Genomic DNA, 72,089 nt, shown 5'->3' with positions numbered 1-72,089 from the left:
AAGCGGCAGAGCAGCCTGCACCATCAGCCTGCACCTGCTGCAAGGCCTTCTCTTGTTTGGGCCCCACTCAAAACTAGCAGCTTTCCGAGTCACTTGATAAATAGGCACAGTAGCACACCCAAATGAGGGATAAGTTACCTCCACAATCCAAAGTGGCCCAACAGGTGTTGTGCCTCCTTTTTAGTTGTGGGAGGGGCCAGATAAATTGACTTTTCCTTCACTTTACAAGGAATATCTTGACATGCCCCATACCACTGGAGCCCTAGAAATTTCACTGAGGTGTAGGGAAACTGAATTATGGTTGGAATAATTTCCCACCATCTAGCATACAAATGTCTTACCAGTAAGTCTAGAGTCATTGATACTTCTTTCTTACTAAGTCCAATCAGCATGATGTCATGAATGTAATGGACCAGTGTGAAGTCTCGTGGAAGGGCAAGAAGATCAAGATCTGTGATGGTTAAGATTGTTTGTTAACTTGGCTGGGCCATGATTCTCAGCATTTTGGCAGTCCTGTAATGTTGTGATCACTTCCCTGTTGAGATTTGATACATGATCACCCCATGATGGGATCTGCTGTGAGTATCCAATCAGTTGAAGGGAGCTTCCTTGGGCACGTAGCCTGCATTGAGTGTGGGCAGACATTCGGGCAGGGCTCGGGGGTTTTCACTCATTCGGGGTCCTGCAGCTGGCTTCTGTTTTTCTGACCTCTACTTATTGGGACTTGAGCTAGCAGCTTAGCTGTGGTCTTCCTGCCAATCTTGGGATTTGCCCATTTTCACAGACTGTGAGCAACAGCCCTGGTCTCTGGCCTGCTGATCTTGAGTTTATAGCTCCTGTGGCTATGTGAATCAGAAGCCTCTTTCCTGACCCATGGACTTGGGACATTCCTGTCTCTCTAGCTTCATGAGCAATACACTTTCAGTTGCCTATCTCATGGCTACATCAACTCTCCAGCCATAGGTCGTAATTTACACTGCTGGGAACTTTATCACCTTCCCCTTCCACAAGACATCACATGGGTCCATTACTGATTGGACCTAGTAAGGAAGAAGTGTCAGTGACTCTGGACTTATTGGTAAAACAGCTGCATACTAGAGGGTAGGAAATTAATCCCACAAAAATTCAGGCACCTTCCACCTCAGTGAAGTTTCTAGGGGTCCTGTGGTGTGGGGCATGTCGAGATATTCCTTCTATCTTCCTTCTTCACTGTCCACCTTTGGCATGCATATGAGGCTACTAAAAATATCATGGCGTGGGTTAGGTGCACCTTAGTCCTCAAAGTGATACCTTTGCTTTTTAATGCTTTAAAGAGGTCTTTTGCAGAAGATTTGGGTACAGATGACAATATTTAAAGACTGAAAAACAACAGGCTATCTCCAGCTTGTCAGGGAACACGAGACGTTAGATGCTAGTCATCAGGTCTAACCTAGAAATGAAAAAAGTGGCCAACACAGGAGCCTCCTGGACTCTGCCCTAACCCCTGGCTGGGTTGCTCTAGCTTCCTGATCACCATTGAGTTATTCCTCTGAGGTTCCCTTACACAGTGGCCTTTGGGTGCTGAAAGCTCAGCTCTGTTTCATGTTTCAGTTAAGCCAAGAAAGAAAATTCCTTAGTCTCTGTCCCTTCATCTGCCTCAAATACTGCTTTAGTTTTCTTTTCCACATTATCTTTCTCCCCTCCTTCCTCTCTCTTTTAGCTCAGCACACACACAGACACACTTACTCTTTCAGCCCCTCTTCACACAGATGATCCCAACCAGAGGACTTATGACTACAGCCGAGCCCATGTTCACAGGCGACAAGTGATGACCACTACTACTCCTCTAGGTGGATAGGTGACACTCTGCACCACACACTTGGTGACCCACAATCAGATTCTACTCAAGAATAGTGAATGGACTCTTAGGCTTCTATATCTGGTAAGAGCCCAAACCAGCTCGTAATAGGACATAAGTGATTGAAGGGCTACAATAATCACGACAGCGCAATCTAGTAGCCCATCTACGTATATTGAAAGAAAACAAAACAAGACTCAGTGAGCAAATATAAAATGAATCATTACAATTTCTTATAGATGGCTCAGAGACAGCAGTCGATATCAAACCACATAAAGAAGCAGACCATGACTGCTTCTACAACTCCTGAAACTAAAGAATCAAAATCTTTCCCAAATGCAGATACAATCCTGGAATTGCCAGATGCAGAATATAAAAAACTAATTTACAGAATGCTTCAAGACATCAGGGGTGACGTCATAAATGAAATAAGGCAATCCACAGAAAAAGCCAAGGAAGACACTGATAAAACAGTTGAAGAAATCAAAAAGGTTATTCAAGAACATAGTGGAAACATTAATAAGCTGCAAGAATCCACAGAGAGACAGCATTCAGAAATCCAAAAGATTAACAATAAAATTACAGAATTAGACAACGCAATACGAAGTCAAAGGAGCAGACTCGAGCAATTGGAATGCAGAGTGGGAGATCTGGAGGACCAGGGAATTGACACCAACATAGCTGAAAAAAAATCAGATAAAAGAATTTAAAAAAATGAAGAATCCCTAAGAATCATGTGGGACTCTACCAGGAAGAAAAACTTGCGTGTGATTGGAGTTCCAGAACAGGGAGGAATAACAGAAAACACACAGAGAATAGTTGAAGATCTGTTGGCAGAAAACTTCTCTGACACCAAGAAAGATGAAAGAATAGCTATCCAAGATGCTCATCGAACCCCATTTAAGATGGATCCAAAAAGAAAATCACCAAGACATATCATCATCAAACTTGCCAAAACCAAAGATAAAGAGAAAATTTTAAAAGCAGCCAGGGATAAAGGAAAGGTCTCCTACAAAGGAGAATCAATAAGAATAAGTTCAGACTACTCAGCAGAAACCATACAGGCAAGAAGGCAATGGGATGACATATATAGAGCACTGAAGGAGAAAAACTGCCAGCCAAGGATCATATATCCAGCAAAACTCTCTGTCTAATATGAAGGTGAAACTAAGACATTTACAGATAAACACAAGGTTAGAGAATTTGCAAAATCCAAACCACAGCTACAAGAAATACTAAAGGAAATTGGTCACAAAATCAGTAATATCAGATACCAACACAACACAAGGTCACAGAACAGAACATCCTGATAGCAACTCAAACAGGGAAATCACAAACACAAATTAAGATTAATTTTAAAAAGAAAAAAATGCTCAAAACAGGGAATCATTGAAGTCATTATGTAAAAGATCACAATAATCAAAAAGAGGGACTAAATACAGGAGGCATAGAACTGCCATATGGAGAGGAAAACAAGGCGATATAGGACGATACAAGTTAGGTTTTTACTTAGAAAAATAGGGGTAGATATTAAGGTAACCACAAAGAGGTCTAACAATTCCATAACTCAAAATAAAAACCAAGAAAAACGTAACAACTCAACCAACATAAATTCAACTACTATGAAAATGAGGAACACACAATTTACAATGAAAAACGTCTCAGCACAAAAAAGTAAGTGGAAAAATGAAATTGTCAACAACACACACAAAAAGGCATCAAAAGGACAGCACTAATCTATAATTATGCTGAATGTAAGTGGACTAAATGGAGCAATAAAGAGACAGAGAGTCTCAGACTGGATAAAGAAACACAATCCGTCTATATGCTGCCTACAAAAGACACACTTTATACTTAGAGACACGAACAAACTAATACTCAAAGGATGGAAAAAAAAAATCAAACAACAAGCAAAAAAGAGCAGAAGTAGCAATATTAATTTCTGAAAAAATAGACTTTAAAGTCAAATCCGCCACAAAGGATAAAGGACACTACATAATGATTAAAGGGACAATTGACCAGGAAGATATAACCATATTAAATATTTATGCACCCAATGACAGGGCTGCAAGATACATAAAACAAACATTAACAGGACTGAAAAGCAAGATGGACACATCCACAATTATAGTAGGAGACTTCAACACACCACTTTCGGAGAAGGACAGGACTTCCAGTAAGAAGTTCAATAGAGACACGGAAAACCTAATCGCTACAATCAACCAACTTGACCTCATAGACTTATACAGAACACGCCACCCAGCTAGCTGCAAAGTATACTTTTTTTTTCTAGTGCACATGGAACTTTCTCTAGAATAGATCACATATTAGGTCATAAAACAAACCTTTGCAGAATCCAAAACATCGAAATATTACAAAGCATCTTCTCAGACCACAAGGCCATAAAAGTGGAAATCAATAACAGAAAAATCAGGGAAAAGAAATCAAATACTTGGAAACTGAACAATACCCTGCTCAAAAAAAACTGGCTTATAGAAGACATTAAGGAGGGAAGAAAGAAATTCATAGAATGCAACGAGAATGAAAACACTTCCTATCAAAACCTCTGGGACACAGCAAAAGCAGGGCTCAGAAGTCAGTTTATATCGATAAATGCACACATTCATAAAGAAGAAAGAGCCAAAATTAGAGAACTGTCCCTACAACTTGAACAAATAGAAAGCGAGCAACAAAAGAATCCATCAGGCACCAGAAGAAAACAAATAATAAAAACTAGAGCTGAACTAAATGAAATAGAGAACAGAAGAACAATTGAAAGGATTAACAAAGTCAAAAGCTCGTTCTTTGAAAAAATTAACAAAATTGATTAACCATTAGCCAGACGGACTAAAGAAATACAGGAAAGGAAACAAATAAGCCAAATAAGAAACAAGATGGGCCATATCACAACAGACCCAACTGAAATTAAAAGAGTCATATCAGATTATTACGAAAAATTGTACTCTAACAAATTTGCAAACCTAGAAGAAATGGATGAATTCCTAGAAAAACACTACCTACCTAAACTAACACAATCAGAAGTAGAACAACTAAATAGACCCATAACAAAAACAGACATTGAAAAGGTAATCAAAGAACTCCCAACAAAAAAAGCCCTGGCCCGGACGCCTTCACTGCAGAGTTCTACCAAACATTCAGAGAAGAGATAACACCACTACTACTAAAGGTATTTCAAAGCATAGAAAATGACGGAATACTACCTAACTCATTCTATGAAGCCACCATATCCCTGATACCAAAACCAGGTAAAGACACCACAAAAAAAGAAAATTACAGACCTATATCCCTCATGAACATAGATGCAAAAATCCTCAACAAAATTCTAGCCAAGAGAATTCAACAACATATCAAAAAAATAATCCACCATGACCAAGTGGGATTTATACCAGGTATGCAAGGTTGGTTTAATATTTGAAAAACCATTAATGTAATCCACCATATAAATAAAACAAAAACCACATGATCTTATCAATTGATGCAGAAAAGGCATTTGACAAAGTCCAACACCCATTCATGATAAAAACTTTCAGCAAAATAGGAATTGAAGGAAAATTCCTCAACATAATAAAGGGCATCTATACAAAAAAAAAAAAAAATTTTTTTTTTTATTTTTTATACAAAGCCAAGAGCCAATATCACTCTAAATGGAGAGAGCCTGAAAGCATTTCCCTTGAGAACGGGAACCAGACAAGGATGCCCTTTATCACCGCTCTTATTCAACATTGTGCTAGAGGTCCTAGCCAGAGCTATTAGGCTAGACAAAGAAATAAAGGGCTTCCAGATTGGCAAGGAAGAAGTAAAATTGTCTCTATTTGCAGATGACATGATCTTATACACAGAAAACCCTTAGGAATCCTCCAGAAAACTACTGAAACTAATAGAAGAGTTTGGCAGAGTCTCAGGATATGAGATAATCATACAAAAATCACTTGGATTCCTCTACATCAACAAAAAGAACATCAAAGAGGAAATCACCAAATCAGTACCATTCACAGTAGCCCCCAAGAAGATAAAATGCTTAGGAATAAATCTTACCAAAGATGTAAAAGACCTATACAAACAAAACTACAAAGTACTAGTGCAAGAAACTAAAAGGCACCTACATAAGTGGAAAAACATACCTTGCTCCTGGATAGGAAGACTTAACATAGTAAAAATGCCTATTCTACCAAAAGCCATCTATACATACAATGCACTTCCGATCCAAATTCCAATGACATTTTTTAATGTGATGGAGAAACAAATCACCAGCTTCATTTGGAAGGGAAAGAAGCCCCGGATAAGTAAAGCATTACTGAAAAAGAAGAAGAAAGTGGGAGGCCTCACTCTACATGATTTCAGAATATATTATAAAGCCACAGTAGTCAAAACAGTCTGGTACTGGTACAAGAACAGGCACATAGACCAATGGAACAGAATGGAGAACCCAGATATAAATCCATCCACATATGAGCAGCTGATATTTGACAAAGGCCCAGTGTCAGTAATTGGGAAAAAGAGAGTCTTTTTAACAAATGGTGCGGGCATAACTGGATATCCATTTGCAAAAAAATGAAACAGGACCCATACCTCACACCATGCACAAAAACTGAATCCAAGTGGATCAAAGACCTAAACAGAAAGACTAAAACGATAAAGATCATGGAAGAAAAAATAGGGACAACGTTAGGAGCCCTAATTAAAGGCATAAATGGAATACAAAACATTACTAAAAATGACAAAGAGAAACCAGATAACTGGGAGCTCCTAAAAATCAAACACCTATGCTCATCTAAAGACTTCACCAAAAGAGTAAAACGACCACCAACGGATTGGGAAAAAATTTTCAGCTGTGATATCTCCGACCAGCACCTGATCTCTAAAATCTATATGATTCTGTTAAAATTCAACCACAAAAAGACAAACAACCCAATCAAAAAGTGGGCAAAGGATATGAACACGCAGTTCACTAAAGAAGATATTCAGGCAGCTAACAGATACATGAGAAAAATGCTCTCGATCAGTAGCCATTAGAGAAATGCAAATTAAAACTACGATGAGGTTCCATGTCACTCCAACAAGGCTGGCATTCATCCAAAAAACACAAACTAATAAATCTTGGAGAGGCTGCGGAGAGATTGGAACTCTTACACACTACTGGTGGGAATGTAAAATGGTACAATCACTTTGGAAATCTATCTGGCGTTTTCTTAAAAAGTTAGAAATAGAACTACCATACAACCCAGAAATCCCACCCCTCAGAATATAACCTAGAGAAATAAGAGCCTTTACACGAACAGATATATGCACACCCATGTTTATTGCAGCTCTGTTTACAACAGCAAAAAGCTGGAAGCAACCAAAGTGTCCATCAACGGATGAATGGGTAAATAAATTACGGTATATTCACAAAACGGAATACTACGCATCGATAAAGAATAGCGACGAATCCGTGAAACATTTCATAACATGGAGGAACCTGGAAGGCATTATACTGAGTGAAATTAGTCAGAGGCAAAAGGACAAATATTGTGTAAGACCACTATTATAAGATCTTGAGAAATAGTACAAACTGAGAAGAACACATACTTTTGTGGTTACGAGAGGGGGGAGGGAGGGAGGGTGGGAGAGGGTTATTTGCTGATTAGTTAGTAGATAAGAACTACTTTAGGTGAAGGGAAGGACAATACTCAATACAGGGAAGGTCAGTTCAACTGGACTGGACCAAAAGCAAAGAAGTTTCCGGGATAAACTGAATGCTTTGAACGTCAGCGGAGCAAGGGTGGGGGTTTGGGGACTATGGCTTAAGGGGACTTCTAAGTCAACTGGCAAAAGAATTCTATTATGAAAACATTTTGCATCCCACTTTGAAGCGTGGCGTCTGGGGTCTTAAATGCTAACAAGCGGCCATCTAAGATGCATCAGTCGTTCTCAACCCATCTCGATGAAAGGTGAATGAAGAACACCAAGGTCACACGATAACTATGAGCCCAAGAGATAGAAAGGGCCACATGAACCAGAGACTTACATCATCCTGAGACCAGAAGAACTAGTTGGTGCCCGGCCACAACCCATGACTGCCCTGACAGGGAGCACAACAGAGAACCCCTGAGGGAGCAGGAGAGCAGTGGGATGCAGACCCCAAATTCTCATAAAAAGACCAGACTTAATGGTCTGACTGAGACTAGAAGAATCTCGGCGGTCATGGTCCCCAAACCTTCTGTTGGCCCAGGGCAGGAACCATTCCCGAAGACAACTCATCAGACATGGAAGGGACTGAACAATGGGTTGGAGAGAGATGCTGATGAAGAGTGAGCTACTTGTATCAGGTGGACACTTGAGACTGTGTTGGCGTCTCCTGTCTGGAGGGGAGATGGGAGGGTAGAGAGGGTTAGAAACTGGCAAAATTGTCACGAAAGGAGAGACTGGAAGGAGGGAGCGGGCTGACTCATTGGGGGAGAGTTAGTGGGAGTATGGAGTAAGGTGTATATAAGCTTATATGTGACAGACTGACTTGATTTGTAAACTTTCACTTAAAGCACCATAAAAATTATTTAAAAAAAAAAAAAAAGGAAAGTAGTTATCTGCAGAGGATGGCAGGGCTTTGCTCCAAAATCCTGCAGATCTGTGCAGTGATTCACCAAAAGGGCCTGTCCTTCAAAAGAAGGATGAAGAAAAAGGCATTGGCCACATCAACGGCTGCATACCAGGTACCAGGAGATGTGTTAATTTGCAGTTCACTCCTCCAAGGAAACTCCTCTTCCAAATGATTGGCTGCTCACATCAGATCACAAAATGGAGGCTGATTACATAATTTCTGCCAAACCCCTAAGAATCATGGCCTAACCAAACTGACACATAACATTAACCATCACAGTGGTGATGAAAATGTTCTGAAGTAGGTACTGATGATGGTTGAATAAGATTGTAAAAGTATATAAAGCCAGTATACTACACACTTAAAAATTATTAAGACAAATTTTATGAGAAATCTACCAGTTAAAATAGCATAAACTATGAAGTATAAAGTGATCTGGGAAAATATTACCACAAAACCAAAGAAATTCCCGCTCAGGTGAGCTGAAGAAAGGGTGTGTTTCTGGAGCTGACGTCCCCTAGCTGTGAATGAGGGGTAGCTGTGGAGGACTTGCAGCAAATGGCTCAACCTCTGGTGACTGAGGCAGAGCTGGAGATGGAGGACCTGGTGTTCTATAGAGCTCTTATGTTGAGCAGGAGCCGGATTGACATCAGCAGGTGGTCTGGGAGCCATTCAGGAGGTGGCTACGATTGAACTCTACGCCTCCAGCTGACTGTCCATCTGACGCTGGTGATGGAGCTGGTGACGGAATAGTTGGTGCACTGCGGAGCTCCAGTGTTAGTGCAGGAGCAGGATCAACATCAGCAGGTCGTCCAGGAGCTGGTTCTGAAAATGACCCATGTGGTCCCTGTCCGCTGGAGCTCACAATCTGTAGGGGAGACATGAAGATGGATAAAAGCATGAAAACAAACACATGCAAAGAAAAAAGCATATTTTATAGAGAAAATAAAGCAGGGTGCTGTGAGATAAAGTTGGGGTGTGGTCCAGGAGGTCTCACTAAGGTGACATTTATGTCTGACCAGAATGACAGGAGGCACCAGCCCTGCGCGAGTCTGGGGACAGCGTGCCAGGGAGAAGACAGAGCTGTTGCAGAGACTGGGACACAGACGTGAGTTTGTCCAGAGAAGTGGTTGAAATGCAGCCAGTAGAGCTAGAGGAAGCTGAGGAGGAGAGGAGGCAGGGAGGAGGAGAACAGGTCCAGGACCCATGACCTGGTGGGCTGGTGGAGTTCTCTCTTGCTCTGTGATAACAACACCCCCAAAACTAATGACTCACAACACACAACAGCACACAGTCTCTGTGGGCCAGGAACCCAGGCATGGCTTACCTGGTGACTTCTCCAAGTTCTCAGGAGCCTCTGGTTGTGGTCTCAACTGAGTCTTGACTGGGGAGGATCTGTTCCCTACTCACTTCCGTGTTATCAGCAGGACTCCATGAGCTTTTGGACTGGGGGGCCTCACTCCTGTCTGTCTGTTGATCAGGACCCTCCCTCAGGTCTTCGTCACATGAGTCTCTCCACGGGCAGGTCATACATCACAGCTGCTGCCTGGAGGGAGAGAGAAAAATAAATGACAGACACGCGATGACTGAGAGAGAAACAGAGAGAGAGGATCAAAGAGAGCCACCACGGTGACCCCACCTGGGTGGCCCCACAGCCCTCCCCAAGGTCATACCATCCACCAGGCCATGCCAGCCCTTGTCCTCATGGGGTCCCTGGTAATGGGGGCTGGGAGGAAATGTGGACAGAACTGATGAGGCAGAAAGTTGTTGGATGAGGCAGGGTCCACTTGGGAGAGAGGTGGTGGGGGTCAGGGAAGGAGGAGCCATGTGGCCTGGGGAGATCTGGGAGGTGAGGAGTAATAATGAGGATAATGAAAATTGGGCTGCTGCTTCAGGAATAGCACACATTGAGGGCAACCCCAAGCTCCATCCACACGGCCTCTCACCACACTGTGTTCATGGGGCTGAGTCTGACCGTGGCTGGGCCTAGTCCATCAGGTTGGGTGCCTTGGGGAGGCTGGGGGCTGGGGTGGCAAATGGGGAGGCCTCTTTCACTTCCCTGCCCTGACCCCGCTGATCACACAGAACGCAGGGATGTAAGTCTACCCAGGGGTTTCAGTTCAGACGAGGCCTTAGGGAGGGACTGTCGGGGTCACTGGCTAAGTCAGCACTCTCACCTGGACCTTCTCTGAGATCCAGCTCACCCTGAGTGTGGCAGTCAATGTGCAGCCCTACCTGCTGGCATTGCTTGGGCCACTGCTGACCCTGTGCCAGCCCAGCTTCTGCCAGATCCTGCTGCAGTAATTAGAGGTTGATTCCTCTATCTGGGGACATGGTCAGGGCTAGATGGTACAGCCCACAGGCCGACCCATCCAGCATGGGAGAACTGGGAGCTCCTTGGAGACACAAGGGCTTGAGGGGCAGAAAGAGAAGGAGGCAGCTCAGAGGGGCTCTTGATGCCTCCCTGGCCGCTGCCGGCACTGTCTCTGCAGAACTCCCCGCAGGAGATCCCCAAGGAAAAGGAGAATGGCATCGTCTCCTCGGTTTACCCCAAGAAATGGGCGATGAAGGGCTGCCGCAGGTTCTGGGTGAGTGCAGGGGGAGGGGAGTGACGTCCCTACCCAGGGACCCAAGGTGACCAAGACACCACCCTGTGGACCTCAGGTCACTCCCAGGGCTTTCCCTCTCGAGGGTCCCCAGTCCCCTCACAAGAAAATGATCTCCCACCCTCCGCACTGTCCTCCCTGCCCTGGCCAGCTACAAAGTCACTCTTCCCATATTTGTAGGAATATCAGAAATGAGGTTTTTATACTGTCCTCACTTCACATAAGCCCATGCATATTTTGCCTGTTGCTGCTGTTTGTGTTTAACTTTCAACACCAGGGTCTCAGGCAGCAGTCGGCTGGGTCCTCGCACAACTTCTCCCAGCTTCACAAATCATCACACTTGGCAGGCTTCTTTTATCCTAAAACGAGGGCTTAGGCTATGACACATCTTTTTCTACAACCTGTAATCTCAGGGAACACAACACGTGACCCCTTCAGGTCAGGGGCTCTAGCCTGACTTGCTGCAGAATGTTCCAGAAGGGAGGCCTGTCCCCACAGTGACTGAGCCTCTCTCTGCTGCTGGTCCTGGACTGATGCCTTCTGCAGGGCTGCAGGAACGCTTACGTGTGTCCTCACACACTCACCCACCCAGGACAGACTCCCAGGAGTGGCATGCTTGCGGGGAGGATGTACACATTTCAAGTTAGGATCACTAGAGCCAGACTCCTTCCCAAAACAGCGGTTGCAGTGCTGTGGCCCAGCAGTTTGTGATGCTGGCCACGTCTCTGCATTGAGCCTGTTCCAGGTATTATGGTTCCTTTCTGTTTTGCCAGTCTGCTGTCAGGGTGGCCAACAGAACTGCAGGGTGGCTCCGAGGCACCTGTTGGCCCTAAGAAGCTGAACCGCCTCTCAGTCTTTTACTGATCATTCACATTTGCACTCCCTGGGCCATCTGTTCAGATCCTCAGTTTTACAGGGGTCTTTCTCCCATCCCAGGGTCTCTAGGTTCTCAACCTTGTATGCGTCTGGGTGCTCCATAGCTTCATGTTCTCAAAACCCCCTTTAATGCACAGAAAGAAAAATCCATGTATTGCCTATCTCATTGGTGTGTCTGCTGTGTGCACTGTCTCCAGCTGGGAGGGAGTCAGCTTGCACCAGACCTTCCCCTCCAAGTCACGAGCAGAGCAGGCTTCATGTTGCACAGAGGGAACATCATGGAACACTAATGTCAGACAGTTCTGGGCTCTGACCAGGTGACCTCGAGAAGACACTGGATATCACCAAGCCTCTGTTTTCTCAATGGGGTGTCTTGTGAAGACTCACTGGGATACTGCTCTTACTTCAGGGAGATAACAATGGTTACTTAGTTAACGAAATCCCTTCAGGTTCCTAATGTTTGTAATCAGCCCCCACCTTCAATTCTGCTTGGAAATCCGAGTCCTGTTTGGTGGTGAGGCATTCATGTCCCACCTCCTGCCACAGGTCACTGAGGGAGAGGGAGTGCCTGGTCTAAGCTCCAGGCCCCCAACCCTCCTGGTGGTTTATGGGGTTGCCTCTGACAATATGTTCCTCCTCTGACCCACCTCAGTGTGTCTGTGGTTCAAACGAGGACCTGGATGAGGCCTGGGTGATGAAAACCTTCAAGGCAGGCTCACTGGAGAAGCTGGTGGAGCTCCTGGTGCCCGCTTTCCTAAAGGGTGACTTCTCCTACATCGACATCTTTCTGCGAACCTATAGAACCTACGCCACCACCCAGCAACTCCTACACCAGCTGCTCCAAAGGTGACTGCCCTGCCCTCCAAAGCCCAATGGGGACTCTACTCCCTACCAGCTGTGAGTCTGGAGAATGCCACTTCACCACTCAGAGCCTCAGTTTTCTCCCCTGAGAAGTGGGCTGATAAAGGTCCAATCAGCTAGAATTACTGTCAGGACCACATGGGATAAGCCACAGAAAGTGTATACCCGGAGCCCAGCTCTATGGTAAAGGGTGCTGGAGGGACTGGGATCTTCACATGTTCTCCATCACGAAGAAGCTGTCTGCCTCACTCCTCACTGACTACGTGCCCTTGAGCAAACATACCTCCCATTTGTAAAGGGGATGTTGAGATTCCATTTAGTGTGTCCTTGTCCTTGGTATCAACGGCACTGGATTTGGTTTTTCGTTTTGGCTTGTCCTTGGTATAGCCAGAAAAGAGATCCCTGGAGGCTGGAAGAGAGGCTACAGGACTCTCAGATACCTGGGAAGGTACTGGGTGGGTTCACTCATTCACCAATGATCCGTGAAGCCCCTACTGTTGCAGACACTGTTCTGGGTATTTAGCATTGTTCAGTGAACAAAGCAGATAGGAATCCCTGCCCTCCTGGGCCTCCGTTCCAGTCCGAGAATGAGACAGGAACACTAGACATCTTAAGGAAGTAGTGTTCACAGTGCATTAGATGTGACACCCTCACACCACCTCTAAGTATGGATGTAACCACCCCTATTCTGCGGAGTACGGTGAACCCCAGGAGCAGCTGAAAGGGTGAGTGGACTTTGTGTGGAGAAGGAGGGGCTCTATCTCTACAGAAGGACGGACGTTTCAGGGGACCTGTGTCTGGATTGGGGTTGGCAGACCCTGGGCCACATTCATCTAGATTCCACTAGAGGGATGAGTTTAGGGGCGGCCCCTGCAGGACGTAAGCAATCATAGAGAGATGGGAGTGGAACCTGGGTGTCCTGGGGAGCAGAGGGGAGGCTGGGGGCTCAGAGAGGCTCCTGAGACAATTCATCCTCCCAAAATTCCTTTAAATCGCTGGTTGCCCCCTTCTGAATTTTGGGCCCAAAACAGGAAGTGGGGGGGGTGGGGAGTGGAGAAAATTGCTCCCAAATCCCCGTCCCCAGTCATGGGTGCTCAGCTGCATGTGGGGCCCCTGTCTGAGGGGAGAACAGTGTCCATGGGACAAGGGACCCTCACACACGTGCAGACAACCAGGCAGCATGCTGGTGCACACGCTCCAGAGGAGGGGCATCATGGCCTGGACATCTGGGTCAGGGGACGGACCCTGTGTGTCACCCAGCATCAGATAATCCTGAAGCACTACTGTGTGCTGGGTTGTGAGATAAACATGCAGACACATATTTCTGTGCCCTTAGAGGGTTACTGTCCAGTGAGGAGAGGGCCAGGGGACAGAAATGGATGTAATTCAGGCTCACCAAGGAGGGAGAGTTGGTCAGACCATGGATGGGGAGCTCCCTGGGATAGGGCTCTGTGCTAGCCCCCTGTCACTAACCAGGCCTGCCACTGCCAGGATAACCAGAGGGTGTAACACAGGGTGGCCCTGACCTTTGGAAGGGCAGGGGCAGGCAGAGGGACTGGCCCATTGCAAGGGTGCCCTGGGAGGGCAGTGTGGTGGGAAAAGCCAGGCCTCTGACCTGCTCTTCACCACCCATCCCTAGCACCATCTCTTTTGTCCTGGGCACATGGCTGAAGGAATACTTGGAGGATTTCAATCAGCCCCCAGACTTCCCCTGCCTAAAGCTCGTGGTGGAGTATGTGCAGGTGAACATGCCAGGCTCACATCTGGAGCGCTGTGTCCAACTTCTCTTGGCACAACTGGTTCAAATGGAGGTCACTGAGGCACAGCCAGAGAGTGAGGAAGACTGGGCATGACTGCATGTGAGCTTGGGAGGGGCACGACGGAAGAACCCCAGGGGTTGGGGTTGAGCCAGAGCTCAGAGTAACTTCAGACCCTCTTCTGGTGGACCACAGTCTGGGAAGACTTTCCGGGGTGGAAAATCTTGGGAATGGGCTTCTCTTTGTGGCAGTGGGTGTCTTCCATCATTGGCAAGGCATGAGGAGAGGCAGTCATGTTGGTGAACCTGTCTCCTTTTGCAGCTCCAGAGCCGGGGCCAGCACCAATGGTAAAAGGAGCTCGAGAGCTATCTTCGCCCCAAGAACCGGTGCCTGGACAATCTCCTGGGGTACATTCGGTTCCTATAGCAGCACCAAAGTGCCATAGTGCACCGCCTACTATGTCATCGGCTGCAGCACTGGCACCAGATGGAGAGCTGGCAGGAGGGGCGGACCCCTCTCCTGGGCCACCTCCAGATATGGCTCCCGGACCACAAGCTGATGTCAATCCTGCTCCTTCTGCTGCGCCAACACCAGAGCTGCAGAGAGCACCAGCTATTCCATCGCCAGCTCCATCGCTGCCACCAGACCCGGAGCTGCCGGAAGGGTGGGATTCTTATCCTGGGCCACCTCCTGAACCGGCCCCTGTACCAGCTGGTGAGGTTGATCCTGCTCCTGCACCAAAACCAGAGCTCCACAGAGCACCACTGCTTCCATCACCAGCTCCTGCAGTGGAACCTGACGAACAGCCAGCTGGAGGCTCTGATTAGCATCCTGGGCCACCTCCAGAACCAGTTCCCGGACCACTGGCTGATGTCAATCCTGCTTCTGCTCCTGTTTCAACACTGGAGCTCGACGTAGCCCAGGTCTTCCCCCAGGTCCATCAGCAGCATCAGATGGAGAGTCCGATGGAGAGGAGGATTCCCATCGTGAGCCACCTCCACAACCGGATCCTGGACCACCAGCTGACGTCGATCCAGCTCCTGCTCCAACACAGGACGTTGACAGAGCAACAGCTATTCTGTCACGAGCTTCAGCTCTGGCAGCGGATGGATAGCCCGCTGGAGGTTCACGTTCTTAACCAGGGCCACCGCCTGAGCCAGGCCATGGACCACCTAGTGATGTCGATCCTGATCCTGTACAGACACCAACGCTCAATACAGCACCACCTATCCCATCACCAGATGGAGAGCTCGCAGAAAAGCAGGATTTTTACCCTGGGCAACTTCCAGAACACACTCAAGGACCGCTTCCTGAGTCAGATCCCGCTCTTGCAGGAACATTGGAGCTGGGTACAACAACAGGTCCTCTATCACCAAGTCGAGCACTGCCACCTGACACACAGCCTGCTGAAAGATCAGATTCTCTCCCTGGGCCAAGACCATAACGAGCTCCTGGACCGCCTGGTGAGGTCCATCATGTGCCTGGACTAACACTGGGACTCCACAGAGCAGCATCACCAGCTCCAGCACTGGCACCAAATGGGGAGAAAGCTGGAAAATGAGATTCTTATTCTGGGCTACATTCAGAGCTGGCTCCTGGGCCACCAGCTGATGTGAACCCTGCTCCTGTACCTCTACCAACACCAGCGCTCAATATAGCCCACAGCCGTCTATCTCCATCTCTGGCCCGGGCACCAGGGGAAGAGCCTGCTGGAGGGCTCGATTCCCATCCTGGGCCACCTACAGAAATGGTTCCTCAACCACCTGCTCCTGCACCAACACTGGAAGTCCTTAGAGCACCAGCTATTTCATCACCAGGTCCGGCCATGGCGCTAGACAAAGAGTCAGCTGGAGGCGTGGATTTCCATCCTGGGCCACCTCCACCTGGCTCCCGACAAACAGCTGATATCGATCCTGCTCCTACTCCAACACTGGAGCCCCACAGGCTAATAAATCTTCCACCGCTAGCTCTGCCTCGGGCACCAGAGGCAGAGCCACTTGCCATGCCTCCTCCACAGCAGCTCCTCATTCACAGCCTGGGAACATCAGCCTCAGAACCAGACATTTTCTTCTTCTCACCTCAGTGGGTGTTTTTTCACTTTTGTTGTGGTATTTTTCCAGCTCAATTTATACTTTATAGCTTATACTGTATTAACTGGTAGATTTCTTATTAAATAAAGTTTTCTTTTAATAGCTTTAAAGTGTGTCATATAGTGGCTTTACCTACTTTCACAATCCTATTCAACCATCACCAGTATCTATGTCAGAACACTTTCGTCACCACTGTGATGGCTCATGTTACGTGTTAACTTAGGTAGGCCATGATTCTCAGGGATTTGGCCGAAATTATGTAATCATCTTCCATTTTGTGATCTGATGTGATCAGCCAATCAGCTGGAAGAGAGGCTTCCTTGGGGATGTGGCCTGAAAATTAATATATCTTCTGGGGTATGCAGCCATTAATCTCACTGATGCCTTTTTCTCTATCCCTGTTTTAAAGGACCACCAGAAGCAGTTTGCCGTCACTTGGTCAGGCCAGCAATACACCTGCACTAATTTATCTCGGGGGTATATCAATTCTCAAGGTGTATGTCATAATTCAGTCCTCAGGGAGCTTGATTGCTTTTCCTTTCCAGAAGACATCACATTGGTCCATTACATTAATGGCATTATGCTGACTGAACATAGTAAGAAAGAAGTATCAATACTCTAGACTTATTGGTAAGATACTTGCATGCTAACCCAAAAACCAAACACACTGCCATCGAGTCCATTCCGCTTTGTAGTGACCCTATAGGACTGATTAGATATGCCCGATAGAGTTTCAAAGGAGCACCTGGCGGATTCGAACTGCGGACCTCTTGGTTAGCAGGTGAAGCACGTAACCACTGTATGCCACCAGAGTTTCCATTGCATGCTAGAGGGTGGAAAATTATTCTGACAAAGTCCATATGCCTACATTTCAGTGAAATTTCTAGGGCTCCGGTGGTGTGGGGGATGTTGAAATATTCCTTGTAAAGTGAAGGATAAGTTGATGTATCTGGCCCTTCCTACAGTAAAGTGGAGGCACAACATTTGTTGGGCCTCTTTGGGTTTCGGAGGCATCATATCCCTCATTTGGGTGTGCTGCTCCAGCCTATTGATCACGTGGTTTGAAAGCTACACCTTTTGAGTAGGGCTCACAACAAGACAAAGCTCTGCAACAGGTTCAGTCTGACGTCCAAGCTGCTCTGCCACGTGGGCCATATGATCTGGCAGAGCCAGTGGTTTTGGAAGCGACAGTGGCAGACAGAGATGGTCTTTGGAGTCCTGTTTAGAGTCTCTGGCAGGCCCCTATTGGTGAATCACAGTGCAGATCCTTAGGATTTTGGAGGAAAGCCCTGCCATCCTCTGCATTTAACTACTCTCCTTTTGAGAAACAGCTTTTGGCTTGTTACAGGGCCTTAGTAGAGACTGAACACTTAACCGTAGGACACCAAGTCACAATGCATCCTGAGCTGCCCATCATGAACTGGCTGTTGTCTGACTTATGGAGCCATAAAGCCAGATGTGCACAGCAGCACTCCATCATTACATGGAAGTGGTACACACGATATCAGGCCTGAGCAGGACCTGAAGGCTCAAGTAAGTCGCACAAGGAAATGGCCCAAATGCCCATGGCCTCCACCCCTATTACATTACTTGCCCTTTCCTAGTCTTCATCTATGACCTCATGATCAGTTGACTGAGGAAGAGAAAACTGATGTCTGGTTTACAGGTGTTTCTCTGCATGATATGCAGGCACCATCTCAACATGGAGAGCGGCAGCAAAGCACTACAGCCCCTTTCTGGGACCTCCCTGAGGGACAGTGGTGAGGGAATAGCCTCTCAATGGGCAGAACTTCAATCAGTGAACATGAGTTTTCACTTTACTTGCAAGGATAAATGGCCAGATATGCAGTGGTACACTGATTCATGGGTTGTGGCCAATAGTTTGACTGGATAGCCAGGGACTTGGAAGGAACATGATTGGAATTTGGAGCCAAGGAAGTATGAAGTGGCATGTGACAGACCTCTCTGAACAGGCCAGAGAAGCAAACATATTTGTATCTCATGTGAATGCTCTGACTTACGCAGCGTTCTCTAAAGAAGCAAAACCAGTTAAGTGTATAAATACCTATATATAGAGAGAGATTTATATCAAGAAAATGGCTCACACGGTTTTAGAGGCCACAACACCCCAAGTCTGTGGGTCAGGATAGAGGCCTCTCCTGATTCATGTACCCTCAGGTGCTGGTGTACCCAAGATAGGGAGGCTGGAGAGCAGGGCTTTTGCTCACAGGCTGTGAAGATCAACAAATCCAAAGAGTGGCAGGCAAGACCACAGGTAAACTGTTAGCTCACGTCCCAAAAACTGGAGATGAGACGAACAGAAGCCAGGTGCAGATTCCAGAATGACAAAAACCCCCCGAGCCCTGAGAGAATGTCTGCACAAACTAGATGCAGGACACAGGCCCAAGGAAACTCCCCTTCAACCAACTGGCTACTCACAGTGTATTACACCATGGGGGTAATCACATATCAAATCTCAACAGGGAAGTGACCACAACATAACATGACTGCCAAAACTCTGAGAATCATGGCACACCAAGTTAACACATACTCTTAACTATCACAGTTCACCCCTTTCCAACTTTTCACCTCTACACATCTCCTTAAACTATACATAATTTCTGAATAAGGACAATTATAAAGGCATTCTTGTGCTAACATGATACAATGAACACACATACAACCAAAAATGCACTAGCCCTGTTTATATCTAATATTTTATAAGTTGAGAAAACAAAAATATTTGATGCACACATAAAAGCAGAAACACTTGTAACAGTGACACTCCTCATTTCTGCAATTGGTCACATGGCCAAAACTGGTATTTAGAACCACCTTCTTCCACCACCTATTCCATGTTCCCTTTGCTCTAAGCAAGCACCTCAGCTCGTCGTGGCTCTTTCCTGGTCGGGTGACCCAAACCGTCATTCCTAAAGGGTCTGGGCCATTAGTACTCATGTCGTAACTGAACTGCTGTAATTTTCCACTGACATTAATCACAAGGCATGTGTGATGGTTAAGACTGTGTGTGTCAACTTGGCTGGGCCACGATTCTCTGTGTCTTGGCTCTTGTACGATGTTGTGATCACTTCCCTGTTGAAATCTGATATGTAGATTTCAGATATGGAACCCCCATAATGAAACCTTCTGAGCGGTTATCAGTGCAGGTAGGGCCTGTGGTGGCTCACTCCCCACTCAGCCTTTCTCTCTTCACCCTCTGCCATGTACTTCCTTCCTGCTCATCTTGCCAAGGCTCTTGGCTTGCTCTGGATCCTGCAGCTGTCTCTTGTTCATCCGACCTCCAGTTCTTGGGACTTATCTGCTGATCCCGGGATTCATCAACCTTCACAGACTGGGAGTTTAAGAGCCCTGCTCTCTAGCCTGCCAATCTGGGCTTTGCCAGCCCCTACGGCTACATGAATCACAAGAAGCCTCTCTCCTGATTCAGGGACTTGCAAATCTACAATCTCATGAGCTGCTTCCTTGATGTAAATCTCTCTTTCTATACATATTCATACCCTTGACTAGTTTTGCTTCTCTAGAGAACCCAGCCTAAGACAATTGCTACCAAGAGTGGTTCTAGACAAACAAAATTGTACAGATGAGTTTTCTAAATTAATTTTCAAGTCTGGTTCGTTTCAAAGATGTTGATGACTCTGTTCTCAGTAGTAAAGAAGGCACTGCTAATCCATGCCATGAGGCAATTCAAATATGCAAATTATCACCACCAATAGATTAGGTATTGGTGAAAGGCGAGGCTCCGGGTGATCGCATACATGATACCTTTCAACAATTTTCTCATAATGAGAAGTATACAGAAGCTGGTTGGTTGGTCCTACTTTCACTAGACAAACTGGTGAAAGAGATGTGCTCAGGGCTTCAGTGTCAAAGCTCAAGTGCAGCATAAACAATCTCAAAGTGGAAACACTTGTGCTTTGAAAGAAAGCCTTATTTCTTGTAGCAATAACACTGATATTGCCAAAAACCAAATCTTATTGTAAGAGTGGCTGAATTACAATCCTACTTCAATTGCCAACCTCAAGAGGTGTCTGAAGTTAAAATGAGGGCACTGATTGGGAAGAAATAAGATCCTGAAACTTGGGATGGGGACATATGGGAAGATCATTAGAAAGCTGGAGACAGTGAGCCCCTAAATTTCATTTAATCACTCCTGTTGGTTGGGTTGCCAATAGAACCACTTCCATCTGAAGAGATTACTTGACGTTTGTCTGCTACACCACCCTGCCCAGTAAAAGCATTAGCCCCTCCACTTCCATTTAATGAAATTAGCCCTTCCTCAGCTGCCTCTAAAGAGCCCTTGCCTGAGCCATTGCCTGGGGCATCATCGGAGGCAGATGCTTTACAAGACAATGCTGAACGTTCTCAAAACAATCCCACACTACAGATTCTGGCTTCTAGGCATATAACTAGACTTAAGTCCCAGGGAACCACAAAAGGTGAAGTACAAAGTGTGACCCAGGCGGAAGCATGCTACACTCCAAGAGAAGTACTTGAGTTTTCTAATATGTACTAACAGGAACCTGGGGAATAGGTGTGGGAATGGTTATTAAGGGTGCAGGAAAATGCTCCAAGGAACGTAAACATGGATCGGACTGAGTTTATTGCTATGGGTCCACTAAGCACAGATTCTTCATTCAGTGTTCCACCTCAAGAAGTTAGGAAAAGATCTAATAGTTCCTTTGGTTAGGTTGCTGAAGCACAGGTCACGCAGTTGCCTACAGTAAATCAAGTTGAAGTACCAGACATGCCTTGGTATACTGTAGAAGACGGTATTCAAAGGCTTAGAGATACTGGCATGCTAAAATGGATTTCTCAGGTTAAACCCACAGACCCACACATGGAATGCCCAGAGAACACACCTTTTACCACAACTGTGAGGAAAAAAATTCTGAAGGGAAATTCAGCATCCTTGAAGACTGCTGTGACTGCTATTTTATGTAAATCAGATTTGACACTGGGAACTGCCCTAACTGAATCAAGACACCTAAATACAATAGGGTTGATTGGACCCTGTGATAGTAGGGGCCAAGTGGCAGCACTCAATCAACAAAGACAAGTGGACATGGTTACAGTAATGGATGGCAGAATCAAAGCAGTAATCAGAATAGTGTGACTCATATGGACTTAAGACTACTTAGTCATGGTGTCCCTAGGAGTGAATTAGATAGGAAATCTACTAAATATTTACTTGATCTGTACAAACTGAAGAACTCTAGTTCAGGTGAACAGCAGCCTAACGCAAATCGCTCTCAGTCAACTCCCATACTTGAGCAAATTTAAGGACCCACAACCCCTTCAATGAAGGGGAGGCCAGGTCCCCATGAGGAAGGACTCCAATACACTGTCAAAAATTTATACGCTCAATTCTCTCCCAGCCTTCCCCAAAGGTGTCTACAACCTTTTATGAGAGTGACTTTTCACTGATGAAAAGAAAATAATCAGACTTTTTGGGGATTACCGGACAGTAGCTCTGAACTGACACTAATTCCAGGAGACACAAAACGGTACTGTAGCCCACCAGTCACAGTGGGGGTATATAGAGGTCAGGTTCTTAATGGAGTCTTGGCTCATGTTTGTTTCACAGTAGGTCCAGTGGGTCCCTGAATCTCCCCATAGTGATTTTCCCAGTGCCAGAATGCATTATTGCAATAGATACGCTCAACAACCGGCAGAAACCCCACGCTGAATCCCTCACAAATGAAGAAAGAGCTATTTTGGTAGAAAAAGCCAAGTGGAAGCCATTAGAACTGCCCCTACCTAGGAAAACAGTAAACCAAAAGCTATACTGCATTCCTGGAGGAATTGCAGACATTACTGCCACCATTAAGGACTTGAAGGATGCAGGGGTGGTGATTCTCACCACATCCCCCATTCAACTCGCCTATTTGGCCTGTGCAAAAAACAGATGGACCTAGGAGAACAACAGTAGATTATCAAAAACTTAACCAGGTTGTGACTCCAACTGCAGATGCTGTTCCAGATGTAGTTTCATTGCTTGAGCAAATTAATACATGTCCTGATACCTGGTGTATAGCTGCTGAACTGGCTAATGCCTTTTTCTCCATAACTGTTTTGAAGGACCATCAGGAGAAGTTCACTTTCAGATGGCAAGGCAAGCAATACACCTTCACTGGCCTACCTCAGTGCTCCATGAGCTCTCCAGCCCTATGTCATAATTTAGTCAGCAGGAACCATGATTGCCTTTCCCTTCCATAAGATGTCACAGCTGGTCCACTACATTGACAGCATTATGCTGATTGGACCTAGTAAGAAAGAAGTATCAATGACTCTGGACTTATTGGTAAAACATTTGCCTGCCAGAGAGTGGTAAATTATTCCCACAAAAATTCAGGCACCTACCACCTCAGTCAAATTTTTAGGGGTCCAGTGGTACGGGGCATGTTGAGATATTCAATCTAAACTGAAGGATAAGTTATTGCATCTGGCTGCTCCCACAACCAAAACAGAGGCACAATGCCTACTGAGCCTCTTTGGAATTTGGAGGCAATACGTTTCTCATTTCAGTGTGCTACTCCAGCCTATTTATCAATTGACTTGAAAAGTTGCTAGTTTTGAGTGGGGCCCAGAACAAGAGAAGGTTCTGCAACAGGTTCAGGCTGCTGTGTAAGCCACTCTGCCACTTGGGCCACATGATCCAGCTGATCCAACGGTGCTTGAAGTGTCCGTGGCAGATGAAGATTCTGTCTGGAGACTTTGGCAGGCCCCTACTGGTGAACCACTGCACAGACCCTTAGGATTTTGGAGCGAAGTCCTGCCATCCTCTGCATTTAACTACTCTTCTTTTGAGAAACAGCTTTTGGCTTGTTACTGGGCCTTAGTAGAGACTGAACACTTAACCATGGGACACCAAGTCACCATGTGGGCTGAGCTGCCCATCATGAACTGGGTATTGTATGACCCACAGAGAAATAAAGTTGGATGTGCACAGCAGCACTCCATCATTAAACGGAAGCAGTATATACAAGATCGGGCCCAAGCAGGACTTCAAAGCCTGAGTAAGTTGCATGAGGAAACAGCCCAAATGCCCATGGTCTCTATTCCTAGCACATTACCTTCCTTCTCCCAGTCTGCACCTATGGCCTCATGGGGAGTTCCTTCTGATCAGTTGACTGAAAAAGAGAAACTTGTACCTGGTTTACAGATGATTCTGTGCAATATGCAGGCACCACTCAAAAGGGAACAGTGGCAGCACTTCAGCCCTTTCTGGGACCTCCCTGAAGAACAGTGCTGACAGGAACTCCTCCCAACAGGCAGAACTTTGAGCAGTGCACCTGGTTGTTCACTTTGCTTGGAAGGAGAAATGGCCAGATGTGAGCTTCTATTCTGATACATGGGCTGTGTCCAAAGGTTTGGCTGGATCATCAGGGACTTAGAAGGAATATGATTCAAAAATTGGAGACAAGAATTTATGGGGAAGAGGTATGTGGATAGTCCTCTATGAATGGGACGAAGAAGTGAAGATATGTGTGTCATGTGAATGCTCACCAAAGGGTGACCTCGGCAGAGGATTATTTTAACAATTAAGTGGATAGGGTGATGTGTTCTGTGGAAACCAGTCATCCTCTTTCCCCAGCTACTCCCATCATTGTCCAAGGGACTCATGAACAAAGTGGCCCTGGTGGCAGGGATGAAGGTTATGCATGGAACCAACATGGCCTTCCACTCACCAAGGCTGACTTGGCTACAGCCACTGCTGAGCACCCAATCTGCCAGCAGCAGAGACCAATACTGACTCTCCAATATGGCACCATCCCTTGATGTGATCAGTCAACAACCTGGTGGCAAGTTGATTACACTGGACAACTTCCATCATGGAAAAGGCAGCATTTTGTTCTTAGTGGAATAGACACTTACTCTGGATAAGGATTTGCCTTTCCAGTATGCAACACTTCTGCCAAAACTACCATCCGTGAACTTACAGAATGTCTTATCCCATTCATGGTATTTCAAACAGCATTGCCTCTGATCAAGGGACTCACTTTACAGCAAATGAAGTGCAGCAGTGGGCTCATGCTCATGGAATTCACTAATCTTACCATGTTCCCCATCATTCTGAAGCAGCTGGTTTGACAGAATGATGGAATGGCCCCCTGAAGTCACAATTATGCTGCTAGGTAGGTGGCAATACCTTGAAGGTTTGGGGCTGTGTTCTCCAAAGGCTCTATATGCTCTAAACCAGCGCCCAGTATATGGTACTGTTTCTCCCATAATCAGGATTCATGGGTCCAGGAATCAAGGGGTAGAAATGGAAGCGGCACCATGCACTATTACTCCTAGTCATCCACTCATAAGATTCGTCTTCCTGTCCCTGCAACCTTACGCTTTGTATGTCTAGAGGTCTTAGTTCCAAAGGGAAGAATGCTACCACCTAGAGACGCATCACTGATTCCACTAAACTGGAAGCTACGAATGCCACCTGGCCACTTTGGGTTCTTTATGTCTCTGGATCAACAAGCAAAGAAGGGAGTTACCATACTGGCTGGTGTGATTGATTCTTATTACCAAGAGGAAATCAGATTGATAGTACATAATGGAAGTAAAAAAGAGTATGTCTGGAATGCAGGAGATCTCCTAAGCCGTCCCCTAGTACTACCATGCCTTGTGATTAAGGTCAACAGAAAACTACAGCAACCCAATTCCGACATGACTACTAATGGCCCAGGCCCTTCAGGAGTGAAGGTTTGGGTCACGGCACCAGGCAAAGAACCATGACCTGCTGAGGTCCTTGCTGAGGGCAAAGGGAATACGGAATGGGTGGTGGTAGAAGGTAGTTCTAAATACCAGTTGCGGCCACATGACCACTTGCAGAAACGAGGACTGTAATTGTTATGAGTATTTCTGCTTTGTATGTATGCATCAAATATTTTTGTTTTCTTCACTTATAAAACGTAAGATGTCAACAGGGCTAGTGTGTTTTCGGCTGGATGTGTGTTAGCTGTATCATGTTTGCTGCAAGTGTGACTTTGTAATTGTCTTTCTTCAGAGATTTTGTATGGTTTGGGTAGATATGTACAGGTGCCAGGCTGACAAGGTGTGGACTGTGATGGTTAAGACTGCATGTCAGCTTGGGCTGGGCCATGATTATCAATGTTTTGGCAGTTGTATAGTATTGTGATCACTTCCTGTTGAAATCTGATATGTAATCACCCCCAAGATGGAATCTGCTGAGTGGCATCAGCAGAGGTAGGGCATGTGGGAGTTCACCGCCCCTCAGCCTTCATCTCTCCTCCCTCTGCTGCCTACTTCCTCCCTGCTTGCCTCGCCAAGGCGTTTGGCTGATTCTGGACCCTGCAGGTACCTCGAGTTCATCTCACCTCTGGTTCTTGGGACTTGAGCTAATAACCTACCTGCCAATCTTGGGATTCATCAGCCTTCACAGCCTGTGAGCAAGAGCCCTCCTCTTTGACCTGCCCATCTTGGGTTCGCCAGCCCCTGGGGCTACATGAATCAGGAGAAACCTCTATCCTGATCCATGGACTTGGGTTGTTCCAGCCTCTACAATCATGTGATTGATACACAAACACACACACACACATATATACATACACGTATGCATACGTATATACGCTTTACTGTTTTGCTTCTCCAAAGAACCTAGCTTAAGACAGCACATATGCCCAGTTACCAGGTGCTCTGTCTCGTGTTGCCTTCTCATACTCCCTGTCTGTATTCCTTGGTAGCTGTAGTCCAAGATGGTGAATCCATGCCGCATTAGCTGGTAGGGGACCTCCACTCCATAGCTGTTTTCTCTGTTCTCTATCAGTTTCTTATTCCATTTGATGCTTGATCGAGTTCTTTATTCCTTCATTTGATGCTTAACGTTCCAGAACTGATGTATATATTTGTTTTGTTTTTTGGGTCTCTGCTGCAGAGAGATGGCATGCTGCTTCCGTGTATAGTGCCATGTTGGAAATGTCTTGTTTTCTTTATGTTGAGTTGCAATCCATACTAAAGGTTGTCATCTTTGATCTTCATCAGTATGTGCATTAAGTCAGCAAGCAAGGTTGTGACATCTGCATATCTCAGGCTGTAAATGAGTCTTCTTCCAATCCTGATACCCCATCCTTATTCACGTAGTTGGATTATTTGTTCAGAATACACATTGAAAAAGTATGGTGAAAGGATACAACCCTGACGCACACCTTTCTTAACTTTAAACCACTCAGTATCCCCTTGTTATGTTCAAATGACTGCCTCTTGGTCATTGTACACGTTCCTCATGAGTAAAATTAAGTGTTCTGGAATTCCCATTTTTTAAATGTTACCCATAATTTGTTATGATCTACACAGTTGAATGTCTTTGCATAGTCAATAAAACAGGTAAACATCTTTCTGGTATTCCCTGCTTTCAGCCAAGGGCCATCTCACATCAGCAATGATGCACCTTGTTCCACGTCCTTTTCTGAATCTGGCTTGAACTTCTGGCAGTTCCCCATTGATGTATAGCTACAACCAGCTTTGAATGATCTTCAGCAAAATTTTACCTGTGTGTGATATTGATGATGTCGTTCAATAACTTCTGTTGCATCACCTTCATTTGGAGTGGGCACAAATATGGATCTTGTCCAGTGGCTGGGCCAAGTACACGTCTTCCAAATTTCTTGACACAGATAAGTGGGCACCTCCAGCGCTGCATTCATTTGTTGAAACGTCTCAATTGGTATTCTGCCAATTCTTACAGCCTTGCTTTTCGCCAATGCCTTCAGTACAGCTTGGACTTCTTTTTTCAGTAGCATTGCTTCTTGATCATATACTACCTCCTGAAAGAGCTGAACATCGACCAATTCTTTTTGCTACAGTGACTTTGTGTATTCCTTCCATCTACTTTTGGTGCTTCCTGGGTTAGTCAATATTTTCCTGTAGAATCCTTCAGTACTGCAACTCATGGCTTGAATTTTTTCTTCAGTTCTTTCAGCTTCAGAAATGCTTAGTGTGTTCTTCCCCTTTGGTTTTCTAATTCCATGTCTTTGCACATTTCATTATACTACTTTACTTTGTCTTCTCGAACAGACCTTTAAAATCTTCTGTTCAGCTCCTTTACTTCATCCTTTCTTCTGTTCGTTTTAGTTTCTCTATGTTCAAGAGCAATATTCACAGTCTTTTCTGACATTCGTTTTGGTCCTTTCTTCCTTTCTTCTCTTTTTTAATGACCTTTTGCTTTCTTCATGTGTGATGTCCTTGATGCCATCCCACAACATTTCTGGTCTTTGGTCATTAGTATTCAATGCATGAAATCTATTCTTAAGATGGCGTCTAAATTCAGGTGGTATACACTCAAGGTCAAAGCCCTGGTGGTGTAGTGGTTAAGTGCTACAGCTGCTAACCAACAGATCAGCAATTTGAATCCACCAGGCACACCTTGGAAACTCTGTGGGGGCGGTTCTACTCTGTCCTATAGGGTTGCTTTGAGTCAGGATACACTTGACGGCAGCAGGGTTGGGTTGGTTGGTTGGTATACTCAAGGTTGTATTTTAGCCCTCACGGATGTGCGAACTACAACCATAAATGCAGAGGCAGTGCTTTGAGGTCCAGCTTTTAACAATGGCTTATTTAATAATAAAAGCACAAAAGGGAAAATAAATAAATAGAACTTCATAAAAAGTAAAAACACTTTATCAAAAAAGTGAAAACACAAGCTACCTAATTGGAGAATATCTTCAGGAACTCTATGTCGTATAAGAATCTAACAATCCAACTATATACAAAACTTCAACAAAAAACCAAACCAAACACGTTGCCAATGAGTCAATTCTGACTCTTAGTGACAAAAAGACAAAAAAATCATAAAACGGGCAAAGGGCTTGAACAGACATTTCACCAAAGAGGGCATTCAAATGGCCACCAGACACATGAAAAGATGCTCAGTGTCATTAGCCATCACAGGGATGCAAATCAAAAACACAATGAGATACCATGTCACTTCCACCAGGATGTCTAATAATAAAAATAACAGACATTGGTTGGGATGTGGGGAAATTGGAGCCCTTATCCATTACTGGTGGGAATACAAAATGGTACAGCAGTTGTGGAAAACTGTGGCAGTTCCTCAAAAAACTAAAATAGGAGAGGCAGTGCCAAGATGGGGGAGTACTCACATGCTTCCGGTGGTCCGTTTTACAAAGAAGACCCCCAAAAAACAGTGAACTGACTATATATATGAAAAGTGAGGACCCATGAACATCAAAGCAAAGTTAAGAAACTGGACTGAGCAGCAGGGGGGACGGACAGATGGTTCAGAATCATGAGGAGTTGCTGGACCTGTCTCAGTGGGAACCAGCGCCCCTAAGCCCCAATCCCTGGCTTGACCACAGCAGCCCTGGCTGTACCATACTGAATGCGGTTTTCTCAGCCAAAGAGAGTGAGCAGCAGAATCTACTCATGCCTCAGGAATCAGCGAAGAACAGCCTTCTTGGCAAAAGTTAAGTGCTTGCATCTAATTTACTGTGCAGATTTATCTGATCCCTCCTCCCTCTGCACCAGGTCCTAAGTCAGCTTCAGTAACAGTCAGTTTTCCTGGGCCTGAGCTAGGTCCTGCTGCGCACCTTAAGCCACTCAGGCCTTACAGAAGGAGCAAATTAACAAACAGGGAGAAGAATAATCTGTTGGCTCCCCTAAACTGGGAACTTAGGGAAGAAGTGGCTCCTGTTCAGGCACAAACAGTCCATGACTTTGAATGCCTTTGACCCCTGCATGGACCTGTGTCCCATTTCAGTAGCTAAACCCTTGCTGTTACACTGCAAGGGTTTATGTGCCTGAAGCCTGACTTTAACTGTTTCAGCTGTGGGGTGGAGAGCCAAGTTTTTAATATTTGACACTGCTCTGCCTGTTAAGCAGGGTCCTCACCTACCCACATTAGGGGCTTGAGGACTGGTGTTTCCACCCATACCACTTAGCCACCCACAACACCGGTCCAAGGATAAGTGGTGCCTCCCAGTCCTTACAGTTAAAAGCACTGGGTGGCTATGGCACGGTTTCAGAGCCCACCCACCTGTACACTCTAGAGAACAGGGACTCACCTTCCTCACAGACACCTAGGGAGTGGTTGTCAGCCCCGACTTGCTCACAGTATGACCTCCTGCTGCAACAAGAAACTTGTGCATATACCAATCACTACTCTCCTCTCAGACCATAGGTGACAGCATGCACCACACACTTGGTGACCTGTTCACTGGACACCTGCCCTGAATCCACACAAGAAAAGTGAATGGACTCCTATGCTCGTATACTTGGTAACAGTTCTAGCCATCTCGTGAAAAGACATTACAGCTTAAAAGGCTCCGATAATCAAGTTAGCTCATTCCAGCAGCCTATTTGGGTATATCAAAACAAAACAAAGTAAGAAGCTAAGACAGTAAGCAAACAAAATAAATAAATACAAAATAAATTATTACAGTGCAGAATTAAATGAAATAGAGAACAACAAAACAACTGAAAGAGTTAACAAGACCAAAAGCTCTTTCTTTGAAAAGATTAACAATCGATAAACCACTTACAAAAGAAAAACAGGAGACGAAGCAAATAACTGAAATAAGAAATGAGATGGGTGATATCGCAACGGACCCAACTGAAATTAAAAGAATCATTTCAGATTACTACGAAAAACTGTACTCTAACAAATTTGAAAGCCTAGAAAAAATGGACAAATTTTAGAAACACACTACCTACGTAAACGAACACAAATAGAGGTAGAACAACTAAAATTCATATCAAAAAAAAGAGACTGAAAAGGTAATTAAAGAACTCCCAACAAAAAAAGCTCTGACCCTGATGGCTTCACTGGAGAATTCTACCAAACATTCAGAGACGAGTTAACCCCACTACTACTAAAGGTATTTCACAGCATAGAAAAGGATGAGATACTCCAAAACTCATTCTATGAAGCCAGCATCTCCCTGATACAAAAACCAGGTAAAGACACCACAGAAAAAGAAAATTACAGACGTATATTCCTCTTGAACCTAGATGCAAAAACCCTCAATAACCTTCTAGGTGAAAGATTTCAAAACCGTATCAAAAAAAAATAATTCACCATGACCAAGTGGGATTCATATCCGGTATGCAGGGAGGGCTCAACATTAGAAATACAATCAATGTAATGCACCATATAAATAAAACAAAAGACAAATACCACATAATCTTATCAACTGATGCAGAAAAGAAATTTGACAAAGTCCAACACCTATTCATGATAAAAACTCTCAGCAAAATAAAAATATAAGGGAAATTCATCAACATAATACAGGGCATTTATACAAAGCCAACAGCCAACATCATCCTAAATGCAGAGAGTCTGAAAGCATTCCCCTTGAGAAAGGGAACCAGAGAAGGATGCCCTCTATCATCACTCTTCTTCAACAACGAACTGGATGTCTGAGCCAGAGTGATTAGGCTAGATACAGATATAAAGGGCACCCAAATTAGTGAAGAAGAAGTAAAAGAATCTCTGCAGATGACATTATCTTATACACAGAAAACCCTAAGCAATCCTCAAGAAAACTACTGAAACTAATAGAACATTTCAGCAGAGTACCAGGATACAAGAAAAATATACAAAAATCATTTGGATCCCTCTACACCAACAAAGAGGAAATCACCAAATCAATACCATTTACAATTACCCCCAAGAAGATAAAATACTTAGGAATAAATCTAACCAGAGATGTAAAAGATCTATACAAAGAAAACTACAAGACATTAATGCAAGAGACCAAAAGAGACCAACATAAGTGGAAAAACATACCTTGCTCATGGATAGGGAGATTCAACATTGGAAAATTGTCTGTTCTACCCAAAGTGATCCATAGATACAATGCAATCCGAATCCAAATACCAATGACGTATTTCAATGAGATGGAGAAACAAATCACCAACGTTATATGGAAAGGAAAGAGGTCTCCGATAAGTTAAGCATTACTGAAGAAAAGAACAAAGCGGGAGGCCTTGCACTACCTGATCTTAGAACATATTACACTGCCAAGTTGTCAAAACAGAATGGTACTGGTACAACAGACACAGAGACCAATGGAACAGAATTGAGAATCCACACATAAATCCATCCACATATGAGCAGCTGATATTTGACAAAGGCCCAAAGTCTGTTAAATAAGGAAAAGACAGTCTCTTTAACAAATGGCACTGGCATAAAAGGATATCCATCTGCAAAAAAAGGAAACATGACCCATACCTCACACCATGCACAAAAACTAACTCAATATGGATCAAAGACCTAAAGGGAAAATCTAAAACAATAAAGATCATGGAAGAAAAAATACGGACAGTGCTAGGAGCCCTAATACATGGCATAAACAGTATGCAAAACGTTAGTAATACTGCACAAACACCAGAAGAGGAACTCGATATCTGGGAGCTCCTAAAAAATAAAACACCTATACTCATCCAAAGACTTCACCAAAAGAGTAAAAAGATAACCTACAGACTGGGAAAAAGTTTTGGGCTACCACAATTCTCATCAGCATCTGATCTCTAAAACCTACATGATACTGTAAAAATTCAACTACAAAAAGACAAATAATGCAATTAAAAAATGGGCAAAGGATATAAACAGGCACTTCACCAAAGAAGACATTAAGGCAGCTAACAGATACATGAGGAAATGCTCACAGTCATTAGCCATTAGAGAAATCCAAATCAAAACTACAATGAGATACCATCTCACCCAAACAATGCTGGCATTAATCCAAAAAATACAAAATGATAAATGTACGAGAGCTTGTGGAGAGACTGGAACACTTATACACTGCTGATGGGAATGTAAAATGGTACCACCACTTTGGAAATTGAGTTGGCGCTTGCTTAAAAAGCTAGAAATAGAACTACCATACAATCCAGCAATCCCACATCTTGGAATCTATCTTAGAGAAATAAAAGCCCTCATATGAACAGATACATGCACATCCATGTTCACTGCAGCACTGTTTATAACAGCAAAAAATGGAAGCAACCAAGGTGCCCATCGATGGATGAATAGATAAATGATGGTATATTCACAAAATGGAATACTACACAATGGTTAAGAACAATGATGAATCCGTGAAACATCTATAGTACGAAGGAATCTGGAAGGCATTATGCTGAGTGAAATTAGTCAGCTGCAAAAGGACAAATATTGTACGAGACCACTATTATAAGAATTCAAGAAAAAATTTAAAGACAGAAGAAAATATTCTTTCATGGTTACGCGCGTGAGGAGGGAGGGAATGGGTATTCACTAATTAGATAGCAGACAAGAACTATTTTAGGTGAAGGGAAAGACAGTACACAATACAGGAGAGCTCAGCACAACTGGACTAAACTAAAAGAAAGGAAGTTTCCTGAATACAACTGAACACTTTGAAGGCCAGAGTAGCAGGGTTGGAGGTTTGAAGACCATGGTTTCAGGGGACATCCAGGTCATTTGCATAACAAAATATTCTGCATCCCACATTGGTGAGTGGCCTCTGGGGTCTTAGATGCTAGCAGGCAGCCATCTAAGATGCATCAATTGCTCTCAACCCACCTGGAGCAAGGGAAAATGAAGAATAACAAAGACATAAGGTAAAGATGAGCCCAAGAGACAGAAAGGGCCACATAAACCAGAGACTACATCAGTCTGAGACCAGAAGAGCTAGATGGTGCCCAGCGACAACCGATGACTACCCTGACAGGGAACACAATAGAGAATCCCTGATGGAGCAGGAGAACAGTGGGATGCAGACCTCAAATTCTTATAAAAAGACTAGGCTTAATGATCTGACTGAAACTAGAGGTAACCTGCAGGTCACGATCCCCCGACCCTTTGTTACCCCAAGACTGGTACCATTCCCAAAGCCAATTCTTCAGACAGGGATTGGACTGCACAATAAGACAGAAAATGATACTAGTGAGGACTGAGACTTTTGGCTCAAGCAGACACATGAGACTATATGCGCAACTGCTGTTTAGAGGTGAGATGAGAAAGCAGAGGGGTATAAGAGCTGGTTGAATGGACACCGGGAATACAGGTTGGAGATGAGGAGTGTGCTGTCTCATTAGAGGGAGGGCAGCTAGAAGTACAGAGCAAGGTGTTCGTAAGTTTTTGTATGAGAAACTGACTTGATTTGTAGCCTTTCACTTAAAGCACAATAAATAATAAGAAATATTTGTTTTACCCAAAAATGGAGCTACCATATGACCGAGCAATTCCACTGCTAGGTATATACCTGAAAGGCTTGAAAGCAAAGACTCAGATAGGGATTTGTACAAGAATGTTCACTGCAGCCTATTCACAACAGTCAAAAGGTGGAAACAACCTAAATGCCCATCTACAAATGAATGCGTAAACAAAATGTGGTACGTACATACAATGGAATACTATCATCCAGTAGGAGAAATAAAGTCTTGATACATGTGATAGTATGCTGAGTGAAATAAACCAATCATAAAAGGAAAAATATATGACCTCCATTATATAAAAAGACAAGAAAAGGCAAATGTACAGAGCCCAAAGTTTATTAGTGGTTACCTGAGGCAGGGAAGGAGGAGGAATGGGGTGTTGACGGTGTTGGAAAAATCACATTGATTAAACAAGGGTTGCACGGCTAAGTATTGTAATTGCTGTCCATTATACACCTGTAAAAAGCTGAATTGGCAAAAGTTGTGTGATAGATATATTTATAACTACAAAAAAAAAAAAAAAAAGAGGAGCTGTTGAGGCTGCTTATGTATAACCAAACACCTCATGGGATTTGGTTCCTTGGCTTGGAGGTTTACAGTTATGATTTCATGGACCATCCCAGTTAACTGACCTAATAATGTATTTAGTGCTTAGTTTGTTTTGTAGTGACTGAGGTCTTAAAACGCTTGCAGGCAGCTGTCCAAGGCACAATTGGTCTCTATTCACCTGGAGCAACACGGGAAAAAAGAGGGTCAGGACTAAGAGGAGGATATGGAATGTGTAGCTAATTGCCTCCATGAACAACCGCCTCCTTTGCCATGAGACCAGAAGAACTGGATGGTGTCTGTCTACCATTACTAAACATTTTGATCAAAAAGTCCATAGAAGAATCCTGATTGCAGAACTTCAAATTCTCATGGAATCCATACTTGCTGGACCATACAGACTAGATTAACCACTGAAACTATTGCCCTGAAATGATTTTTAAACATTAAACCAAAAATATTCCCTGAAGTCATCTCAAAATCAGCCAAGAGTGTAGCAATATGCTCTTTTAAGAACCATCTATATAGGGTGAGTCTATGTTAATGAGGAAGGAACAACTCAGTAAAGGAGGGTGAGAATGGTTGCACAACATGAAGAATGCAATCAGTGTCACTAAATTGTACATGCAGAAAATGTTGAATTGGTGTATGTTTTGTTCTGTATATTCTCAACAACAAAAAAACTAATAAAATTCAGGAAAAAAAATCTGTTGACCATAAAAAAAAAAAAAAAGACAAATGACCAATAAGGCTCTCCATGATTGTCCCCTATTACTCCTCTCTTATCATCTTCCCCTGGCTCACTCTGCTCCGGACTCACTGGTTTCCTTGCTGTTTCTAGAAAACCCCACACACCCTGATGCATTAGTGCTTTTCAACTTGCTGTTCATTCATCTTGGAGCACTACCCTTCTCCCTATATCTGTGTCTCATTTCCCAATTCCTTTACCTTAACAAGGTCATCTCTCATCACCTATCGAAAACAACAAACCTCATGCCCTGGAACTCCAGGTTCCTCTTACTGGTTTTATTTCTTTCCAGAGTACTTATTGTCCCCAAAATTAAATGAATAAGTAAATGAACATGTTTGCTCATTTATCTATTACCATATTCTCCATTGAGAATTTAAGCTCTATTAGAGCACAGACTTTTTTTTTTTAATCTATTTTGCTTATTGCTGAATTCTCAGTGGGCAGAATGGTTTCTGAACTATAAAAAAAATAGTAGTCACATATATGGCCAAAATAACACACACCTGTTGAGTGAAAGAATGCACAAAGGAACCATTGGGCCATAGTCAATTCATAGCCAAGCACCATTTAAGTAGGGGAAGGGAGACAAGTGGATAGCTTAGGGGACTGAATACACTCATCTTCCCTGTCTACTCCTGGGTCCACAAGTTGTGTCTGGAAACTCTCCTGGGTACAGATTGACTGACGGCAAGACTTGAGAGTCTTGGGTCACCATCTATTTCCATTCCAGGGGATACAATATTGCCATATGAAAAGTACAAGTTGTGGTTCCAGAAGGTCTAGTTTTAAAATCCATTAATTATTTGGAAGGTTTGAGAAAGTAACTTAACTACATCGAGTCTCAGTTTCCTCATCTGTAAAACAAGAGAACATATCAGCTATTTTCCATATGGGATGCAATGAAGATTAAAAGAGGTAACATGAAAACAACGTTCTGTAAACTGTTAAAAAAAAAAAAAGCAATAAATATACATTGTGACACTAGAAGAGAACAATACTGATTTGGACCTACTTAGCAACTTAGGATTGGAGGAAGATTCGTTAACAACCTAAGACATGCAGATGACACAACCTTGCTTGCTGAAAGAGGACTTGAAGCACTTACTGATAAAGATCAAAGACCGCAGCCTTTAGTACGGATTACACTTCAACATGAAGAAAACAAAAATCCTGACAACTGGACCAATAAACAACATCACGATAAACAGAGAAAAGATTGAAGTTGTCAAGGACGTCATTCTACTTGGATCCACAATCAACATCCATGGAAGGGCCGTCAAGAAATCAGACGACACATTGCATTTGGGCAAATGTGCTGTAGGTATCTCTTTGAAGTGTTAGAAAACAAAGATGTCACTTTAACAACTAAGGTGAGCCTGACTCAAGCCACGATGTTTTCAATTGCCTCATATGTCCATGAAAGTTGGACAATAATTAAGGAAGACTGAAGAAGAATTGGTACATTTGAATTATAGTGTTAGTGAAGAATACTGAAAATACCATGAACTGCCGGAAGAACAAACAAATCTGTCTTACAAGAAGTACAGACAGAATGCTCAATAGAAGCAAGGTTGGTGAGACTTTGTCTCACATAATTTGGACATGTCATCAGGAGGGACCTGTCCGTGTAGAAGGGCAACATAAAGTAAAGGGTCAGCGAAAAAGAGGAAAACCCTTGGCAAGATGGATTGACACAGTGGCTGCAACAATGGGCTTAAGCATAACACCGACTATGAGGATGGCGCAGGACCTCCAGTGTTTCGTTCTGTTGTACACAGGGTTGCTATGAGTCAGGATCAACTCAGTGGCACCTAAAAACAACAGCAACCAACAGGGTCATTGTAATTACAATTACATTGTAATTGACGGATACCTGATTAGTCATACAAACACACAAAATATTTGTTGGTTGCTGCTATTAGCCTTGTTGGCCTAAAAGGAGAATGATGATTTTTTAGTACTCACAAGTGGTGAGTACTTTTTATGCATTATTTCATTTTATTCTAATAAAAAACTCTTGTGAGGTAAATATTACAACAACTATTTTAAAAGCGATAAGTGGCTTACAGAGGAGGCGGGGGCCAAGACGGCTGACTAGGTAGAAGCTACCTCGGATCCCTCTTGTAACAAAGCCTCGGAAAAACAAGTGAATCGATCACATACATGACAATCTACGAACCCTGACCATCAAACACAGATCTAAAGAGTTGACCCGAGTGACAGAGACTGAGAACGAACAACCACAGGGAAGCAACAACTCCTTTTGGAGCCTGCAGCCAGCGTCCCAGTCAGGAAACCTTGGTGCCGGGCTTTGGACTGGGCGCAGGGGACCTGAGCACGGCATCCTGAGGCAGCGCAAACACAGGACGCGGCACTAGCCCCCAGAAGTGACCTCGGGGGAAGCCCAGCCAGTGCACACAGGCAGCGCAGCCACGTGGCTGACAGAAGAAGAAGCCACCAGTAGGCATCGACTGGTTTTGGAGCCTGGAGTGCGGCGTCCCAGCCGGGGAACACTGGCGCTGGGCTTTGGACTGGGAGCGGAGGAACTGACCACTGCTTCTGAGACAGTGCAAGCACAGGACACGGGCCTGACCCTCGGAGGCAATCTCTACCCACCCAGCACACACAGTCAACACGCCCCCTGGGAATCTCAGATAAAACAGTAATCCCAAGCAAGATAAGGAACTTTGTCTATATTCCGGGGTGCTACTCTCTCCTATTTATCTGAACCCTCCCCTCCCCTCCCCTTCCCAGTCGGCTTCATTAACATTGAAATTTCCTGAGCCAGAGAATGAAGTGTGCTGCGGTTTTTGTTTGTTTGTTTCTTTTTTTTCTGGTCTTTTCCTAACCCATTCTCCTGGCCTGAGAGAAGCAGCTACAAAAAAACCCAGGGACCAAAACTCCTTCCCTAATTGGACTAAAGACACATAACCAGCTCCAGCCAAACATATGTGATCCACAGTCTTGGGCTTTCATCCCTACAGGGAACAAGGTGGCTAGTATAATGCAAAGGCAATTCTGATAGGGATCTGACTGTAATTGTTTTAGCCCATTACTGGAAAGACAAGTTTCCCAGGTCTGATATCTTTACGTATTGAACAGAGCCCTCACTTACCCACAACAGGGAACTGAGGGCTGAAGCTCCCCCCAGACCACCTAGCCTCCCGCCTTAGGGGTCTAAGGAGGGTGATACCTACCAATCTGTAGAGGTGCATGCATTGGGGGCCTAAGGTACAGCTGCCCAGCCCACCCACTAAAGTGCATTAGGAATAGAGACACACCTACCTCACTGGCACTTGGGGGAAGACTGTCAGTATCCTTCCCCCACTGGAGTGTGAAACCCTGCTGCTACTAGAATCTGGTGCACACAAATATCACCACTACTTCTCTAGGTGGATAGGTGACAGTCTGCACCAAACACTTGATGAACCAAAATCAGATTCTACTCAAGCATAGTGAATGGACTCTTAGGCTTATATATCTGGTAACAGCCCAAACCAGCTGAACTAGGACATAAGTGATTCAAGGGCTACAATAATCAAGACAGCGCAATCTAGTAGCCCATCTACATATATTGAAAGAAAATAAGATAAGACTCAGTTGGCAAATATAGAACAAATTACTACACTATCTTAGAGATGGCTCAGAGACAGCAGTCGATATCAAACCACATAAAGCAGCAGACAATGACTGCGTCTACAATTCCCCAAACTAAAGAATCAAAATCTTTCCCAAATGAAGATACAATCCTGGAATTGCCAGATGTAGAATGTAAAAAACTAATTTACAGAATGCTTCAAGACATCAGGGGGGACCTCAGAAATGAAATAAGGCAATCTACAGAAAAAGCCAAGGAACACACTGATACAGCAGTTGAAGAACTCAAAAAGATTATTCAAGAACAAAGTGGAAAAATTAATAAGCTGCAAAAATCCATAGAGAGACAGCATTCAGAAATCCAAAAGATTAACAGCAAAATTACAGAATTAGACAACTCAATAGGAACTCAGAGGAGCAGACTTGAGCAATTGGAACGCAGGGTGGGGGATCTGGAGGACAAGGGAATTGATACCAATATAGCTGAGAAAAATCAGATAAAAGAATTTAAAAAAATGAAGAAACTCTAAGAATCATGTGGGACTCTATCAAGAAGAATAACTTGCGTGTGATTGAAGTCCCAGGACAGGGAGGGATAACAGATAATACAGAGAGAACAGCTGAATATCTGTTGGCAGAAAATTTCCCTGATATCATGAAAGACGAAAGGATATCTATCCAAGATGCTCATCGAACCCCATTTAAGATTGATCCAAAAAGAAAATCACCAAGACATATTACCATCAAACTTGCCAAAACCAAAGTAAAGAGAAAATTTTAAAAGCAGCCAGGGATAAAAGAAAGGTCTCCTACAAAGGAGAATCAATAAGAATAAGTTCAGACTACTCAGCAGAAACCATGCAGTCAAGAAGGCAATGGGATGACATATACAGAGCACTGAAGGAGAAAAACTGCAAGCCAAGGATCATATATCCAGCAAAACTCTCTCTCAAATAAGAAGACGAAATGAAAACATTTACAGATAAACACAAGCTTAGAGAATTTGCAAAAACCAAACCAAAGCTGCAAGAAATACAAAAGGAAATTGGTCAGAAAACCAATAATATCAGATACCAGCACAACACGAGGTCACAAAACAGAACATTCTGATATCAACTCAAATAGGGAAATCACAAAAACAAACTAAGATTAATTTTAAAAAGAAAAAAAACACTCAAAACAGGGAATCATTGAAGTCAATATGTAAAAGATCACAATAATCACAAAGAGGGACTAAATACAGGTGGTATAGAACTGCCATATGGAGAGGGATACAAGGCGATATAGGACAATATAAGTTAGGTTTTTACTTAGAAAAATACGGGTAAATATTAAGGTAACCACAAAGAGGTATAACAACTCCATAACTCAAAACAAAGACCAAGAAAAACATAATGACTCAGCAAACATAAAGTGAAATACTATGAAAAGGAGGAACACAATTTACAAAGAAAAACGTCTCAGCACAAATAATTGAAAAATGAAATTGTCAACAACGCACATAAAAAGGAATCAAAATCACAGTACTAAACACATACATATCTATAATTATGCTGAATGTAAATGGACTAAATGCACCAATAAAGAGACAGAGAGTCTCAGACTGGATAAAGAAACACGATCCATCTATATGCTGCCTACAAGAGACACACCTTAGACTTAGAGACACAAACAAACTAAAACTCAAAAGATGGAAAAAAATATATCAAGCAAACTACAAGCAAAAAAGAGCAGGAGTAGCAATATTAATTTCTGAAAAAATAGACTTTGAAGTTAAATCTGCCACAAAGGATAAAGAAGGACACTACATAATGATTAAAGGGACAATTGACCAGGAAGATATAACCATATTAAATATTTATGCACCCAATCACAGGGCTGCAAGATACATAAAACAAACTTTACCAGAACTGAAAAGTGAGATGGACACCTCCACAATTACAGCAGGAGACTTCAACACACCACTTTCGGAGAAAGACAGGACTTCCAGTAAGAAGCTCAACAGAGACATGGAAGACCTAATTGCTACAATCAACCAATTTGACCTCATACACTTATATGGAACACTCCACCCAACTGCTGCAAAGTATACCTTTTTTTCTAGCACACATGGAACATTCTCCAGAATAGAGCACATATTAGGTCATAAAACAAACCTTTGCAGAATCCAAAACATCGAAATATTACAAAGCATCTTCTCAGACCACAAGGCCATAAAAGTGGAAATGAATAACAGAAAAACCAGGGAAAAGAAATCAAATACTTGGAAACTGAACAATACCCTGCTCAAAAAAAACTGGCTTATAGAAGACATTAAGGAGGGAAGAAAGAAATTCATAGAATGCAATGAGAATGAAAATACTTCCTATCAAAACCTCTGGGACACAGCAAAAGCAGGGCTCAGAGGTCAATTTATATCGATAAATGCACACATACATAAAGAAAAAAGAGCCAAAATCAGAGAACTGTTCCTACAACTTGAACAAATAGAAAGTGAGCAACAAAAGAATCCATCAGGCACCAGAAGAAAACAAATAATAAAATTAAAGCTGAACTAAATGAATTAGAGAACAGAAAAGCAATTGAAAGAATACACAAGGCCAAAAGCTGGTTCTTTGAAAAAAATTAACAAAATTGATAAACCATTGGCCAGACTGACTACAGAAATACAGGAAACAAATAACCCGAATAAGAAACGAGATGGGCCGCATCACAACAGACTCAACTGAAATTAAAAGAACCATATCAGATTATTACAAAAATTGTACTCTAACAAATTTGCAAACCTAGAAGAAATGGATGAATTCCTAGAAAAACACTACCTGCCTAAACTAACACAATCAGGAGTAGAACAACTAAATAGACCCATAACAAAAAAAAGAGATTGAAACGGTAATCAAAAAACTCCGAACAAAAAAAAGCCCTGGCCCGGACGGCTTCACTGCAGAGTTCTACCAAACATCCAGAGAAGAGTTAACGCCACTACTACTAAAGGTATTTCAAAGCATAGAAAAAGATGGAATACTACCTAACTCATTCTATGAAGCCACCATATCCCTGATACCAAAACCAGGTAAAGACATCACAAAAAAAGAATATAGATGCAAAAATCCTCAACAAAATTCGAGCCAATAGAATTCAACAACATATCAAAAAAATAATCCACCATGACCAAGTGGGATTTATACCAGGTATGCAAGGCTGGTTTAATATTAGAAAACCCATTAATGCAATCCACCATATATATAAAACAACAGACAAAAACCACATGATCTTAGCAATTGATGCAGAAAAGACATTTGACAAAGTCCAACACCCATTTATGATAAAAATGCTCAGCAAAATAGGAATTGAAGGAAAATCCCTCAACATAATAAAGGGCATCTATACAAAGCCAACAGACAACATCATTCTAAATGGAGAGAGCCTGAAAGCACTTCCCTTGAGAACGGGAACCAGACAAGGACGCCCTTTATCACCACTCTTATTCAACATTGTGCTAGAGGTCCTAGCCAGAGCAATTAGGCTAGACAGAGAAATAAAGGGCATCCAGATTGGCAAAAAAGAAGTAAAATTGTCTCTATTTGCAGATGACATGATCTTATACACAGAAAACCCTTAGGAATCCTCTAGAAAACTACTGAAACCAATAGAAGAGTTTGGCAGAGTCTCAGTTATAACATACACATACAAAAATCACTTGGATTCCTCTACATCAACAAAAAGAACATCAAAGAGGAAATCACCAAATCAATACCATTCACAGTAGCCCCCAAGAAGATAAAATACTTAGGAATAAATCTTACCAAAGATGTAGAAGACCTATACAAACAAAACTACAAAGTACTAGTGCAAGAAACAAAAAAGGACCTACGTAAGTGGAAAAACATACCTTGCTCCTGGATAGGAAGACTTAACATAGTAAAAATGCCTATTCTACCAAAAGCCATCTATACATACAATGCACTTCCGATCCAAATTCCAATGACATTTTTTAATGTGATGGAGAAACAAATCACCAACTTCATATGGAAGGGAAAGAAGTCCCGGATAATTAAAGCATTACTGAAAAAGAAGAAGAACGTGGGAGGCCTCATTCTACCCGATTTTAGAACATATTATATAGCCACAGTAGTCAAAACAGCCTGGTACTGGTACAACAAAAGGCACATAGACCAATGGAACAGAATTGAGAACCCAGACATAAATCCATCCAGATATGAGCAGCTGATATTTGACAAAGGCCCAGTGTCAGTTAATTGGGGAAAAGGTACTCTTTTTAACAAATGGCGCTGGCGTAACTGGATATCCACTTGCAAAAAAATGAAACAGGACCCATACCTCACACCATGCACAAAATCTAACTCCAAGTGGATCAAAGACCTAAACATAAAGACTAAAAAGATAAAGATCATGGAAGAAAAACTAGGGACAACCTTAGGAGCCCTAATACAAGGCATAAACAGAATACAAAACATTACCAAAAATGACGAAGAGAAACCAGATAACTGGGAGCTCCTAAACATCAAACACCTATGCTCATCTAAAGACTTCATCGAAAGAGTAAAAAGACCATCTACAGATTGGGAAAATTTTTTCAGCTATGACATCTCGACCAGCACCTGATCTCTAAAATCTATATGATTCTGTTAAAACTCAACCACAAAAAGACAAACAACCCAATCAAAAAGTGGGCAAAGGATATGAACACGCAGTTCACTAAAGAAGATATTCAGGCAGCTAACAGATACATGAGAAAATGCTCTCGATCATTAGCCATTAGAGAAATGCAAATTAAAACTATGATGAGATTCCATCTCACACCAACAAGGCTGGCGTTAATCCAAAAAACACAAAATAATAAATGCTGGAGAGGCTACGGAGAGATTTGAACACTTATACACACCTGGTGGGAATGTAAAATGGTACAACCACTTTGGAAATCTATCTGGCGTTTTCTTAAAAAGTTAGAAATAGAACTACCATACAACCCAGAAATCCCACTCCTCGGAATATACCCTAGAGAAATAAGAGCCTTCACACAAACAGATATAAGCACACCCACGTTTATTGCAGCACTGTTTACAATAGCAAAAAGCTGCAAGCAACCAAGGTGTGCATCAATGGATGAATGGTTAAATACATTGTGGTATATTCACACAACGGAATACTACGCATCGATAAAGAACAGTGACGAATCTGCGAAAGATTTCATAACATGGAGGAACCTGGAAGGCATTATGCTGAGTGAAATTACTCAGAGGCAAAAGGACAAATATTGTATAAGACCACTATTAAAAGATCTTGAGAAATAGTATAAACTGAAAAGAACACATACTTTTGTGGTTATGGGGGGGAGGGAGGGAGGGTGGGAGAGGGCTATTTACTGATTAGTTAGTAGATAAGAACTACTTTAGGTGAAGGGAAGGACAATACTCAATATACGAAAGGTCAGCTCAGCTGGACTAGACAAAAAGCAAATAAGTTTCCGGGATAAACTGAATGCTTTAGAGGTCAGTGGAGCAAGGGTGTGAGTTTGGGGACTATGGCTTAAGGGGACTTCAAAGTCAATTGGCAAAATAATTCTATTATGAAAACATTCTGCATCCACTTTGAAATGTGGCATCTGGGGTCTTAAATGCTAATAAGTGGCCATCTAAGATGCATCAATTGGTCTCAACCCACCTGGATCAAAGGAGAATGAAGAACACCAAGGTCACACGAAGACTATGAGCCCAAGGGACAGAAAGGACCACATGAACTAGAGACTTACATCATCCTGAGACCAGAAGAACTAGATGGTGCCCAGCCACAACCCATGACTGCCCTGACAAGGAGCACAACAGAGAACCCCTGAGGGAGCAGGAGAACAGCGGGACGCGGATCCCAAATTCTCATAAAAAGACCAGACTTAATGGTCTGACTGAGACTAGAGGTATCCCGGCTGTCATGGTTCCCAAACCTTCTGTTGGCCCAGGACAGGAACCATTCCCGAAGACAACTCATCAGACATGGAAGGGACTGGACAATGGGTTGCAGAGAGATGCTGACAAAGAGTGAGCTATTTGTATCAGGAGGACACTTGAGACTGTGTTGGCATCTCCTGTCTGGAGGGGAGATGGGAGGGTAGAGAGGGTTAGAAACTAGCAAAATTGTCACAAAAGGAGAGACTGGAACGAGGGAGCGGGCTGACTCATTAGGGGGACAGTAAGGGGGAGTATGGAGTAAGGTGTATATAAGCTTATATGTGACAGACTGCCTAGATTTGTAAACTCTCACTTAAAGCACAATAAAAATTATTAAAAAAAAAAAAAAGCGATGAGTGATGTTCAGAGAGCTTAACTGCCAAAACTCATATGGTCATGTAACTAGGAAGTACTAAACCCCTTTCCAAAATACCAAGCCATTCTCTGACTTTTAAAGTTAGGCCTCTCTTTACTCATAATATTTAAACATGTTCAAGACAGGTTGCTCCACATGAAATGTGCAGGGAAGGGTAGCACCATAGAAAGTGAAAAGTTTAATTTAAATTCATAGAAGGTAGGAAATGCCTGATGTAAAAGACGACATGCCGCATGATTCCATTTGTATGAAATTCTAGAGCAGACAAAAATAAGCTATGGTAATTATCTTGTGGGGAGGGGGAGTAGAATTAACTCGGAAGGGGCAAATTGAAATTACTGATGTGACAGAAATAGCCTGTATTTTGATAGTTGGTTACATGCTGTTTGCATTTTTCAAAGCTCATCAGACTGTATACTGATGATCTGTGCATTTTACTGTACCTAAGTCATAATTCCATTTGAAAAGTTTAAGCTCATAGAAATAGAAATGAATTGTAGACTTGGGAACCAAATGAAATATAGTAACGCTAGAATGGTATCACCACGATGGTAAAGCAAAAAGCTCCAAGCTCCTGACTACCAAGTAAACATGAAAAGCAAGTAGAATCTGTTAGAATTAACCTTGTCAGAACTCTGGTACACAGTCAGAGGCTCGTGGCAATCAAACAAACACTGAATCAAGAAGGGGGTAACGACAAGAAAATGGGAGGAAAACTGTGTGGCTTTCTGTTACTGGCCTATGCCTCTCCCCTGCCCTGGCTCAGTAGCCAGCTTGAAGGGGCAACCCATATTTTCAGCTTGGGACTCTGGTCCTGGATTCTGAAAGGAGCAAACCAAACCTTATGCACAAAGTACTATGTTAGTCTGTTTGAACCTGTCAGTGGCTACCTAAAGGGCTGAAGCAAAACGTACGTCTCTATATCACCTATCTTAGAGGTAGTACAGGTGGAGGACTAGCGGGCTCACTGAAAGTACTGGGCTAAGAGAGGAAGATTCAGACACACATTAGAAAGCTGTGGGGTAAGGTCAGGGGCCACAAAGAGGGCTTCTTTGGGAAGCTGGGGAATTCAGAAGTACCCAGGTATACTGAGGAATTTAAAAAGACATACGAATGCCTAGGTTAAGATGCTCACCCCGAAAAGACCTGAGAACACCTTTAACATTCACTTTGGGTTGATCTCTGGGTCAGCGTAAACCTTGCTAAGTATTGAAGGAGTGTTGTAGGACAGACCCTATCTGCAAGGACCACAAAGGACTTTTTCTCTCATTGCTTACCTTTTCTTTGCTTCGTTTTCCTGTTTTCTTTCATTTTTTTAATTTTTCTTTTCAACTCCTAGTGTTCACGGAAGTCTCTGTCAGAATAGCTGAGCGCAACCTAAAAAAACAGAGACTTCTGTGAACATACACACCAAGTAATTCAGACTTTGCAAAACTAATTTGTGAAAGTCACTAAACCAATGGACTTCAACAACAAAACAAAGAGAGAGACAGAGAGGAATGGAGGAAGAAAGGAAAGTCTGGTAGAAGGGGGAGAATCTCATTTCAAGAGTTACCATATTACTCAAATATCTGATTTTCAATTAAAAAAATCACAATGTATACAGAGAAACAAGGGAGAATGGCCCATTCAAAGGAACAAAGTGACAGAAATCATCCCCAAGAAAGCCAAGATACTGGACTTACTAGATAAAGACTTTTAAACAACTCTTTTTTTTTTAAATATGCTCAAAGAGCTAAAAGAAAACACAAAGAACTAAAGGAAATCAGAAAAACAATCTATAAACAAAGCAAGAATATCACTAGAGATATAAATTATAAATTATAGATATATACAAAAAAGAACCAAGCAGAAAAGTACAATAACTGAAATGAAAAATTCACTAGAGGGGTTGAACAGCAGATTTGAGCTGGCAGAAGGAAGAATCAGTGAACCTGAAGATAGGACAATTCAAATAATCCAATCTGAGAAACTGATAGAATAAAGAATTTTAAAACAATGTACAGAGTCTAACAGACCTGTAGGACACCATCATGCAGAAAATATACACATTATGGAAATCCCAGAATGAGGAGAAAGCAAGAAAGGGACAGAAAGAATATTTGAAGAAATAATGGCTGAAAACTTACCAAATTTGATGAAAGTCATGAATCTATGCATGCAAGAAGCTCAATGAACTCCAAGGATAAACCTAAAGAGATCCACAGTGAGACACATGATAATCAAGCTCATGAACACCAAAGATAAAGAGTTTTGAAAGCAGCAAGAGAGCAGCAAATCATGATATGCAAAGAATCCTCAAAAAGATTTAAGTATCAATTTCTCCTCAGAAACCCTGAAGGCCAGAAAGCAGTGGGGTGACATACTTATAACGATGAAAGAAAAAAAAAAAAAAACTGCCAACTAATAATTCTGTATCTGACAAAACTGTCCTTCAAAACTGAGGGCAAAAAATAGAATATTCCCAGATAAACAAAACCTAAGGAAGTAGGAAATGATCCAAGATGGCAGCTTAGTCACACACACCATGCTGTCCCCCTACAGCAGAGAAGCAAGAAACCAAGTGAAACAGATAAAGATGATATCATGGAGTGAACTGTGTCCGGCAAAAATATCTGTGAACTTGGCTAGGCCATGATTTCCAGTATAGTGTGATTGTCTACCATTTTGTCATTTCATGATAGCTTTCTATGTGTTGTAAATCCTATCACTATGATGTAATGAGATGGATTAGTGGCAGTTATACTGATGAGATCTGCAAGATTAGATAGTGTCTTAAGCCAATCTATTTTGAGATATGAGACAGAGGAGCGAGCAGAAACACATGGGACCCTCACACCACCATGAATGCAGTGCTGGGAACAGGGTGTGTCCTTTGGATCTGACATTTCTGCACTCAGATGCTCCCAGACCAAGGGAAGACTGATGATAAGGACCTTCCTCCAGAGCTGACAAAGACAGAAAGCCTTCCCCTGGACCTGGCGCCCTGAATTCAGACTTCTGGCCTACTGGATTTTGACAGAATAAACTTCTCTTTGTTAAAGCCATCCACTAGTGGTATTTCTATTACAGTAGCACTAGATGACTAAGACAGATGACAATCTGGGAACCCAGAACAGCAAATGAGTCAAACACCGAAGGGAAGGAGAACTGAATGAAAACAGCAAACAAGACTTACAGACTGTAGACGTCCTGCCAGCCAGCCCAGCACCACGTGGCCATCTTAAGACAAAGTGAGTTACATTCCTGGGTGAGGAGCTCAGGAAGGCAACTTCACAGAACCCCCATTAAGAGACAGAGATACTGTGCAGACAAACGTGGAGCAAAACGAGGTGAGCAAAACATGAACCATATTTAAGGAAGCAAAGTGCGGGAAAGCAGGCGAGAGCCCTAGGGATCCAGGCAACCACAGAGTAGGGAGTGAGCTAGAAAATAGGGCAGAAGTACTCACCAGCAGCAGTTTCTGATCATTAGGGCAGCTGGCACTGCCAGAGTGGAGGATCCTTGAAGTGGCAGCTAGAGATCCCTCACTTGACCAGACTCTGAACAGCGCACTCCCAGCATCTGGTCAGAGCTAGTCCTGACCACTGGTTGCACTCTGTGGGGAGTGCCTCAGCTCCCTCTCTATGCTCCCCGCTTCCCTCCCAGTTCCCAGGAGTGTGCCTCTCTTCCCTTCGCCACTTGGCAATCCACTTCACACAGCCCCGTGCTGTCACACTTGCAACCCAAAGTTTGCATCTGCCCCATCCATTCTCATGCCAACTTGCACACCTGGCAATCCACAGCACACAGTCGTACACTGTCGGACCTGCAACCAGAGGCTCATGCACGCTCCATCCACCCCTGCGCTACACAGCCCACCACTCCCACCACCAGACTGGCAATCGGAGGACTGAAACTCCCCCTCCCGCCCACCATTCCAACCACCTGGCGATCAGCAGTGAAAGCTCCTGTGCTACCTACCCAGTGACACGTGACCCATGCACTCTCAACCCAACCACTGGGAAACCAGCAGTGAACACACACAACGCCCAACCCAGAGATCAGTAAGAATGCTCCCTGCACCCATGCTCCAGTAACAAGCTGGAAAGACACATCACCTCATCAGCAATGGCAATATATCCTGAGAGGTGCCAAATGAACCTCCGTTAAATGATGATCAGGAGATCCTAGTGCCCTCAGCCTACATCTCACCATCTGCAATGTCACACATTCCACATCCAAAGAGTTCTTGCAGGCTGTCTACACTTGTGCTGAAACCCATTGATACCCTACCACCTAATGAGATAACAATTTGTGCATGTACAGTGGGCCTACCCCATCTATTTGGGTAGCACTCTCTCATGGTGGATATGGAAACATCCTGCCCTGACCTCCAGAAAACACACTAACTCTATCACTAACCCAGAAGGATCCCATGGTCCCACAAGTGCTGTGGAAGGAACCTGAACACCCAACGCTTGTCACCCAATATCAGGAGAAGAACCAGCTCTCCCACCTCCACTCAATCCAGTAAGGGAAGACAAACGAGCCTATCCAAAGAAGATTCACACATGAGTATGACCCACCATACGCCATAGTGAAAGGAAATCATGCTCAGCCAAAATGTACCACCAAAGTAACAAATAAGCCAGAACCACAAAATAAATAATACAAAGGAATAAAGGCATTCTAAAGAGAAAGAAAAGAAACAAGGCTCTGGATACATCAAAACAAAACAAATTAGCACACATCAGGAGCAAGGTAGAATGAAGAAAACTAAAGACACAAGGGAGAGATTAATTCAAAGGACTAATGGACCAAAACTACCACAGCCTCCACCAGACTGAGTCCAGTGCAACTACATGGTGCCTGGCTACCACCACTGACTGCTCTGACAGGGATCACAATAGAGGGCCCTGGACAGAGATGGAGAAAAATGTAGAACAAAATTCTAACTCACAAAAAAAGACCAGACTTACTGACTTGACAGACTACAGAAACCCCAAGAGTATGGCCCCCCATCACACTTTTAGCTCAGTAATGAAGTCACTCCTGAGGCTCACCCTTCAGCCAAAGATTCAACAAGCGCATAAAACAAAACAAGACTAAAGGGGCACACTACCCCAGGGGCAAGGATGAGAAGGCAGGTGGGGACAGGAAAGCTGGTAACAGGGAACCCAAGGTCAAGGAGGGGAGAGTATTGACATGTCGTGGGGTTGATATCCAATGTCACAAAACAATATGTGTACCAACTATTTAGTGAGAAGCTAGTTTGTACTGTAAACCCTCTTCTAAAGTATATAAAAAAAAACCAGCACAAAACATACAATCAAGAAAGAAATACATAAATAAATTAACACCTTAATACCTCAGAGACAGTAGACAATAACAAATCATAGGAAGAAACAGGATAAGACAGCTCAAAAAAGTGAGCAAAATAAAGGAGCAGAAAACCTTACTGAGGAAGAAACAGTAATAGAACCACCTGATGAGGGATTCAAAAGACATATATAGGAACATAAAGAGATCAAGGAAAACACAGACAAAACCCTAGAAGAATTCAGGAAAACAATACAAGAACAAAATCACAAGATAGACAATTAGAAACCAAACAAAAACAACAACTAGAAATTCAGAAGATTAACAATAAAATATCAGAAGTAAATAATGCAATGGAGTACACAGAAGTAGAATTTAATCAATGAGAGAAAGAACCCACAAAATAGAGAACAAATTCCTTGTTACTAAGCTGTTTGAGGAACAATCACAAAAAAGAATGACAAAAAATGAAGAAAGCTTAAAAGGTATATGGGACACTATCAAGAATAATAATTTACACATAATAGAAATTCCAGAAGAGGAAGAGAAAAAAAAAAAGTATAGAGAGAATTTTCAAAGATTTATTGCCAGAAAATTTCCCTAATGTCATCAAAGATGAGAAGGTTTCCATCCAAGAAGCTCAACAAGCCCCATACAGGATAAACCAAACAAACCAAACCCAGCGCCGTTGAGTCAATGCCAGAACTCCCAAAAAGTCACTAAGACATATCATAATCAAACTTTCCAAAATCAAAGAAAGAATTCTAAGAGCAGCTCAAGAAAAACAAAGTATCACCTACAAGGGGGCACCAATAAGACTAAGCACTGATTTCTCAGCAGAAAACATGCAGCAAGAAGGTAATGCATATATAAAGCACTCAAAGAAAAGAACTGCCAACCAAGAATCATATCTTCAGGAAAACTGTCTTTCAAATATAATGACAAAACTAGAACATTTTCAGATAAAAGAAAAATAAGGGAATTTGTAAAAATCAGACCAACCTTTCAAAACAACATTAAAGGGAGTCCTTCAGACAGAGAACCAACAATATGAGAGAACAATCTGAAACTAAGACACATAACAACATCACACAGATACCAACACAGACAAAGAATTCTCAAAAGTAAAACAAAGCACAAAACTGAAAACAGGGTACCAGAGCTGTCAATCTGTAAACAATGACAACTTCTTAACAAAAAGGGGGAATAAATGGAGAGGAAGTCAAGGTGATATCAAGATATAACAGACTGTTTTAAACTTAGGAAGATAAAGGTAAATTTCAGAGTAACCACAGGCAAAATTAATAAATCTACTCACCAAACAAAAAGAAAATCAAAAAGAATCAGTAAGCACAAAGTCAACAACAATTGAGGTTATGGAAAGAAAATCCATAAACAGAAAGAACTTAGCAAAAAAATTTAAGTGGAACAAAGAAATCATTAATACCACCAAAAAAAAAAAAGAAAAGGCATAACAAAATAACAGTAAATCCATACCTATCAATAATCACACAGAAAAGAGAAAGAGAGTAGCAGAATGGATTAAAAAAAATCCATGATCCATCACTATGTTGCCTACAGCAGACACATATCAGACATGAGGACATAAATGGTTAAAAATCAAAGGATGGAAAAAAAATCAAACAAATAGTAACCAAAAGAGAGTAGGAATGGCAATAATAATCTCTGATAAAACAGACTTAAAGTCAACATCCATTATAAGAGACAGAAGGGCATCATTAACTATTAAAGGGTTCATCCACCAAAAGGACATAATCATAATAAATATTTATGTACCTAATGACAGAGCTCCAAAATACATAAAGCAAACTCCAACAGAATTGGAGTTCTACAATAGTAAAACAGAAAGTTCTACAACAGTAGTAGGAAACTTTAACACATCACTTTCGACGAAGGACAGAACAACTTGAAAGAAACTCAACAAAGATACAGCAGGTCTAACCAACAGACTGGGAAAAAGTTTTTGGCTACGAAAAATCCGATCAGCACCTGATCTCTAAAATCTACACGATACAGCAAAAACTCAACAACGAAAAGACAAATAACCCAATTAAAAAATGGGCAAAGGACATGAACAGACTCTTCACCAAAGACATTCAGGGGCTAACAGATACATGAGGAAATGCTCACGATCATTAACTATTAGAGAAATGTAAATCAAAACTACAATGAGATACCATCTCACCCCAACAAGGCTACTGTTAATCCAAAAAACACAAAATAATAAATGTTAAAGAAAATGTAGAGAGACTGGAACACTTATACACTGCTAGTGGGAACGTAAAATGGTACTACTTTGGAAATCAATTTGGCGTTTCCTTAGAAAGCTAGAAATAGAACTACCATATGATCCAGCAATCCCACTCCTTGGAATATATACTTGAGAAATAAGAGCCTTCACATAAACAGTATATGCACATCCATGTTCACTGCGGCACCATTTAGAGCAGCAAAAAAGATGGAAGAAACCAAGGTGCCCATTAACGGATGAATGGATAAATAATGGTATATTCCCATAATGGAGTAAAACACATCCATGTTCACTGCGGCACCGTTTAGAGCAGCAAAAAAGATGGAAGAAACCAAGGTGCCAATTAACGGATGAATGGATAAATAATGGTATATTCTCATAATGGAGTACTACCTAACAATTAAGAACAATGAAGAATCCATGAAATATCTCATAACATGGAGGAATCTGGAAGGCATAATGCTGAGTGAAATCAGTCAGTTGCCAAAGGACAAACATTGTATGAGACCACTATTATAAGAACTCAAGAAAAAGTTTAAACACGGAGGAAAATATCATTTGATGGTTATAAGGGTGGGGAGGAAGTGAGGGGGTATTCACTAGATAGTAGAGAAGAACCATTTTAAGTGAAGGGAAAGATAACACACAATACAGGGGAGGTCAGTACAACTGGACTAAACAAAAAGCTAAGAAGTTTCCTGAATACAACCAAACACTTCGAAGGCCAGAGTAGCAGGACTGGGGTCTGGGAACCATGATTTCAGGGGACATCTAGGTCAATTGGCATAACAAAGTATATTAAGAAAACGTTCTGCATTTCACTTGGGTGAGCGGCGTCTGGGGTCATAAACGGTAGCAAGGAGCCATCTAAGAGCATCTGTTGGTCTCAGAAAGGGCCACATAAGCCAGAGACTACATCAGCCTGAGACCAGAAGAACTAGATGATACCCGGCTACCACCGAGGACTGCCCTGGCAGGGGGCGCAAAAGAAAATCCCTGATGGAGCAGGAGAACAGTGGGATGAAGACCTCAAATTCTCCTCAAAAGATGACTTAATGCTCTGACTGAGACTAGAGGGACCCTGGAGGTCATGGTGCCTGGAACCTCTCTTAGCCGAAGACTGGAACTATTCCCAAAGCCAACTCTTCACACAGGGATTGGACTGGACTATAAGACAGAAAGTGATACTGGTGAGGAGTGAGCTTCTTGGCTCAAGTAGACACATCAGACTAGGTGGGCAGCTCCTGTCTAGAGGCGAGATGAGAGAGCAGAAAGGGATAGGAGCTGGCTGAATGGACACAGGGAATATAGGGTGGAGAGGAGGAGTGTGCTGTCTCATTGCGGGGAGAGCAGCTAGGAGTACATAGCAAGATATGCAGAGTTTTTGTATGAGAGACTGACTTGATTTGTAAACTTTCATTTAAACCACAATAAACTTTAAAAAAAAAAAAAAGATTCAGAAGATCTAAATTAACACAATCAATCAACTCGACCTTGTAGATATATACAGAACACACCACCCAACAGCAGCACAGTACACATTCTTCTCCAATGCGCATGTACCATTCTCCAGAATAGGCCACATTTTAGGCCACAAACCAAGCCTCAATAAATTAAAAAACATCAAAGTACAGGTATGCACCACTTAATGTCCACAACACATTCTGTGAAATATGACATTACGTGATCAGGACGTTGTGTGAACACCACAGTATATACAGGAGAGAGGTACACAGGATGGTCACCAGCCACACCAAGGGACTGTGCAAAAATTTGAATCTGCCATGGTCAGTCCTGCATGGCTACTAGCCCGTCTCCAGGAGCCACACCTGGCCCCCAACCTGCTGGGGCACGCACTTGCTGTCCAGCCAGCTGCCAGCTCCATTCCCTTCATTCCTCCCTGCCTTCCCCATCCCCCATAATGGCTTTAAACTCTTCCAGTCCTGCCCGCCCCTCCTTTACATCACATCTCCACATGCCTTTCCTATTCTTTCTCCTACCACCCCCATGAGCCAAATAATTAGGTGACCAACCACAATGGGAGGAGCTGCAGCCTCAGGCCTGAGCTTCAAGTGTAGGGCGCCCAGGCTGACTGGAGCTGTGGCCTCAGCAGGGCATACCTGGCAGCATCACCCTGCCTGAGGTGAATATAGCAGGACAGGCAGCCACAGATGGGCACCGAGACCCTCTCCCCCTCTGCCCCCGGGGCCAGGGCAGATGTGGGACCCAGACAGCTAGTGAGAGATGGATCAGATTCCCAGCAAAGTACATCTGCTACATCCTGTTCTGTGATTGGGATTGCTAAAATCTATTATAACTTTACGGAACCACAGACATGTATGCAGTTGGATATTACCCGAGAGAATGTTAAGTGATGTATACCTGTAATGCAGAACATCTTCTTTGAACATAATGCTATAAAACTAGAAATCAATAATAGAAAGAACAGTAAAAAAAAAAAAAAAAAAACATGCAAACTGAATAACAACTTACTTAAAAACTATTGGGTAATAGAAGAAATTTAAAATGAAGTTGAAAAATTCTTAAAATCCAATGAGAAAGAGGTGGAGCCAACATGAAGCTATGGACAGGAGCGCCATGCCATCCTTCTGCAGAAAAGACCAGAAAAACTAAGTAAAACAGAGACAAATGTCAATCCTGGAAGCCTGAGCATCAAATGAAAGAATAAAGAACTCAATCAAGCACCAAATGGAATAAGAAACTGACAGAGAACAAGGAGAACTACAGAGTGGAGGTCCCCTACCAGCTAAGGCAGCACGCATTTGCCATCTTGGACCACAGCCACAAAGGAACGCAAACAAGGAGTACAAGAAGGCAACTTCACAGAGCTCCCAACAGGAGACAGAGCACCCAGTAACCAGGGATACATGCTTTCCCACCCTCACCCTTTTTCCCTGTATCCACTGCTTTCCAATGGGCCATGGTTACTCAGCTGGAGAGGCACCAGCTCACTGCTGGCTGATTTGCCATCTTGGAACTTAGCCACCAAGGACTGCAGATAAGGAGGACAGGAAGGCAAACTTCATGCTGCTCCCAACAGGAAACAGAGTACCCAGTAACTGGGGGGTACACACTTTCCCACCTCCCAGCCTTGTTCCCTCGACACAGCCTCCAATAAAAAAAAGAATAAAATAAAATAAGAAGAGGGAAAAAAAAAGTGACCAATAAAAGTTCTTTCTAGTGGAACAGGGAAAGCTATTGATAGTTAGGAGAATCATGCTCCCCCTTGCCTGCTTTCTTCCTTGTTTCTGATGCTCCCTCTAAGGAGGTGGGCTGCTAGGAACGGGTCACATTTAAAAACATTAAGTCAGCCACAGCTTTACTTGTTTGGAAGTCGAAGGCAAGAACCAATGATGGGCTCAGGAGAGACAGCACCAAGGAGCATAGCCCCTTCCCGCACCTAATGGGAAGGGCGGGGCTGCTCACTAGATGGGGGGTGCTCAGTCACAGGTTCTCAATCAAGCATCTGCACCCACAGTCCTTCCCCTGGTGCACATTTATCCCTCAGGGGACTCACAGGGAGTGGCCTGCAGCAGGACAGGATGCAAGGATCCAGGATTTTAATTTTAGGCTCTCAGCCATCTTTCAGAATCTCTCAGGATCTCTTTATATCCTGGAGGGAGCAGATGTCTTTACCATTGCTACAGAATCTTCATCGAGGGTTGCTGCAAGTTAATTCCTGATCCTATGGGAACAATGGTAATTTTGTTTTATTTCTGTAAAAAAAAATTATATATGCACAGATTTGAGCTGCTTTACCTTTATCTAGTTTAGCCTGCAAGATTAATGCTCATTTAAAATTAAAATTGAAGGTTTTAATCTTCTGGCAACACATGGTTATCTTTGTATAAATCTTCCTATTCAAAAGAAATACATATATATATACATACATATGTTAAAATGAACTATACATAATTCTGTACCTTTTTCTCTTCTCATTTTTTTTTTTTTTTTAATTCCATAGAGGGTGTAGGAATCTTCAAGAAGAGAAAGAAGAGCAACTGGAGCAAATGATTCCTCTGTTCTTTTCACTTCGGTAGTCAGCAGCTGGGTGAGAAAGCTGACCCCAGCCACCCCTGGGTAACAAACTACACTTTCTCCTCACCCACCAGCTGGAGAAGCCCTGCTGCACCCCTTCTCTGCTGACTCCCCATCGACAAAGCTCCATCCCTCTAAGGAAGCGCCAACTGATTCTCTGTGTGCAGTGCCACCGGGATCCAGCTACTCGGTGAGAAGAATTCAGTGTTAGAGCCTTAAATGACTTCATCGACATCGTGAGCTCTTTGTGCTGCCACAGATCACCCCGCTCACAGCTGTGCTGGTCCCAGTGGAACCTGGACCGTCGTTCTTACCCTGACACAGAATCAGGAATCAGGACAGAGCCTTCTGTGATATTATAATACATTCCCTTGTAAAGTCACACTCATTTGTTCACATGAATAAAACCCACTATAAAAAAATTTAAACTACACTTTCTAAGACAGTAATCCCCAAAATGACAACATTTATACGGAATTTATTTTTAGACTAATAAGCCAAGTTATTTTCTTTGTCAGAACTGGAATCTTACAAACCCAGCTGTTGAACACCACTTGTCAGAGGTGTCAAAACGTCTTTCAACATTTAGACAGTCACCTAGGCATTATTCTCATGGGATACATAAGTGGCCGAGAGAATCATATTTTACAGATGGAAAAAACAGGCTATGCATATGGAAAATACAACTCCCCATTTCCCAATCATCTAGTCTAGCAATTTCCCTACTGTTCTATACTGAGATGCAGCCCATCGTCTCAATTAAAAGAAAGGGTTTATGCTTTTCCCCAGTTGCTACTGAACATGAGAGCACGTAAGTTTTGTGAATCATCTTCCAATTCTCTATGCTGCACATAACCCACAAATGCTATTTATATTGATTCCAGAAGTTAACAATTCAGGGTCCCTATGCCAGAGAGAGAAGTCCTTGAGTGGCACAAATGCTGATGCACTTGATTACTAGCTGATAGGTTGGAAGTTTGAACCCATCCAGAGGCGCCTTGGAAGACAGGCCTGGTGATCTACTTCTAAAAGGTCACAGCATTGAAAACCCTACGGAGCATTTCTACGCTGCACGCACGCTCTTGCTATGAGTCAGAATCGACTTGACGGTGACCAACAACAGCAACATACTAAAGATGGAGTCCCTGGGTGGTGCAAACTGTTAAGCACTTGACTAGTAACCAAAAGGGTGGTAGTTCGAAGCCACCCTGAGGCTCCCTGGAAGAAAGGCCTGCTGATCTGTTTCTGAAAGCTCACGGCATTGAAAACCCTAGGGAACAGGTCTACTCTGCACACATGGTGTCACCATGAGTCAGAAATGATGCAAGGGCAACTGGTTTATTGGTTTACACTGGAGAGGGGTCTCATGCTCTATCAGTCTATCCTACCACTGCTCCCTTCTAGGGAAACTGCCAGGACCACAGTCCTTACTGAAGCAAGTAGCCCTAGGCCACAAATGTTTGGACGATGTATGGATTGAATTATGTCCACCCCCACCACCAAAATGTGTGTATCAATATGGCTGGGCCATGATTTCCAATATTGTGTGGTTTCCTCCATTGTATGATGGTAATTTTATGTTAAAGAGGATTAGCTGGGATTGTAACACCCTTATTAAGGTCACGTCACTGATTCAATGTAAAGGGAGTTTCCCTGGGGTGTGGCCTACACCACATTCATCTTACAAGAGATAAAAGGAAAGGGAAACTAGCAGAGAGGAGGACCTCATACCACCAAGAAAGAAACACTAGGAGCAAAGCCTGTCCTTTGGACCTGAGGTCCCTGCACCTGAGAAGCTCCTCCACCAGAGGAAGATTGAGGGCAAGGGACTTCCTCTAGAGCCGACAAAGAAAGAAAGCCTTCCCTTGGAGCTGACGCCCTGAATTTGGACTTCTAGCCTACCAGGTTGTCAGAAAATAAATTTCCCTTTGTTAAAGCCATTCACTTGTGGTACTTCTGTTGTAGCAGCACTAGATGACTAAGACAGACCAGGAGAAGGTATCAGCATCCATAGGATTGCCTGGTTTAAGAGCTTAGGCCAAAAGGGATGATAGCTACTACAGAACCTATCATAGTCTATTCTTTTCTTGGACTTTGGTCCATACACAGACCATCAGTAGGTAGTAGGAGCAAGAATGGCGAGCACGAGCAGAAAAACCCCAGAAGAGAAGCCTAAATGGAAACGCCATGTCATGTAAATGGCTAAGAAGTAGAGTACGAATGAGCAACTAGTGTTAGTGCAGACACACCCTGGAGTGGCACCAGACCAGGAACTATCTCCCTGCCCATGAGTTAGGTCCCTCCTTGGCAGTAACAGAGGCCTCTGTTGATTTCGAGCCTCTGGGTCCAAGTCTTGCAGTAGCAGAACGTAATTCTTCTAGTCTAATAGAACAAAATCAGCTCCCAGCATCACTTCTAGCACTGCGAGAAGCAGCTCTTTGGAGCCAGGTCATGTCAAAAATTAATGATCCAGCCCCTCGGAGCACCTGCACCTTCACCAACTCTAATCACTTCTCCCTCCCAAAAAAGACACCAAGCTCATCTCTTTAACAGCCAGTAATTCTCAATCACAGGCATTTGGAAATGTGTACTGCAGGTGGGGTGGATATCTTTGGTTGACACAATGACTTGGTTAGGTTGGAGTAACATGGGCATCAAGGGACCAGGGATGCTAAATGTCCAAAATGGGCAGGACAATTCCATATAATGATAAATCACGCCAATACACCCTCCTTGAGAAATACTGGGCCCCCTCCAACATTCTGGGCAGAAAAAAGAGGGTAAGAAAGGCAAATTACAGACAGGAGAGCAGTAAGAGAATAAGCAACATCCTCCCTCAGAAGTGAGCCAGTCAAGTTAAGGCTGTCCAAAGGTCAGTGTGATCCCCTATGCACCTCCTTCCCTCACCTCCAGCAATAATGCTAAAGGCACACAAAGTTCTTACTCTCATACCCCCTCCCATGGGCCCAGTTAGCTTTCAATTTCATCTTTTAAACACTGCATTTCCACATCTTTTCATTTATTCTAATTAGGAGAATTTCTTAGCAACTAAATAATTATTGCTATTGTTGATAATAGCAATGCCAAAACCAAACTCACTGCGATCCAGTCGATTCCAACTCAGAGCAACCTGACAGGACAGAGTAGACTGCCACATAGGCTTTCCAAGGCTGTAATCTTTAGGGTAGCAGACTGCCCCATCTTTCTCCGTGTGAGCAACTGGTGGGTTCCAACCGTGACCTTACGGTTAGCAGCTGAGCACTTAAACACTACATCACCAGAGCGGCTTGATAATAGCAATAGAGTATCAACTGAAAATTTCTCCATGTTGCTAAAGGACTTAATTACTAAATCTGTGGTATAATACATCCGTTGAAATTTCACTTTAGAGATTAATTTTTCAGAGGATAACTCTTCACAGATTAAGTTTATAAATTAATATCCTCTTGCGAAACAGTTTTTTGAGGCACTCTGGGGAAACAGAAGACGTCAAATTCTCTTGCCACCTCTTCCAGACTCTTTATAAAGCTCTAGGCAGTATTCAAAGAGACGTTCTGCACAAACAAGCTTTACTACCGCTGGTCAGGGCACGGGGAGACCAAATGGAAAGAGACAGCTTAGCAGATTAAAGAGCAAATGTTTTAGAAGCAGTTATGTGGGACAGAGACATACAGCACTTTCTATTCCAGGCAGATGTCAGCACAAGATACAAAGTTCACCAGGATACAACTACAAAGTGAAAGTCTCCCCGGGGTACAGAAGTCCGAAACTCAATTCTGCTTTAAAGGAGTTGAGGTCTTCACTTAACTAGAACACACCATCCTCCAACTGGGGGTTTCCAGCCTGTATGAGTCAAACAGGGGTCATTACAGGCTGAAACAGTGCTGTCCAATAGAACTTTCTGTGATGATGAACATGCTCTACATCTCTGCTCTCTAATAAGGCAGCACTAAGCATATGTGGCTCCTGAGCACTTGAAAGGTGGCTAGTTCAACTGAGTAAGTTTTCTTGATTGTATCTAGTTGTGTTAGTTTAAATATAAATAGCCACATGTGGCTTGTGGCTATTGTACTAGACAGCATAGTTAAAGGCTTATACCATGGACCAGGGAAATAATCCAAAAGTATGTCACAAGACAATCTTACTCATCTTCTGACTACCTGATAAAACACTTCCTTAACCCTTGCCCTCCATACACACACAGACACTATGCATAAGATTTCACCATATCACGCATCACAAGAGCAGCACTCTCAAATTTTAGCATACGTCAGAATCACGGAGGGCTTGTTAAAACACAGATTATTGAGCTCCAACCCCAAGTTTCTGATTCAGGAGGTCTGGGTTGAGCCCCAATCATTTACATCTCTAACAAGTTCCCAGGTAATGCTGATGCTGCTAGGACCACACTCTGAGTACCACTAGAATGAAAACTTCAACTATTCAAACACCAACTCTCACAGATTGAATTGCGTCCCCCCTAAAACGTTTGTCAACTTGGCTAGGACATGATTCCCAGCATTGTATGACTGTCCAACACTCTGTCATCTGATGGAATTTCCCATGGGTTGCAAATCCTACCTCTAAGATGTTAATGAGGTGGGATTAGGGGCAGTCATGTTAATGAGGCAAGACTCAATCTACAAAATTAGTTTGTATTTTAAATCAATCTCTTTCAAGATATAAAAGAGAGAAATGAGTACAGCGACCTCCTACCACCAAGAATGCACAACCACAAGGGGGGCGCTTCCTTTGGATCCAAGGCCCCTGCACTGAGAAGCTCCTGGGATGGGAAGATTGATGACAAGGACCTTCCCTCAGAGCTCACACAGAGAAAAAGCCTTTCCCTGGAGCTAGCATCATGAATTTGGACTTCTAGACGCCTAAACTGTGAGAGAACAAATTTCTCTTTGTCAAAGCCATCCACTTGTGGCATTTCTGTTACAGCAGCACTAGATGACTAAGACACCAACCTATCTAGCAAAATACTTTCTCTCACTGTCCCCTTTCTGCTACACAGAAGTGCCCTTTCTTCTAGTAAAAACTTAACACCTAGTAGTATAAATGCAGCGTAGAGAGAAGATAAATAAACAAGGCTACCTGTCTAAGACGGCTTCTCCACGTATTAGATCGAAGATCTGTCCACATTTGTCAGAAACTCTGTAAGTGTGTCTAATGCTACAGAGACCAGAAGCACAGTAAGGGTGAATGCAAGCCCGCCAGGATAGTTTATGTCTAATCCCTGCACTGACCCTGCCTTAGAGTCGAGTTGGTGCTTTCTATCAAAATAATGCAGATCACTTGGGTCTAGATCAGGATTACAGCCTTTTTCACCTTTCCAACACATACTTCTGAAGAGTAACAAAAGAACACACATATCATAGTAAAGCGTTTATCAAAAGCATATGTGAAGACATCTTTTTTCCATATTCCAAAAGAGAGGAGACAGAAATGTAAAGGCTCTAGAACAAAGAGACTTCTCCAAACAGTCTCTGGTCTTCCTTAATTACCTGCAAAAACTCTTCTGTATCAGCAGTCATTTGAAAATATATTTTGATTTGGGGGTTACTTCTCTGTGTCCTCTGGTCTACTTATGTATGCCTCACTTTCACACTACAAGATCGCCCCATTGAGTGCACTTTCCTGGCTGCTCTTCTGAGCAGCCTCCTTCCTGCCTTCTCCACCCTCCCCTTCCTTTCCACTCCAAAACAAGGCCTTCATCCAGAATACACTGTCACAATAAACTAGGACAGGATGTCTTCAAGTAAACTCAGATGCCGGTACTGTTCACCATTTCCCACACCACTGAGGCTTCACCCTTCTCTGAATTCCCACTGCCCCTCACTTACTGCCATCACAAAGATTAAGAGTGATCTTTGGGTCCTGGAAATGTGGGGGGCAGGCAGGTATTGTTTCTGAGCACTTATAGAACCCCTAGTTGCCACACAGTACTATGCACATTACTTCCTTAGACTGTGTCTACAGGTCGGGAAACTGAGGCATGATGAGGTTAAATCATTAAAATACACTCCCAGAGAAACTCAGAGTGAGATTAAATTCCTGTATCTCCCACTGTAGTCACTCAACTGGGGCTCTTTTGGTGCCCCTGCCCCCTTCCTGTAGACACCTGGCATGTCTGGAGACATTTTTGATTGTCACAATTGGGGAAGGGGGCAGTGCTACTGGCATCCAGTGGGCAGAGGCCAGTGATGCTGCTAAACATCCTCCAACAACCGCCCCCCCACCCCCCTACAAGAACTGTCTGGACCAAAATGTCAACCGCATTGAGGTTGAGAAACTCTGGTCTACTGGTATCTCTAGGATTACGTTCTTTGGCCCCTAACTAATAGTTAAAGAATGGCTTACTCTACAATTTTATCATTGTACAGCATTTACACATGCCAGTCTCCTGCTATTTCTGACATGCTATGCTTTTTAGTTACTGTTCAAACAGAGGATACAGGGAGTCATAGAGGGAAACGCGTAGAGCTCACAAAGCCCAACTCTTTTCTTTTACTGAGAAAACCTGGCAGGACCAGCTCCTTTCCTTAGCAACCTCCAACCCCTGAGCTGTGGTCTCCCTGTGCCTGGCTGCTCACCTGGAGTCTTCGGTTGATGACATGCTCTTGCAGCTGCGTTTTTCCTGCTTTACTCGTCCACACACACGCGTCACTCCAGACCACTAATGATGTATGTTGATGGGAATCTCCAGAGATCTACAGCCCCTAGTTGTGTGTTTTGCTCAGTAAATTACATTCATTACCGAGCCATGTGAGGCATCTAAGGACATCAGCCTTTCTGGTCGCCCTCTGTCTGAGGCTGGCAATGGGACATTATCTAGTAAGGGCTCCAAAGTACTAAAGGAAGCTTAAGACAACACTCCAAACAGTTTTTAAGCTGAATACAACTTTTCTTTTTTAATTTTTCACTTCCTCTCCCTCTTTCTGAACCACCCTTGGCTCTGCCTAGATTTTATTAGTTGTAAATTTCTCTCCAAGGAGTCTGATTTCAGTTTAAGCTATAGAAGCTGGAGAGCTCGGAAAGAGATGTGGTATCTTTTCTACCCCTTCTTCCCAGACTTCCACCTGGACTCTCAGAAGAGTACACCAAACAGTGACTTTCTCCTTCTGGCCTCAGGAATCTTCAGCACAAATGAGAGCTCAAAGCCAGCCTTGGCCATAATTAATGTTCCCAATGCCAATGCCTGATTCACTGTTCTCAGGTGCCATCAGATTCCCAGGTCTTTCTCCCATGGAGCCACTGGGAAGGTTCAAATTGCCAACCTTATGGTTAGCAGCCAAGTGCTTAACAATTGTGCCACCAGGGCTCCTTACCTGAATCACTAGGAACTGTAAAGAGATGAATAAATGGACACGTGACCACCAGTGACAAAGGATAAAGCGGAACTGGCAGAACCATGTGCTTTGCTAATGCTATTATCCACCAAACCTGGAATCCTCAACTCTCTGGCAAGCTGTTTCTTTTCTAGAAAAAGTAACTAACGAAAGAATAGTTAAGGAAAGTGATCCACGGAGAAGGAGGATGGTGGTTGAGGGAATGTGAGCTGGCAGAGCTAACAACCTGATAGGGTAAAGGAAAAGGGCAATCAGACCTGGTTCCATTCTGGACAACACACCTCAGGAAGGTCCAACAACCATTTCCTGGTCCTAGGAAAATCACATCTCATACAAAGAAGTCCCTAATAATGCCTGAGATATTTCAATGCACAAAATGAATTCCATCCTATCACCCAAAACCTAATGGTTTTCTCTTCACAATTACTGACTAGCATGTTGTCTATGAGTTGAATCAATAGATGCTTTGGGAACTTTTCACAGGCCGGGTATCCCGTTGCAGTAACTTCGAGAGGCTGGAGAGACAAGAGTCCCTATGACTTGGCAAAGTCAGAGTAACAATGGCAGCCACTGCCCCTGCCTTACCCTGGAGTAGGGAGTGTGGCAGCCTTCAAACACACGTCTTCACAACTCATCAGCTCTGCTGCTTTTCACCACACACTCACTTCTGCATGCTGGACCACGATCGATCAATCACCAACTGCCAGAGACAAAAAAAATGAATGAATGCATTAGGCCAAAAGACCCACAACTTCAAGTACTAGGTCACTGCTTGAATGTATTTGTTAGAGTTGGCTAAGCGCTTAAGAAATAGACCCAAACAAATATAATGTCTCAAGCTCTATAAAAGTTTACTTCTGGCTCCTGTACACATACCGGACAGGTGACAGGCCCGTCACTGTGGTGGGCTTTCTCAATGCAGTGATCCAGGTACCCAGGATGACAACAGTCTTGCCATCTCTAAACAATTTCTAAGGTTGCTCTGGGGTAAGGCGGGGCCAAGATGGTGGAGTAGTTAGATGCTTCCAGCGATCCCTATTACAACAAAGACCAAAAAAAAAAAAAACAAGTGAAAGGTTTATATATATGAGAAGGTAGGAGCCCTGAACATCACAGGCAAAGTTCAGAAATCGGACTGAGCTGAGCCGCAGGGGGACGGAGAGATGGTTCAGAAGCGGCAAGGAGTTGCCAGACCTGACTCGGCAGGAACCAGCGCCACTCAGGCACAATTCCCCAGAACAACCACAGCAGAGCTGGTGGTAATGTACGGGATGCGGGTTCCTCAGGGAGAGACAGCAGGCCGCACAGTCTACTCAAATCTCCCCAACCAGAGAAGAACAGCACTCTTGGCAAAAGCTAAGTACTTGCATTTATTTTACCACACCGCCAGCCCCCAAGCCGGCTTCAGTGGCTGTCGATTTCCCTGGGCCTGAGATAGGTCCTGCTGCGTACTCTGAGCCATTCCCTGGCCTTGAGAGAAAAGATAACCTGCCAGCTCCACTAAGCTGGGAGGCTCAGGACAGAAGCAGGTCCTGTTCAGGCAGACTTCGAACACCTTTAACCCCTGCAGGGACCTGTGTGGGCCCATTTCAGATTAGGCCCTTGTTGGTAGACTGCAAATGTATCTGCTCGAAATGTCATTTCAACTGTTTCAGCTGTGTGGTGGAGGGGTAGGTTTTTGATGTTTGACACTGCTTTGCCTATTAAACAGGGTACTCACCTACCCACATCAGGGGCCTGAGGACTGGTGGCTCCACCCACATCACCTAGCCACCCACAACAGGGGTCCAATTGGTGTCTACCAGTCCTTACAACTGAAAGCACTGGGTCCCCATGGTCCAGCTGCAGAACTGAACCACCTTTGCGTTCTAGGGAACAGGAACATGCTTTCCTCACAGACACTCAGGGGACAGCTGACAACCACCTGCCTTGTTCAGAGCATGACTCCCTGCTGCAACCAGATACCTGTGGGTACACCAATCTCCCCTGTGCCTCGAAGACCAAGGATGCTCTGGGGAGTCCTCTCCTTTCAAGCCAGCTAGCAGTGGAAAACACAATGGAGGAGCTTGCATGGGAGTTATCTTGTTCAGTTTGTCTCTTTTCCCTAGAAATGGATCACGGTACTTCCTACTTCCACTCACATTATGCTGGCTAGAACTCAGCCACTAGTTGGCTAGAACTATCCACATGGACTACTAGGCAGCCAGGAGTCTCTGTTGTACAAGGCTGACTCCAGCCCAACCAGGAAGAGAGCATTAGGTTTGTTGTTGTTGCTGTTAATAAAAAAAAAAAAAATTTTTTTTTTTTTTTTAGGTGCCGTCAATTCTAACTCACAGAGACCCTGTGTACAATAGAATGAAACACTGCCTGGTTCTGTGCCATCCTCACAATAGTTGCTATGTTAAAGCCCACTATTTCAGTCACTGTGTCAATCCGTCTGATTGAGGGTTTTTCTCTTTTTGGGTGACCCTCTATTTTTCCGAGCATGATGTTCTTCACCGCCTGGACCCTCCTGATCACGCGTCCAAAGTACGTGACATGAAGTTTTGCTATCCTCACATCTAATGAGCATCCTGGCTGCATAAGGTTTAGAGCAAGAAATTTTGGAAGAGACACAAGCACAGCAACCTTGACTTAGTTACTTAACAACTCTGAGTCTTGATTTCCTCATCTGTAAAATACCCTGTCTTCCTCTGAGGGTCACTGTTGTCACTGTTCTTAGGTGTCGGTGAACTGGTTCCAACTCATCGCAATCGTATTAGGAGACTCAGAATGAGACAAAGCAGCAGTTCTCAGACTCCCTGTGCGTCCACATCACCTCAGCATCTTGGTAAAATGTAGATTCTAACTCAGGAGGACATGGTGAGGTCTGAGATTGTGCTTTTCTGGGAAGTTCCCAGGTGATGTCAATGCTGCTGGCCTCAGAGGAACAGAAGAGAGAGTAAAAAGGGATAGTTAGAGAATAGTTTTGTAAACCACAAAGTGATTTGCAGAAATAAAGAATAATTTTCCTGGTCCTCACTTTAACTGATTATAAATGAATCCCCAACTAGCCAGCAGTTCTAGGATGTGTTTACTATGAGCATCAGATAGAATTTGACAGTCACAGGGTTTGGAGAATAGGAAGAATTTAAGGAGTTACTATCCGCCACCCCCCTCCCCCCCGCCCCGCTTATTTTTAAGACAAGGAATCAAATTCAGAGAAATCACTGATGCCCCCAAAATCTCTCAGTAACTTAGTGGTGTGGTAGGATTAGAATGCAAACATTTGACTTTTTTTCTGTCATTAAATAAACTCAATGATAACCTTCTAAATAAAAGGTACTTTTATGCTTCACTAAAGCTAGAACAAATATGATTCTGGTCCATACCCAAAAAGGTCCCAGAAGGTGAAATTCACCAAGAAAGGCCACCAGGGTACTAAATACAGGTAAGCTGTCACATGGTACACATCAAGGGATTTTTCAGGAAAATGACCTTCAAAATGCAGTGAGCCCTAACAAAGTTACGTCCCATGTATCCAAAATATCATGTAAACGCAAATTTCCTTCTTTTTACTTTATGGCAAAAACCAGAATTTTGTTTCCAATGTATACAAACTCTAGTCATTCCTATTCAGGGATAATTAGAAAAAGAGAGAGCTTGGGGTAGCAAACAGAAAAAGGAAATAAATTAGTTCCCTGAAGAACAACAGTGGTTTCTGTGGCGAGCCATGAAGACAAAAAAATCTAAAGCTTTTTTCTTTTTTGTATTCCTGGCATGTAAATTATCCTGCAACTGAGATGACGGTGGGTCCTAGGTGCTTAGAGAAGAACATCAGATGTAGGATCACTGACATGAAAGACAAGAGTCAAAAACTCCCAAGTCATAAATCAGAAAGGCACAGAATATCTGGAAACCAAATCGCAGTTGTCATCTCCAACAAAGCAAAGTGAATTTGAACATGTCTTAGAGAAATTAGGTAGAAGTACAACTGGGCCAATGAGCAACATCATGATAAAAGGAGAAAAGATTGCAGTTGTCAAGGATTTCATTTTACTTGGATCCACAATCAACAGCCATGGAAGCAGCAGTCAAGAAATCAAAAGACGCATTGCACTGGGTCAATCTGCTGCAAAGGACGTCTTCAAAGTGTTGAAGAGCAAAGATGTCACTCTTGAAGACTAAGGTGCGTCTGACCCATGCCATGGTATTTTCCATCACATCATCTGCATGTGAAAGCTGCACAATGAATAAGACCAAAGAAGAACTGACGCCTTTGAATGGTGGTGTTGGTGAAGAATATTGAATATACCATGGACCGCCAAAAGAATGAACAAATCTGTCTTAGAAGAAGTACAGCCAGAATGCACCTTAGAAGCAAGGATGGCGAGACTGCGTCTCACATACTTTGGAGATGTTGTCAGGAGGGATCAGTCCCTAGAGAAGGACATCATGCTTCAGAGGACAGGGTCAGCAGAAAAGAGGAAGAACCTCAACGAGGTGGATTGACACAGTGGCTGAAACAATGAGCTCAAGCATAACAACGATTGTAACGATGGCTAAGGACCGGGCAGTGTTCCATTCTGTTGTGCACAGGGTCGCTATGAGTCAGAATTAACTCGACAGCACCTAACAACAACAACTTATTGAGCAAGGAATGGTAAATGAAAATCAATACTTGCATGAAAAAAGCCAAACTCATTGCCGTCAAGTCGATTCTGACTCATAGCAACCCTATAGGACAGAGTAGAACCGCCCCATTGAGTATCCAAGGAGCACATGGCGGATTCAAACTGCCAACCTCTTGGTTAGCAGCTGTAGCACTTAACCAGTATACACCAGGGTTTCCAATACTTGCATATTCATTATTAATTTAAGATGAGTAAATACGAGTATCTTCATTTAGTGAGCAATTTTAAGTATTTTTAATAAAGATTAAAATACTACTAGGAATTTCCATACCCCACCTCACAACCCTCTTCCACCAGAAGGCCTTTGACTCCTCAGTCAAGAATTCTCCCATCCTGGGGGTTTTCCAGAATCTACTGCAGACTGGAGCGTTATTAGTCTTCTTCGTACCGTGGGCTTCTCTGGCAGTCTGTTGAAGCCAAGGGCTCCCTCCTCAGAATGATGTGTTAAATGCAGGATAAAACACATAGGATTAAAAAGGAAGCCATGTGGAGAAATTAGAATCCTGGTGCATTGCTGGTGGGACTGTAAAACGGCAGTCACTGTGGAAAACAGTTTGGCAGTTTCTCAAAACATTCAACATAGAATTACCATATGACCCAGCAATTCCACTCCTAGGTATATACCCAAAATATCTGAAAGCAGGCACTCAAACAGATACTTGCAGACAAATTTTCAAGGCAGCATTATTCACAACAGCCAAAAGACAGAAACAACCCAAGTGTCCACCAACGGATGATAAACAGAACCTGGAACATACACATGATGGACTATTATTATTCGGCCATTAGGAAAAATGACGTTCAGATACGTGCTACCACATGGATGACCCCTGAAAATATTAGCCCTTAGGGAGTTCATGAACTTCAATTTAAGAACAAGTGATTGGGGAAGTACTCTTCTGGGATGGTCAAAGTTTTTTCTTACAGGAAACAGACGGTGTGCAGAAAAGTTTTAAAAACCCAAAGATGCACAGAAAAATCCTGCCAGGATCAGTCAGGGAAGAAAAGAATGAGCTGCAAAGAGAAGTCTAACCTTGACTTTCTCCCCAAAACCAACACTATTCATGACGTGCCTTTAAAATCCTACATTAAGGAATTACCCAGAGAATTTGCTTGGCCCCTGCCCTGCAGACAAAACATGAGAACTGAAAGATCCAGATGAGATCCAAGCTTCAGTCTTAGTCCCCTTGTTTTCTGCCACTAACTAGCCCTGTTAGCTTGGTCAGGTCACCTAGTTTCTGAATTGAAACTTCCTGGCTATAAAATGAAAAGTTTGAATTAAACCATCTCTGGAATTCTTTCTAGCTATGACTTTGTGATTCTAAGATAATGCATAACTATCTGGGAAGAAATGTTAACGAGTCAAAAGCCCGAAGCCACCATCCTGGGCACAGCTAGCTGCTGGGCTCTGGGGGCACCTTCTTTCTGGACTTGGAGAGTCCTTCCCAAGAAGGTTACACACTTCCCTGTGGTTCCATAGCCAGACTGCCTTCCCTGGAGCTGCAATGGAGGAGCCTCAGTCAGATCTCAGCACTGAGCTCCCTCTGAGTCAAGAGACATTTTCATACTTGGGGAAACTCCTTCCTGAGAAGCTGGTTCTGTCCCCCTCACTGTCCCCAGCAGCGGAGGCAGTAGATGATCTGCTACTCCCAGAAGATGCTGCAGACTGGCTAGAAAGCCAAGCTGGGGCTCAAGGAATATCAGAAGCCCCTACACTAGCCACCTCCTGGACGCTGTCATCCTCTGTCCCTTCTCAGAAGACCTACCCAGCACCTATCGTTTCTGTCTGGGCTTCTTGCATTCTGGGACAGCCAAGTCTGTCACCTACACGTACTCCCCTGAACTTAACATGCTGTTTTGCCGGCTGGCAAAGGCCTGTCCAGTGCAGCTGTGGGTCACCTCAACACCCCCGCCCAGCACCTGTGTTCACACCATGGCCATCTACCAGACGTCAGCATATGATGGAGGTCGTGAAGCACTGCCCCCACCTTGAGTGCCGCTCTGACTATAGCGATTGCTTGGACCCTCCTCAGCACCTCATCCAGTAGGAGGAAACCTGCATGCTGAGTATTTGGAGGACACCATCACTCTATGACATAGTGTGGGGTGCCCTAGGAGCCACCAGAGGTCGGTTCTGACTACCACCATCCACTTCAACTTCATGTGTAACAGCTCCTGCATGGGGGGCATGAACCCATCCTCACCATCATCACTCTGGAATACTCCAATGGTAATCCGCTGGGACACAACAGTTTCGAGGTGCATATTTGTACCTGTCCTGGGAGACACAGATGTACAGAGGAAGACAATTTCCAGAAGAAGTGGGAGCCTTGCCCTGAGCCACCCTCTGGGAGGATCACTAAGCAAACACTGCCCACCAGCACCAGCTCCTCTATCAAGCCAAAGAAGAAGCCACTGGATGAAAAATACTTCACCCTTCAGATCCATGGCCATGAATGTTTCAAGATGTTCCTAAAGCTCAACGAGGCCTTGGAGCTGAAGGATGCCCAGGCTGGGAAGCAACCAGGGGGGAGCAGGGCTCAATCCAGCCTTCCCAAGTCTAAGAAAAGGCAATCTATCTCCCACCATAAAAAACTAATGTTCAAGAAAGAGCAGCCTGACTCAGACTGACGTCCTTCACTTCCTGTCCCCCATTTACACACTCTGCACCTGCCTTCCTTCCCTACCATTTTGAAATTCACATGCTTGAACCCCTGCTTCATACAGGTGTGCCTCCAAAACACTCAGGGACTCTTCACTTACCTTGGTCTGGGCGTCCACTAAAGATGTTGGCCTACACTGGTGTTTTGGGGGGCATGAGGGCAGCTGGGACAATCCAGCTTAGATTTTAAGGTTTTTACTATAAAAAATGCTTGGGAGAGAGAGGATAGCATTCCTGCATGTAAGAATTAGATTTTAAAACCAGTCACAGAACTGGCCATACCTGGACTGGAAGCCTAGGTCACCAGCAGACTAGCCAGGGAAACTATCTCAAGGTGTTTCACTCCTCCTGACAGCAATGTGCACGTCTGTGAAATGCTGACACCTACCACCTACCTCGTGGGGTTTGACATGAGGTTAATGAAATGATGTGTGTAGGACTCAAAGATCCCAGAGGGCCAGAAGTCACCAGGGTGCTGGCCTTAAAACCATCTTAGATGACACGGCATCTGGGACTTGGTCTCTGGGGAGTGCTGGTCCCCCTGTCCCTGTTGGTTGATGGATTGACTGGGCAGCTGCTTAAGGGAAGGGAGTTTCCAAGTCCCTTTTCTGCTGACCTAGCGACGTCCTGTCTAGCCTCCAGGTAAACCTCAGCACCTAAAAGGAAACCTCGCCCCACCCCACTCCCTGGAGGATTCCAGCTTTTCCGTGGGA

The 72,089-nt window shown here is 43.5% G+C and overlaps 1 long non-coding RNA gene and 1 pseudogene across 1 annotated transcript; one reads left to right on the top strand and one right to left on the bottom strand.

Annotated features, from left to right (window-relative positions):
- Positions 1–56,170: 56,170 nt before the first annotated feature.
- Positions 56,171–65,100, bottom strand: LOC135228753 (uncharacterized). The gene is made up of 3 exons (XR_010319554.1): positions 64,918–65,100; positions 64,627–64,741; positions 56,171–56,333 (listed from the first exon to the last, which is right to left on the bottom strand). It is a non-coding gene; the product is annotated as an uncharacterized LOC135228753 (long non-coding RNA).
- Positions 65,101–70,219: 5,119 nt separating this feature from the next.
- LOC100661323 (cellular tumor antigen p53-like) lies at positions 70,220–71,355 on the top strand (annotated as a pseudogene).
- Positions 71,356–72,089: the final 734 nt, after the last annotated feature.

The sequence above is a fragment of the Loxodonta africana genome, chromosome 27, assembly GCF_030014295.1.
Source record: "Loxodonta africana isolate mLoxAfr1 chromosome 27, mLoxAfr1.hap2, whole genome shotgun sequence".
Taxonomy (NCBI): domain Eukaryota; kingdom Metazoa; phylum Chordata; class Mammalia; order Proboscidea; family Elephantidae; genus Loxodonta; species Loxodonta africana.
This window is presented reverse-complemented; position numbering and strand designations above follow the sequence as displayed.